This window comes from Cynocephalus volans, chromosome 3, assembly GCF_027409185.1.
Source record: "Cynocephalus volans isolate mCynVol1 chromosome 3, mCynVol1.pri, whole genome shotgun sequence".
NCBI lineage: Eukaryota > Metazoa > Chordata > Mammalia > Dermoptera > Cynocephalidae > Cynocephalus > Cynocephalus volans.
The window spans coordinates 25,238,945-25,306,756 of NC_084462.1; the positions used below are offsets into that span (position 1 = coordinate 25,238,945).

The following is a 67,812-nucleotide window of genomic DNA, read 5'->3' on the forward strand; positions in this document are numbered from 1 at the left end:
ACCTGAGCCAGGTATCACGGCCACGCCCACGTCCAGGTCGCCTTCCGCCGTCCTCACACGCCCCTTTCAGGAGGCGGCTCTCCCCGGCGCCTCCGAGCTCCGAGTGGGGTCCGGCCTGCGCTGCTCGCACCCGGGTGACGCAGGACCCGTGGCCCGCAGCCCGCCGGAAGCGCACGGCTGCGGAGCTGCAGGGTAAGCACCTGCGGGCGCACGTGGAGCCGGAGCCGCGCCCGCCCGGGGAACGCCGGGGGCGCGGTTTTCTCGGGCGCGCCCACGGGGCGGGGCCGGGGCTGGGGCCGGGGACCAATGGGGCGCCGGTGCTGGGGGGGCAGGCTCCGGGCCTGGCATCCCGGCAGCCGCAGCTGTCTTTTCCGGCCCTCGCGCCCCCTCCGCCGGCCGCGGACCCTGCAGGCTCTCGGGGATCACCCCCGAGTGGCTGCGTCCTCTGGGTAGGTGAGTGAGCGCCCTGCGGCGCCCGAGCTGGCCGGGAAGAAGGAAATCTGGGCTCCTGGCACCTCACGGGGGGAGCAAGTGGGCAGGAGCCGGGTGGGGGGGGGCAGGACCCGGAGACCCTGGGTTGCGCGATGCGACCGGCCTGTGTTTTTGTTTTGATAGTCGAGGGGTGTGATTGGGTTGGTGGAGTTTGCGGGGTAGCCTTGTGTGGTTGGGAGGAATCTGGTGTATTTGAGAGGAGGCGGCTGCTTGAGATGGGTTGGGGCAGAGGGTTGATGGAGGGTGGGGCTTTGGAAGATTTGGAAGTTTCTTGTTGCCCCTGGGTGAGGTGATTGCATGCGGGGACTTGGGATGGGCGGCTCAGGACTGGAGGAGGGAATGAGGAGCCCTTCTTGCCGGTAACTTACTTCCTTTCGGGGGATTTGCTTCCTCTTATACTGCTAGTTAAGGAGGAAGAGGCTGAAAAGCCTGTGCTGGCAGATCTTTGCCCCTTTCCAGAGCCCGTGCCATCCCTAGTCTCAGGGACGTGTAGGAAGGGGCGACCCCCAGGAGCAGGGAGGGTTCCTGATATGCATGCTGAGGGGTTTGGGGTCCACCACTGTGGAGCAGTGGCTAGGACCATCTGCAGTCCCACTGGCTCTTTTGAGTTGCTAGTAAACGTGTGTGTGTGTGTGTGTGTGTGTGTGTGTGTGTGTGAGTGTGTGTGTGTGAGTGTGTGTGAGAGTGTGTGTGTGTGAGAGAGTGTGTGTGTGTGTGTGTGTGAGAGAGAGTGTGTGTGCATGAGAGAGTGTGTGTGTGTGAGAGAGTGTGTGTGTGTGTGTGAGAGTGTGTGTGTGTTTTCTTGCAGCTCTCCCTGTTGGGGAAGGCTTCTGGGTGTTTGGTTAGAGGTGTTTGGAGGTGGGGAGGCTCTGTGGAACCGCTTTCCATGCGGCATAATCTCTTTTACAGGCCACCTAACCTATTTGTGGTTTCCTCTGCCTGAGCTCAGCCATGGCCAGCGAGAGCTCCCCTCTGCTGGCCTACCGGCTCCTGGGGGATGAGGGGGCTGCCTTCCCTGCCAATGGGGCCGGGAGTCCTGGAGGGGCATCTGCCCGGAAGCTTTCCACCTTCCTGGGTGTGGTGGTGCCTACTGTCCTATCCATGTTCAGTATAGTTGTCTTCATGAGGATTGGTGAGTGGGGGTGGGGGTCTTACTCAGGAGGGAAGTGGTGGGGGAGGGATGGGATTGGGATGAGGTTGGTGAGGGGCCCTTGGAGAAGTGGGTGGATGAAGAGCTTGGGGAAAGGGCTACCTGTGGCCTTGTGTTTAGCTCTGCCCTGGAGCTCTGCTGACCAGTGGGGCAGGGGGTGGAGGGTGTGAGCCCCCTGTGACTGCTTTGCCACTCCTGCCCCAGGGTTCGTGGTGGGCCATGCTGGGCTGCTGCAGGCGCTGGCCATGCTGCTGGTTGCCTACTTCATCCTGGCGCTCACTGTGCTCTCTGTCTGTGCCATCGCTACCAACGGAGCCGTGCGAGGGGGTGGAGCCTACTGTATCCTCCAACATCGATGGACTGGTGTCTGGGCTGTTCTGTCTCTTAGGGAATGTGTGGAAGGGACGAGTACCCCCCATCACTTGGGGACAGGGCAAGTTGCAATGAATGTCCAGCAGGCAGGCTGGCAGGGTGAAGGTGACCAACATTGCCCTACATGTTAGTGTCACTCTCCAGTCTCCTAACAACTATTGATTAGATAGTAATCATTTTACAGATGAGGAAACTGAAGTTCAGAGGATATTAGTGGCTTGTGGAAAGCCACGTGGCTACGTAGGGATACATTGCCGCAGGGAACAGTTCTGGTATTTGCAGGGAAATCCTGGAGGCCACAGAGTGCTTTGTGCCAGGGCCCCTTCCTCATGCTTCATTTTGGTTTCTTTTCCCTTAACGCTCACTCCCTGCTTCCACTTTTAGTCATGATCAGCCGGACTCTGGGACCTGAGGTCGGGGGCAGCATTGGCCTCATGTTCTTCCTGGCCAACGTCTGTGGCTGTGCTGTTTCACTGCTGGGGCTAGTGGAAGCTGTGCTCGATGTCTTCGGGGCTGGTCTGTGCTCTCTCCACCTGGTCCCAACAGCTCTGCGGGTTTGCAGGGCCTGGGATTGTGGGTTCATGCAGGAGAGGGGGAAAGTGAGTCATTAGTCTGGCTTTCTTGAGCTTCCACTGTGTGGCCAGCCTCATGCAGGAGATGTCGACATCCCAGAGATTGTCCTTGTTCACAGGCTAACATTTCTAAAGTTGACAGAGCAAAATTGGTGGTCCCCACCAGGGAGAGCTAAGGTGCTGGGCTAATGTTGAGAAGGCAAGAAGGAAGGGTGGTCTCTCTGATAATAGGTGGGCAAAGGGGGTCTGGTCCTGCTTTGGGACATGGTTGGGGTTGGTTCCCTCCTTAGGGTTGGGCCTTTAACTCTGTCCCTTCCTCTCTCCAGATGCCACAGGGCCCCTTGGGCTCCGGGTCCTGCCCCAGGGCTACGGCTGGAACCTGCTCTATGGCTCCCTGCTGCTGGGCCTGGTAGGTGGGGTCTGCACGTTGGGAGCTAACCTCTATGCCCGTGCCTCCTTCCTTACATTCCTGCTGGTCTCCGGCTCCCTGGCCTCGGTGCTGGTCAGCTTTGTGGCTGTGGGGCCCAGGGTCATCCCCTTGACTCCTCGGCCTGGCCCCAACGGCTCCTCCCTGCCACCCCGGGTTGGTCACTTCACTGGCTTCAACAGCAGCACCCTGAAAGACAACTTGGGTGGTAAGCTGGGCACTGTGGTGCCAGGGTTCTCGGGGCGAGGGCAGGGCATGTGAAGAAGCTGGGTCATTAGAATCCCTGGATGAGAACAGAGATCGCAGGGAATTGGGGCAGGAGGTCTGGACCTCTGAGCAGTGCAGTTTAATTCAAATCTGTCTGTTGTGTGTTTGGCCCAGTGGGGCATGAGAGAGACCACAAGCCAGTACCTGTCTTACAGGACCTTGTGTTCTCATTGGAGAGATAAGATGTGCACTTAGGAAACAATGAAACAGCACAATAAGACCAAATGTGATTCAAGCAGACAAGGATCACCCCAAGAGTTGAGAGGAGAGAGGGGAAGGCCTCTCAGGACACGGCATGGATTACGGCCTGGAGAAGGACATGAGCATTGGGGAAGAAGGAGGCCATGAGTCCGACTGACCCAGGGCCAGTGAAGGGGTCAGGGCTGGGGTCTTGGTGACGGTAGTGGAGAGCAGGCTGAGGGATTGTGGAATGTGAGGAGAGGGTGGTAGGGCCAAGATGCCTGGATTCCTAAGAGAGACGCTGACATGGTGACATCCTCTCCTCTCTGGGCACAATCCCCCCACAGCTGGCTATGCCGAGGACTACACCACTGGGGCCATGATGACGTTTGCCAGCGTCTTTGCTGTCCTCTTTAATGGCTGCACAGGCATCATGGCTGGGGCCAACATGTCAGGTGATCCCCTGCCTGCTTCCCCCTGGGGGCATGGGGCTGCCACCCTGAGGGACGGAGGGGCATGGTGGGAGGGCTAACCTCTCTGTTCACTCCCCTTCCTGCAGGAGAGCTGAGGGACCCTAGCCGGGCGATTCCGCTGGGCACGATTGCTGCTGTTGCCTACACCTTCTTTGTCTACATCCTGCTCTTCTTCCTCTCCAGCTTCACCTGTGACAGGTGCCTGGGGAGGGGGTGGAGGTGGGGTGTCGGAACAAGGTTTGTGCACATGGGTCACTGAGGGACGTGCAGACTGGGGGGAAGACCCCCAGGTTGTTGGGGTGGAGGGAAAATGGGACGGTTTCTTTCTCCCCTTGGGAGAAAGACAGAGCTGCCACTGCCGATGGGAGGGCTGGCTCCCTGGTGATGGCCAACCTGTAGCCAGCAGCTGCCATGGACCTGAACTGTCACCACCACTTGGTCTGGAGTGGGGGTGGGAAATGGCTTTCTAGTCAATTTGTATTTCCACCAATTTGGCCTCTTAGGCATATACCATTGAGAACGACCACCAGGTAACTAAATCAAAGGCAGCCCAATGATAAGCAACAAATACCAAGTGTATCCCCTTGGCACATTGTTTTTATTTTTTTTTTGCTAGCAGGTACAGGGGTCGAATCCCAGAGCTTGGTGTTGTCAGCACCTTGTCCTTGGCACATTTGTATGTTACTCTGATCTTGGGACCAGGGCTAGGGTCAGTTGAGAGTACCCAGCTCTTAACCCCACAATGTTGTGAACCCTTTTCTCACAAGAACTCTGTGGTGGATGCTCACTGATGGTCTGTGTCCCTCCCAGGACTCTGCTGCAGGAGGACTATGGGTTCTTCCGCGCCATTAGCCTGTGGCCCCCACTAGTGTTGATTGGCATCTATGCCACATCACTGTCAGCATCCATGAGCTCACTCATCGGCGCCTCCCGCATCCTCCATGCCCTGGCCCAGGATGACCTGTTTGGTGGGTTCTTCTCTGCCACCGAGCTGACTCTGAGCATGCCCTCCTGTGCCTGTCTTGGTGCCCACTTGGCCCAGGCTGATATGTCTGCCTACATTCTGCTGTTACAGGAGTGATCTTGGCACCGGCCAAGGTTGTGTCCCGAGGGGGAAACCCTTGGGGGGCTGTGCTGTATTCTTGGGCCCTAGCGCAGGTAAGTCTTCCTCTTTGAGCTGGCTGGATCAGGAGGTGCTCCAGCGTGGGCTGGGAGACACGCATGAAAATGCGGATGCATTGGCATTTTGAGGGAGTGCACTGGCACTTTTTAAAAAATTTTTTTAAGAGATGACCAGTAAGGGGATCTTAACCCTTGAGTTGGTGTTGTCAGCACCACGCTTTCCCAAGTGAGCTAACCGGCCATCCCTGTATAGCAATCTGAACCTGTGGCCTTGGTGTTATTAGCACCACACTCTGCCAAGTATGCCACAGGCTGGCCCGTGCACTGGCACTTTGGATAAACTCCCCCTCTTTGTCCCTGCCCAGCTGATGCTCCTGGCTGGGAAGCTGAACACGCTAGCTGCCGTGGTCACTGTCTTCTACTTGGTGGCCTATGCTGCAGTAGACCTGTCCTGCCTGAGCCTGGAGTGGGCCTCGGCCCCCAATTTCCGGTGAGAGATTAAGATGTCTGCGCCCCCAGAGAAAAGGAGGGAGGAATGGGAGGGCCTCACACCCGGGGGGGGGGGGACTGGAGCGGTGAGACTAGGAGTTCAAGGCTGGCCCTGAATCCCCTTCCTTTCTCTCTCCGTCCCCCCAGCCCCACCTTCAGCCTGTTCTCCTGGCACACCTGCCTGCTGGGGGTGGCCTCCTGCCTGCTCATGATGTTTCTCATCAGCCCTGGGGCTGCCGGCGGCTCCCTGCTTCTCATGGGCCTGCTTTCTGCCCTGCTCACAGCTCGAGGAGGCCCCAGCAGCTGGGGCTATGTCAGCCAGGCCTTACTTTTCCACCAGGTTCGGGGAGCTTGCAGGAGGGTGGGGATGGGAGGGAGAGGCAGTCTGGGAAAGCCCCCTTCCCTCCCAGGGGGCCTCCTCTTCCCTTGGCTGGAGTTGGTGTTCCTGCCTGAGAGGTGCTGAGGGGGGACTGCCCACTGGAGACCTTCCTCCCCACCACCTCGTCCCTGTCCCCAGGTGCGGAAGTACCTGCTCCGCCTGGATGTCCGGAAGGACCATGTGAAGTTCTGGCGGCCTCAGCTGCTGCTCCTGGTGGGGAACCCCCGGGGTGCCCTGCCTCTGCTGCGGTTGGCCAACCAGCTCAAGAAGGGGGGTCTCTACGTGCTGGGCCACGTCACCCTGGGAGACCTTGGTGAGGTGCCCTCCCACCTCCTCCCATCTTTCCTCTGCCCTTCCATCTCAGGCGCCTCATGCCTCTTCTCAGATGACCCTTCCAACCAGCCACCACACTGTCCCGACCCATTTGGGATTTGGACCCTAGGAAAGAGAAAAAGGGTTTGGCCAGTATTTGCTGCCTTCCTTTCTTCACCTTCTCTGCAGACTCCCTGCCCTCGGACCCTGTGCAGCCCCAGTACGGGGCATGGCTGAGCCTGGTGGACCGTGCCCAAGTGAAGGCCTTCGTGGACCTCACCCTCTCGCCCTCCGTGCGCCAGGGGGCTCAGCATCTGCTGCGAATCTCGGGCCTTGGTGAGCGGCTCCTCCCTGGGTCCTCTCAGCCCTCTCTGTGGCCTCAGTAAATTCCGTTCCCTTCCCCAGAGAGTAAACCACAAGTTGTGAACTGCAAAAGGAACTCACAGTCTATTGCAGATAAAACAGCGCTGAGAGATAACAGCCGCAGACACCGTGCGATAAGTCTAATAGGAGATGCTAAAAACTAGAGATGAGAGGATACCATATTGGGTTTTTTTTTCCTCTTTTTTTCTAAACCAAAAATTGCGGCATAGGCCCTGAAGAGTATATTTCTGAGAACAATAGGGGAATTATTTGAGTCTTGGGCTGCCCCATCAAATCTAGGGCAGATGATTTCTAACCACCAGAGTTCAGAGAAAGGAAGACCACTCTGTACTGATGTGGTTGGCAAGGGTTTCATGGTGAGATGCTAACTCTGCCAGGCCTTGAAAGGGGTTGAGAAGTAGGAGTGGTGTAACACGTCTCCAGAAACCGCAAAGGATGCTAGAGGGTGTGGGGGCTGACGCTTCTGGATGGAGTAGAAGATTCCTAGCTTTGTGGCTATTAGCGCTGAGGCCTCCAGCCTTGTACCCCAGGCTCCTTCAAATCCATGCTCAGTCTTCTCCTCCCTTAATCCCAGGACCAGTGTCTGTCACCTGAGTGCATGCCTCTTCCCCAATTAGAGTCTGGCTAAAGTTCAACAGTGTTGGACTATGCCCTGTTCAGTATAAACCAGAACGCTGCAGAATGTTCAGGAGGGTGTGTGACTAGTTTAATCTGCAAGATCAGCTGGAGCTCACACCTGCTGAGGTGTCTGGGGTGTTATCAAGCATTATTAGCCCTTGGAGCATCTGAAAACCTGGTTTTTCCTCAGCTCCACCTTTTGTGTAAAGAGACTACTACATTCATGAAATTTATCCTGTGGAACGTGATTCCAATACAAGAAAAAGCATTTCCCCTAAATAGTAAATTCTCTTGGCAGGCAGGTTTGGATTTATTGGTAGATTTTTAGCAACCCATTTTGTTTCATGAGACAGGGTCTTTCTTGGAAGAGGTCTCTGAGTTGCTCCGTAAACTCAGCCCTGATAAAGAGAGTAATTAGCCCATTCCACAGTGGTTGTTCAAAAACTAAAATCCAGGAGGTGTTGGTAGGGACTTGGGATGTTGTCATTGGTACACGTCCAGCTCAGTGGCTCTGCGAATGGCCTCTGGTGTAGGGTGGGCAGTGTGCACCTACTAGCATGAACCTTTGGGCCAGTGACTTCACCGCTTGGTGCCTCAGGTTCCTTACCTGTAAGAGAGGAGAATAAATAGTACCCATCTCATAGCGTTGCTTCAAGGATCAGATGAGCTAAAGTTCAAAGTGCTTTCCACAGGATGTAGCCCCTGGTAAGTGCGCAGGTGCTCGCTGTTTCTTCTCCAAGGACCGTGCTATGGAGTGCATAGCTTTGCAGTAGTAGAAGCAGACAGTGCAGCCCCAGCCCATGATCTCACCATCTCCCAGGAGAATCTGGGGTGCTGTTACCCCAGGGATTGAGGCCATGAACTTGACTGATCACAGTGCCTGGTTTGCCCAGTAGAGTTAAACTGTCATCTCCCATCATGAGAAAGGAGTGCTGCCTAAAGCTGCTGGACGACATTTTATTCTCTATGCATCCAAGTGCTTGTCAGTTAAAAGAATCCTGAGGTGAACTTTGCCTATTTGAGTGGAGAACATTAATAGTGAAGATAAATAAATGCCTGTGAAAGTGTTTAGGAAAACGAAGTCATTATGCAAATGTGCGTAATGTTGCCATAAGAGCCCAAGCACAGTGGGAGTGAAATGCCTTGTGGCTGACACACGTCGCTGTCTGCGTGTAGGAGTGGGCGCATGTTAGCGTGGTGTAATAACTCCGCCTGTGAGCCTGATTCCTGTGTGATCTTAACTGCCTGCCTCCCCTTCTCTGGCCCCAGGTGGCATGAAGCCCAACACGTTGGTTCTGGGTTTCTACGATGACGCTCCACCGCAGGACCATTTCCTGACAGACCCGGCTTTCTCTGAGCCTGAGGACAGCACCAGAGAGGGTGGGGCCCCAGCCCTGAGCACCCTGTTCCCTCCACCCCGGGCTCCTGGGAGCCCCCGGGCTCTCAGTCCCCAGGACTATGTGGCCACTGTGGCAGATGCCCTCAAGATGAACAAGAATGTGGTTCTGGCCCGGGCCTGTGGGGCCTTGCCCCCGGAACGGCTAAGCCGGGGGTCTGGGGGCACCTCTCAGCTGCATCACGTGGACGTGTGGCCCCTCAACCTGCTGCGGCCCCGCGGTGGGCCCGGCTACGTGGATGTCTGTGGCCTCTTCCTGCTGCAGATGGCAACCATCTTGGGCATGGTGCCTGCTTGGCACAGTGCCCAGCTCCGAATCTTCCTGTGTCTGGGGCCTCGGGAGGCCCCTGGGGCAGCTGAGGGGCGGCTCCGGGCACTGCTGAGCCAACTGAGGATCCGGGCTGAGGTGCAGGAGGTGGTGTGGGGCGAGGGAGCTGGGGCTGGGGAGCCGGAGGAGGAGGAGGAAGGGGACTTTGTGAACGGCCGGCGGGGAGAGGCTGAGGCAGAGGCCCTGGCATGCAGCGCCAACGCCCTGGTGCGGGCCCAGCAGGGGCGCAGCTCGGGAGGAGGGCCTGGGGGCCCTGAGGGTGGGGATGGTGAGGAGGGGCCTGCCACAGCCCTCACTTTCCTCTACCTGCCTCGGCCACCTGCTGATCCTGCCCGCTACCCCCGCTACCTGGCATTGTTGGAGACTCTGAGTCGCGATCTGGGGCCCACCCTGCTCATCCACGGCGTCACCCCTGTCACTTGCACTGATCTCTGAGCCCTGTTCCTCCAGGGATGGGTTGAGAGTACCCAGGCCTGGCGGCTCATTCTGGTTAGTGGAAGAGGAGGAGAAGCGCCGCCTTCCCCTGGCCCTGTGCTTGGGATGTGGAGGCCGGTGGAGGTTTTAAGGGGATCCTGGGCTCGGGCATTGCCCTGTCTTCTTTGGTGGAGGGACCCAAGTGCACTAATGCAGGGTGGCTGTCCCCACCGGGAGGGAGGGAGACAGCAGCCCTCCCCCGGGCCCGCCCGCCTCTCCCTTCACTGGTGCCTTGACGGGAGGGGCTGGGTCTCTTCTGCGTCTCTAGGCTACCTCAGTCTCCCCATCCTGGCCACAGACTCACCGGCCCCCTGGGGGGGTGATGTTTTTGTTCTGTTTTATTTTTCTAACTCTGCTGACCGTGAATAAAAGACCAAAACACTACAGGCTGGCTGAGCACTGCTGGCGGGTAGGTGAGAGGGAGGCGGGAGGGAAGGGAGAGGTCTTTATGGAGTGTACTGCAGCGAGGCTGCCATGTGCAGGCTGGGGCTCAGGGCCTGGGGGGATCTGTGACTTGGAGGCTGGTCCGGCCTGTACCTCCCACCCCTGCTGCCCGCAGCCCCCCTTGACTCAGCTCCCGCAGAGAGCCCTCCCCTCTCCGCAGGAGGGGGCCGACTCAGGGAGGGCTGGCAGATTAGGGCCTAGGGGGCCACGTGACCCTCCCCCAGGAATGCGGTGACGTCACCGGGGGCGTGGCCACCCCCAAAATTGGGGAGGAAGGGAAAAAAAAAAAGCCAGAAAAAGTTTCTTTCCTGGAGTCCCAAACGACGTGTGGGACAGAAGAGGAGGTCCAAGCCAGAGGCCCGGGCTTCCCTGACCACTGTCTGAAGTCCCTCGTTCCAGGCCATGTCGGGGCCCACCTGGCTTCCCCCGAAGCAGCCGGAGCCTGCCAGAGCCCCTCAGGGGAGGGCGCTCCCCCGAGGTGCCCTGGGGCCACCACCAGCCCATGGAGTAGGTAAGGCAGCCCGCATTCTGCTCCCAGGAGCCACCAGCCACCTGGTGCTCACCTCTGCCCTTCTGCTCCTGCCTCCTGTCTGCCTGCTTCCTGCTGTCCCTTCCCCACGCCGGCTGGGACCAGCCACCCGTGGCCCCTGCAGCCATCCCTGCCTCCTGCCCCACTCTTGGGATCCCAGGTGTTGGGGTAGGAGGAGAGGAGGGGCCCAGAGCCCAGAGGACAGCCTGCTCGATGTGCACCCTCCTCTCCTCCCCTATCCCACTTTTGGTCTCTCTTCCTTACCCCAGCACTGCAGCCCCAACCCAGGGTCAATTTTTGCTCCCTCCCATCTGAGCAGTGTTACCAGGCCCCAGGGGGACCGGAGGATCGGGGGCCGGCTTGGGTGGGGTCCCATGGAGCACCCCAGCGATCCCAGGTGAGAACTGGGATTGGGGGGTAGGGGGTGTGGGCCCCGCCAGCGCTAAGTGCGAGCGGAGCCCAGGGCAGGAGAGGAGACATTGTGATTTTCATTCTCCTTGCTTTGGCTCCATCCTCAGGGGCTCCCCCCAGACAGGGGGGGCCTGCACCCAGGAAGCCTGGATGCTGAGATAGATTCGCTGACCAGCATGCTGGCTGAGCTGGACGGGGGTCGTGGTCACGTCCCACGGCGACCAGACCGACAGGTGACTCCCCTGTCTTGCCCCTGGATTCTCAATCCCCATTCACCCCCCACCCCTACTCTCTAAGTGAGTGACGATGTGCATGCCAGCATGGAGAATGCGTGGACTGCCAGAGCTCACTAGCTTGTCAGGCAGGACTTGTCAAAAGCCAGTGCTTCCCTGGGGGCCACACACAGGGGACTCATAAACATGAATCCTGGAACAGGCCTTGCTCACTGCTTCTGGTCTGTATTTTCCCCCAGGCTTATGAGTCCTCTCAGCCCCCTGCCTACCGTACGGGCTCCCTGAAGGTGAACGGAGGGGGTGTTCCACCTCCACAGCTCCCGGCATCCCCCTATGGGGGCCCCACTCCGGCCTCCTACACTACCACTAGCACCCCAGCTGGCCCTGCCTTCCCTGTGCAAGTGAAAGTGGCACAACCAGTGAGGGGCTGTGGACCGCCCAGGCGGGGGGCTCCTCAGGGCTCTGGGCCTCCGCTGGGCCCCCACTTTCCTCTCCCAGGTCGAGGTGACGCCTGGGGGGCTGGCTATAGGATCTACCGTGAGCCAGGGCCAGGGGGTAAAGAGGAGGCTGCTGGGGTCTCTGGCCTTGCAGGAGGTGGAAGAGGAGGCGGGCATGGGCCCCAGGTAAGCCTGGGGTGCTGGGATTTTGGGTCCTCAAAGACAACCGGACACTGATTGGGTGGAGTGGGGGTGGTGTTTCATGTCCTGGTTTTAGAGCAGAGTCAGGGGTCTGGGGTGTGGAGCAGGTCGGGAAATACAGAGGGGAGGGTGCCAGAGCTGCCCACTGGATCCTGGGCTGAGAGTTTTCAGATGTGTCATCTGGGCTGAATTGCCTGGTCACTCTTGGCATCAGGAGATAGAGATAGGACTGATCTCCTGATTCCCACCTCCCAGGTCCCCCAGAGCCAGCCTCCTGAGGAGGAGCTGGAGAGGCTGACCAAGAAGCTGGTGCATGACATGAACCACCCACCCAGCGGGGAGTACTTTGGTGAGATGACTCTGGGGGCAGAATGGGGAGGGGGAAGGGTGGAAGGGGAGTCAGCGGGGACAGTGGGGGCAGTGGGTCTGGCTTCCTGGGTCTGTGCAGATTGACTCTGTCCCTCCCTGTCCCTCCCTGTCCCAGGCCGGTGTGGTGGCTGCGGAGAAGATGTGGTCGGGGATGGGGCCGGGGTGGTGGCCCTTGACCGTGTCTTCCATGTTGGTTGTTTTGTGTGTTCTACGTGTCGGGCCCAGCTTCGGGGCCAGCATTTCTATGCCGTGGAGAGGCGGGCGTATTGTGAGAGCTGCTATGTGGTGAGTGGTTGGGGCTGGGGGCGCTGAAGTCAGCAGCAGGAGGCAGGGCGCTTCCAGCCAAGGTGGGAACTAGGTGTCCAAGCCCAAAGAGGAATGGGGGTCGAAGCTGGGGGACTCAAACTGATGTACAAGAAGAAAGGAGGAATTAAGTAGGTAGCTAAATACTGGCTGCTGGGAGGTTAGGACAATAGTCTCTTACAGCGTGAGGCATTTTAGAGTTAAGGCAATGCATTAAATTCCCACAACACCCATGTGAAACAGATATTACTATTGATTACCATTCATAGGAAACTGAAGCTCAGAGAGGTCACGTACAGTCATCCCTCGGTATCCGTGAGGGATGGGTTCCAGGATCTCCCTCGGATACCAAAATCCGAGGATGCTCAAGTCTTTGATATAAAACAATGTGGTGTTTGCATATAACCTACGTACATCCTCCCGTATAGTTTAAATCATCTCTAGATTACGTATAATACCTAATGCAACATAGACACTATGTAAATAGTTGTTTAGGGAATAATGATAAGAATAAAAATTCTGTACCTATTCAGTAGAGATGCAATTTTTAAAAGATTATTTTTGATCCAAGATTGGTTGAATCCACAGATGTGGAACCTGTGGAAACGTAGGGCTGCCAAACCCTATCCAGGAAGTTGCACTGCTGGGACCTGAACTCAGATCTGCTCAAGTCCAACGTTCACTGAATCACATGCAGGGGCCTACATAAATAGATGGGTGGGTTGGCAGGGAGCCTGTTGGGCTGCCACGGTTTCCTTCTCCCTGCCCTTCCTGCCCTCCTTCCCAACAGGCCACCCTGGAGAAATGCTCTACATGCTCCCAGCCCATCCTGGACCGGATCCTGCGGGCCATGGGGAAGGCCTACCACCCTGGCTGCTTCACCTGCGTGGTGTGCCACCGCGGCCTCGATGGCATTCCCTTCACGGTGGATGCCACCAGCCAGATCCACTGCATCGAAGACTTCCACAGGTCAGGCCTGGCCCCTGCCCTGTCTCAGGATGTCAGACCTTTCTGATTTCTCTCATCTCTCCTTCACACCCCAGACAGCCCCTGCCCCCTCCCCGCCCCCATTTCCAACCCTTGGCTCTGCCTCATTCTCTTTGACATCACTCCCTTCCTCAAAACCCAAGACCATACCTCCAGGCTTTCCAGTTCCCTCCCGCATTCCTCTTCTCTGGGCTCCATTGCTAGTTCCCTGCAACCCTGGGGCTTGACAGGCTCCTTGGTTCCCTTCATCCCCAGGAAGTTTGCCCCACGATGCTCAGTGTGTGGTGGGGCCATCATGCCTGAGCCGGGTCAGGAGGAGACTGTACGAATTGTTGCTCTGGATCGAAGTTTTCACATTGGCTGTTACAAGTGCGAGGTCAGGGGGCCTAAGCAAGGGCAAGGGGTTCATGGGGTCTGGTGTGCTGGGTATGGTAGAGTAGGAGGGACAAGGAACCTGGGGGTCTGGTGCTAATGGGAAGCTGTTTCTCCTTTCTCAACAGGAATGTGGGCTGCTGCTCTCCTCTGAGGGTGAGTGTCAGGGCTGCTATCCGCTGGATGGGCACATCTTGTGCAAGGCCTGCAGTGCCTGGCGCATCCAGGAGCTCTCAGCCACCGTCACCACTGACTGCTGAGTCTTCTCAGAAGCACCTACTGCATTCTCAGTTCCATTGGCCACCCTCCCTGACATCTACCTTTGCAACTTTTCACCAAATGCTGTCTCCTCTTCCTCCAATCATGAGAAATAAGAATCCCTCAAGTGTTTACAAAACACTTTCAAGTCTATTGTCTCATCTGATTCTCACAGCAGCTCAACACAAGCATGATTGTTGTTACTGTCTGCATTTTTGCCCGTGAGAATGCCAGAGCTGAAAGATGATGTCTCCAGGTTGTATGGTTCTCAAATTTCAGGACCAAGATCAGAATCTGGGTCTTCTTAGTTCCGGCCCAATTTTTTTTTTTTTTTCAAATGTAGTTTGGTGTAAAGACATCCTCCTCTCGGTGCTGGGAGCAAGGCTGCAGCATGCACCAGGGGGGCAGCATTTCCTATTCTTTTGGGCCCTATTTTATTGGGGGGTGGGGGGGCGCAGGGTTCCGAACCCTTGACCTTGATGTTATCAACATCACATTCTCCCACACTCTCCAGACTCTCCCGAGTGAGCCACCCGCCAGCCAGCATTTCCTATTAAACCCCACACTTAATTCATTGAGAAGGGACTTGGTGTTATCCTCGGGGTGGGGGATCATTTAATCATTTAAACGGGCAGGCTTGATCGTGCCTGTTGTTCAGGACTTTAACCTATGGCCTATGCCATCAAAGTACTGGTTGGGGTTAAGACTGAGATCAGCCAGTTTAGCTCAAAGATGGGGCGCCTTTATTGAAGAGCAGGAACAATGGGATTTGCACGTAGCGCATACTGTGGTATCAATAAAGGCTGGTTCTCTGGTGGGAGCAGAAAATGGTGGGAGATGATGCTTTAAAATGGTTGCTTCCACCTTCTATCCCCTAAACGCCCGCGTTCTCCAAGCTCATGCCCTGCGCGAAGAGGGGGCGAAACCACTCCCAATAAGGTCAGGCGGCGCCCCGAGCAAAGGCTCCGTGGAGGGCGGCGGCTGGATGTAAACTGCTTCAGAACCTGGACACATCTCGGGGAGCGCGACCCCCGACCTCGGACCGAAGAAGCACCCCCTTCACACCCAGAAGGCTCGGCCGCTCTCCCGAGACCACGTTTGGTCTAACCCGGGTCCCATAGTTCCTCTCCCTCGTGCAGTTCTCGTCCGGGAAAGCACGCGAGACTTCCGTGTCCCCTCCCCTTCCCATCACTCCCTGTTTCTCCCGCCCTCTCCTCTTCTCTTTAGTTGTAGTTCAGGCCGCGCGAGGGTAGTTTGTGGTTCCGGACCCGGTTACGCGAGTGACGCAGGTGCAGCGCGACTGCCCATCCTCGGCTGTCCCACTTTCTTCCCCTGTCTTCGGCGCCTTGCCTGAGAGTCCCGTGTCACCCTCTCACCCTCCTCGCCATCCTTGTCGCGCGCTCGAGGCAAAGAGGGGCCCCAGATCGCCTGGAAAACAAGCCCGCCCGAGCGCTAGCCCAACGGACGCGACCGCTTCCAGGTGGGGGAGGGGAGGAGCCTGGGGGGCCCGGCTGGTGCGAGCCTGAGGGAGAGGAGCCCAGGGGCCGACGGGGGTGGGCAGGGACACCCTTGGGGCGAGTGGGAGTATCGGAGCCATCCCCCGCTGTCGGGGATGACGGGGACAGCGGAGGGCTGGCCTTGGCGGGAGGGAGGCGGGCGCGCTGCCCCTGAGGGACGGTCCTTTCCTCCGTTCATCGTTGTTCAGCACCCTGACCACTCCTCTCCGGGCCTCAGGCCCCCGCAGACTACGTCATGGGTGATAGCGATGACGAGTATGATCGAAGGCGCAGGGACAAGTTTAGAAGAGAGCGCAGCGACTATGACCGTTCCCGCGAAAGAGATGAACGACGTCGAGGGGACGATTGGAATGATCGGTGATATGCTTTTCTTTAGTTTTGTCCCCCTGTTTCATTCCGTTCCACTCCTCCCTCGTTGCCTTTCCCTTATAATTTTGTTAGGGTGAACCATATGAAATCGCTCACTGGACTGTTCCCTGTGGTTCAGTCTTGCTGTTGGCCAAAGAACTAGCTATGGTTTTTGAAATGTCCTGAAGATCAAAGCAGTAGAGCTAAGAGAGTGTTAAGTATGAAAACTACTATTTATACATGCACGGAAAGTCCATTTTATTGTTTGTAAACTATATCTCAAAAAGGTTGCTTCAGAAAAAGTAACATAGTATTGATATGACTGGAGAGGTTGTCAGACCAATTCCGTGACCAGCTATGATTGAGTTTATTGTGACTGTTTTGCCTGAAATCTTAGAAAGAGTTCTTTGGGCAATGCTAGTTGGGTTAATTGGTTATGAGATGTAGTTATTGCGCTTAGGAGCTTACAGTCTGAGGTTTGGCATGGGGGGCAAAATGGCCTTGAGCGTATCCCGCAAATGAATATATATAAGAGTTCATAATAAAGATGGTAGGACTGGCCAGTTGGCTCAGTTGGTTAGAGCACAGCCCTGTAACAGCAAGGTCAAGGGTTCAGTTCCCCACACTGGTCAGCCGCCAAAAAGAAAAAAAAGATGGTAAGTGTTGACGGAACAAATCTTCAAGGGAGGGGAATAGTGCTGTAGGTCAGGGAGATCTGCAGGGAAGTGACACTTAGCTAGACCTGGAAAGATGAGTGGGAATTCTCCAGACACAGGTGATGTGAGCATCTTGGAGTTGTGGAGAAAAGAGCACAAATTCTAGTTTGGTTAGAGTAGTGGTTCTCAAGATGTTTACAGACTCTAGGGGGTCTGCAAGGTTAAGACTATTTTTATGGTAATACTAAGATTTTATTGTTTTCATTGTATTGATATTTGCACTGATGGTGCTGCAGCAGTGGTGGGTAAAATTGTTGGTGCCTTAGCACAAAACAAGATAATGACACCAAAGAGGGGGAAAAAACCAGTTTTCACTTATTGTCCTTGATGAAGCAATAAGAATTTTTAATTTTATTAAACTGGACTCTTGACTCTCTCTTTCCAATAGGTATAACATGGGAAATACGCATAAAGCATTTCTCTTTCTTTTTTTTTTTTAAAAGATGACCGGTAAGGGGATCTCAACCCTTGACTTGGTGTTGTCAGCACCACACTCTCTGAAGTGAGCAACTGGCCATCCCTATATAGGGATCCGAACCCGTAGCCTTGGTGTTATCAGCACTGCACTCTCCAGAGTGAACCAGGGGCCGGCCCTCGCATGAAGCATTTCTATTGCGTATAGAAGTGCAGTGGTTAACTTGAATAGGTCTCATGTGATTGAGTTTTGAGCTAAACTAACAACTCTTCCATGGTGTATTGGTTCATTTCTGTTGCTTATAACAGAATACCTGAAACTGGGTAATGTAGAAAGAAGTAGAATTTATTTCTTACAGTTTTGGAGTCTGGGAAGTCCAAAGTCCAGGCAACACATCTGGTGAGGGCCTTCTTCTTGGTGGGAACTCTGTAGAGAGTCCTGTGGCAACCAGGGTATCACATAGCGAGAAAGGGCTGAAGAAGGGTGAGCTGGGGGCCTGGCTGGTTGGTTAGCACAGTGTTGATAACACCAAGGTCAATGGTTTGGATACCTATATTGGCCAGCCACTAAGAAAATAAAAACAAAAAAATAGAACAAAAAATTAAAAAAAAGAAAAGCAAGCTAAACTTTTCACTGGCTCTCCTTATAAAGCCATCAGAACCACACCCATTATTCCATGAGTGGATCAATCCATTCACAAGGGCACAGTTCTTGCAGTGTAATCACTTCTTAGAGGCCCTAGTTTTCCGATACCATAATTGGATTTCCCACCTTCTTAACACTCTCACATGGGGGTCAAGTTTCCAATACATGTACTTTTAGGAGACACATTTAATCCATAGGCATTCCACTCCTGACCCCCAAAGTTTGTGTGCTGTTTTTACCTGAGTGAATGACTGTCCAACAGTGGTTTTTTATACTTGAGTATTTGGCAGACCTTTTTTTGAAAATGAACTGAGAGAACCTGTTACTACTCAAGGCACACTGTCAGTATTTGTTGTCAGCAATGAGGTGGCACCTTCCAGTGAAAACTAAAATTTTGGAAAACTTGTATCTACCAATGTGAGCTTGACAGCTTTCCATACTTAGACTTTTCTGATGAGATAGGTAGTGTAGTAATGAATGTGACATTTTGATATCATATAGTAGTCCTTTCTTATCCTCAGGGGGTATGTTCCAAGACCCCCTTTGGTTGCCTGGGAAAGTAGTCATTTTATACAAAAACATGTAGTAGTTTATATTAATATATAATTTTAAAATTAATAGATATTAAAACTTTCTGTTTTAATTTTGAATACATTAAGTATTTATCAATGTAACTCTCATAAACAAAAACTCTTTGGCGTCATCAAAAATTTTTAAGAGTGTAAGGGGGTCCTGAGACCAAAAAGTTAGAAAACCACTGGGTTAGAGTAAAAGATTTTTTTTTGATAAGATGGGGATGGGGCAGCTGGTTACTGGTAAAGAGGCTGGAAGGACAACATTTGCAATGTTGCAGTTCTGGGAGATATGACAAGGGCAAGGATTAGGACAGAGTTTGTGGGATGGCAAAACAGGACAGCTTTGATAGGCTTTGAGGCAGAGGATTAACAGGACAATAATAAATTAGTAGTGAGGTTAACGCTTGATAACTTGATGGTGAGATGTTGACATACTGAGAGTAGGAAGCAGGGAGGGGAAAACAAATTTGGCCCCTAGGGTGGGAATAATAGGCTCAGTTATGACAGATTGAATTTGAGGTAACTATGGACTTCTTGTAGGGGATTATTAGTGTGGGTCTAGAGCTCAGGAGAAAGCTCAGGCTTTCTGGAAATAGACAGGAGTCTTTTTCTGTTTAGAGTGTAGTTTTGTAATTTTAGGCTTTTAGTCTGGTGTGTGAGACAGAATAGGAGTGCCTGTCCAGGAGTATGACCTTGGCATATCCAGTTGTATCTTTAATTGCTGTTACTTGTTCTTGTCTCCAGAGAGTGGGACCGAGGCCGTGAGCGCCGCAGTCGGGGTGAATATCGGGACTACGACCGGAATCGGCGAGAGCGGTTCTCACCTCCCCGCCATGAACTCAGTCCCCCGCAGAAGCGCATGAGGCGAGACTGGTGAGATGGCCACAGTGTCTCTCTCCTCTCCCCAACCTCCATTCCTCCTGGGCCTCGTCTGTCTTCCCTCACCTCTGCTGAAAACTCATTTCCTTTTCTCAAACTTCCCATACACCCATTGTTTCCTTTCCTATAAACTCTTGGGTGAGAGACCACATTCTTTGTATGCCTCTTCCTCTGTCCCATCCTCCTTTGTGCTCTGGGGAGATGGTTTCCTTCTCTGTCTGACTTTTGTGTCCCCTACCCTCAGGGATGAGCACAGCTCTGACCCATACCACAGTGGCTATGAGATGCCCTATGCTGGGGGGGGTGGGGGCCCAACTTATGGCCCCCCTCAGCCCTGGGGCCACCCAGACGTCCACATCATGCAGCATCATGTACTGCCTATCCAGGCCAGGTAAAGACCTGGGGTTCTGGGCTTCTCGGGAGAAGGGAGTTGGTAGCCTTGGAGGATGGATTGGGGTTGCTAAAGACCATGACTGGAGCCAGGGAGTGGGTTAGGCACACAGAGGAGTGCTGCTGGGGCAGTAGCAGTTGGTGCTTGGGGTGATGTCCATGGTGGGTAAAGGAAGAGGGCAGCTGGCTACCCTGGCCCCCCCCACCCGCCCTCCCTCTTCCCCTACAACCAAGACTTCCTGACCGGGCCCCCCCCAGGCTGGGCAGCATCGCAGAGATAGACCTGGGTGTGCCACCACCAGTGATGAAGACCTTCAAGGAGTTTCTCCTTTCATTGGATGACTCTGTGGATGAGACGGAAGCAGTCAAGCGCTATAATGACTACAAGCTGGATTTTCGAAGGCAGCAGATGCAGGATTTCTTCCTGGCTCATAAAGATGAGGAGTGGTGAGTGCCCCTACTTCCCTGCTACCTTTCCCCTGGCATGTTTCCCCTGGCCCTGCCAGTGGAGCTGCGGCCCTGTCCCCTTCCCATTTTCCCCAATCCAGAACTTCTGAGGGTGGGGGAGGGGAAGTATAACAGCATTGGCTGATGGGGTCTCCCCCTCACTTCAACGACTGCCACGGTTCCCCACCCCATCTCCCTTCCCCGCTGTCCTCAGAAAATGAGACACCTCCAGGCAGCTGGCCAGAGTCACCTGGCTGGCCCCTTGGAGCAGCAGACAGACTGCTTCCACACTTGCTGGTATTGGGTCATTGTCATCCCTGATCACCAGGACCTTGTGTGGCTGTGGCATCCTCCCAAAAGCGACGAGTGAATCCAGACAAGAAAAGCAAAGATCTCAGGGTCATTTGACAGAAAAAGAATTTTAATTTTTTTTCTTTTTGTGGATGTTTTAATTTTAATCAACCATCTTTTCCCCCCTTCCTGCTCCTCCTCCTCCTCATCCTCTTTCTGCTCCTCCTCCTTGAAAAGAGCCAGAACTGAGAACTACACCCGCTCATCGACGGAGCTCGGAGCAAACCCACCTCCACCCCCACCATACCCAGCCCATACATGAGCCCCTGGGCTGAGCCGCGCTGCCCCGGCCAGGCAGACAGGCAGGGCACTGCTGTGCACAATGCAGCGGTTTAGCTGAATGTGATTGCTCAGGCAGTTAGTCAGTCAGGGCCCCCACCGCGGAGTCCCGCGGGGGTGGGGCATCTGGGCCGGGCGCCCCAGCCAGGAGCCAGCCGGTGGCCCACCAGCCAGCATGGGCCCTGGGCGCCGCTAGTTAAATCTTGAGCTCTGTTTGACCAAGCGGCCAAGGTAAAGATCCTGGAGGTGATGCCTGCGGCTTTCCTTTCCTCTTAACGCTCAACTTGTGGTTCTGTTCTGTCTTCGCTGTCCCCTCTTTCTAACTGCTCTGTATGTCTTTGTCTAAATCTCTTCCATCTTTGGTTCTTTCTCTGTCCCTGTTCTTGCTCCCCTGCCTAACACTTCCTTCCTCTTTTTTTTTTTTTTTTTTTTTTGCTTCAAATCCTGTCTGGTCTTTAGTTTTTTCTTTTGTATTCGATTTCTGGGACTTTCTCACACTTTTCCCTTTCCTCCCTTTTTCCTTTTCCTCATACTCCTAATTTCTTGTCCCTCTCCTCCCACCCCCCGCCAAGGTCGTATTTGAAATGTTTTATTTTTCATGCTCCACCCCAACCCTCCAGTCTGCTTCTCTATCCCTGTGGGCAGTACCTGAGGCTATAAGGGCATGTCAGTTTCTCCTTTGGTAATTCCCTGGCCCTTCACCATCTTGCTCCTCTTCCCAGAGGGGGAGAAAGGCATCCTGCTTATGGCCTTTCCTATCTGGTGCATTTCAGGTTTTCCCATCTTCCACCTAGGGTTGGAGGGAGTTGGGAGCAGTTTTTTTAATGACCATAGTTTGGGGTTGGCAAGGAGAGGGAGGTTCTTTGGGGCCTACTATTTACTTAGCCTTTCTGAAGCTTTGGGAAACAACACTGTTTTAAGTTAGTATTACTCAGAGTGATAAATCTGTCTCTCTAACCCTGTTCTCCCCCTGTAGTCATTGGCCTTCCCAAATCCAGAGCGCTCTCTTAGTTTCTGGTTATCCCGCAAATCTCAGAGCACAATCTCTGGTTCCTTTTGGGGTGTTGGGTGGTTCTGGTGCACCCCTTTCCTCTAATCTGTCTGCTTTTATGACCTTTTGTGGGTATGAGAGGATGGGGGCTGTGCCCTGACATTCCCGGGCCCCTCCCTACATTCTGGCCCTGGCCTCCAGTGACTATTTTGTCCTTCCGTCCCCCCTTCCTTCCCAGGTTTCGGTCTAAGTACCACCCAGATGAGGTGGGGAAGCGTCGGCAGGAGGCCCGGGGGGCCCTGCAAAACCGATTGAGGGTATTCTTATCCCTCATGGAGAGTGGCTGGTTTGATAATCTTCTTCTGGACATAGACAAAGCTGATGCCATTGTCAAGATGCTGGATGCAGGTGTGTGAATTGGACAGGTGGCTGACATCTGGGCCCCATGGAGATGGGGGTGTCTGGTGACCAAGATCTTGGTTGGGAAATAGAAGCAGGTTGACAGAAGCTTGGGCCCTTGGATTGTGACTGTTCTCTTTGTTGCTAGCTGTGATTAAGATGGAAGGAGGCACAGAGAATGATCTACGTATCCTGGAGCAGGAGGAGGAGGAGGAGCAGGCAGGAAAGCCTGTGGATCCCAGCAAGAAAGAGGACGGCCGGGCTGGACCAGGCCTGGGGGATGGAGAGCGCAAGGCCAATGATAAGGAGGACAAGAAAGAAGATGGCAAGCAGGTCTGAGTGGTGGGGCCTCCGAGTGCTGCCTCTGGGGGGCCTGGGGAAAGGAGAGTGCAACATCTTTTGTGTGGTTGTGGTGTCCAGAGGAGCTGGGACGGGCGTTGTGTATTGGTTGGGGAAAAGGTGAACTGGGTTCAGCTGTGGAGGCGGGAGGGGGCATTCCAGTGATCATCTCTACCTGTAGGCCGAAAATGACAGTTCTAATGATGACAAAACTAAGAAATCCGAGGGTGATGGGGACAAGGAAGAGAAGAAAGAAGACTCTGAGAAGGAAGCCAAAAAGGTAAGTTATCTCTTGCATGGGGTCAGAACGTCAGGGCTGGGGTCCTGCTTCCCTGACTCAACCCTGTGCTGTGGCTCTCACAGAGCAGCAAGAAGCGGACTAGGAAGCGCAGTGGTGATGACAGCTTTGACGAAGGCAGTGTGTCTGAGTCTGAGTCTGAGTCTGAGAGTGGCCAAGCCGAGGAGGAGAAAGAGGAGGCTGGTAGGCTTTACTTTTTGCTTCTAGTCCCTTCTCTTCCTACTGAATGGCAGTGGAAGGAGGTAAGAGGTTGGTGAAATTGATGGAGGGTGGCTTTTGGGGGGAGACTTCTCTGGTGGTTGTGGGGGGCAGTAAGAGCTCCTCTCTCCTCCCCACCGAAATCAATAATAAAAATTCACCAACTCCTACCACTTCCTGCATAGAAGAAGCACTCAAGGAAAAGGAGAAGCCCAAGGAAGAAGAAAGGGAGAAGACTAAGGACGCTGCAGGGCTGGAATGTAAGCCCCGGCCCCTGCATAAGACATGTTCTCTCTTCATGCGCAACATCGCGCCCAACATCTCCCGGGCTGAGATCATTTCTGTGAGTGGGGAAAATAGTATTGGGGGCATGGCTGACACCCAGGCTCTGTTCCTTTGGGGTGGGGGTTGGAGAGAAGGCATCAGAGACTGCCTCTGACATATGTCCCTATTTCTCTTAATAGGGAGGTCCCCTTCCAATGCACCCACACCCTTGGAGGGCTAGTCCTAATTGCACCATTTGCCTTCCATGCTGACACTCTTAAGCCCTTTATTGGTTTTTCTTTGCCCGAGGATGGGAAGAATTACAAGGCAGTTCCCCAGGGTTCTGAGGATAATGGGGATTGGAGGAAGAAGTGAATCCTTGAATCACTGAATGGGGTTTCTGTTCCTCTGCTCTTGCAGCTTTGTAAAAGATATCCAGGCTTTATGCGTGTGGCACTATCAGAGCCCCAGCCTGAGAGGAGGTGAGGAATTGGATATAGGGGAAGGTTAATGGCCAGCGTCACTTCTACCCTGTGACGATGCTGACATTTTCTTTCTTGTGTAGGTTTTTCCGTCGTGGCTGGGTGACCTTTGACCGCAGTGTTAACATTAAAGAGATCTGTTGGAACCTGCAGAATATCCGAGTGAGTGCTGGGAGTGGGACTGGTTTTTTTGTGGGGGTGGGGGGAGATGGCTGGCCAGTACAGGGACTGACTATGGATCTGGGTGTCATCAGCACCATGCGCTAACGGGCCAGCCCAGGAGTGGGACTGTTTTGAAGAAAGGGAAGTGTGGTTCTTCATACCCCATACAACCTCTGACTCCTTGGTTCATTCATTGGCCCATTCATTCTGCATCATTTTTCACCCATTCATTGTTCACTCTGGGTGAGACTCTGGGACTGTTACCATGGACAAGACCTAGCTGGTCCGTCTTCCTCAGGGCTCACAGTCTGGTGCTCTCAATAGGGGCAGTCTTTGAGCTGCTGCTTCTTGGGCAAGTATTGGTAAGCTTTCTGATTACGTGTTCTCTCCAGCTCCGTGAGTGTGAGCTGAGCCCTGGTGTGAACAGAGACCTGACCCGTCGCGTCCGCAACATCAATGGCATCACCCAGCACAAGCAGATAGTGCGCAATGACATCAAGCTAGCAGCCAAGCTGATCCATACGCTGGATGACAGGACCCAGCTCTGGGCCTCTGAGCCTGGGACACCTCCTCTGCCAATAGTCAGTGACTCCCCATGGGACTTTTTCAAAAGCAGCAGATCATCTGCTGTGGGTACCTCTGACCTCACTTGATTTGTAGCATTGACCCCTTGCACTCACCCATCCACTCTCGTTTGCCCCTCCCTGTCTGAGTAGCAACTCTTGGAGAGCACCTTCCAACACAGTAGTTTGACATTAGTGATTATTTGTGGGCTGGGGTCTAACAAATGCAAAAATGAAGACAAAAACTGAGGAGGCAAAGGTAACAGTTATGTCAAGTGAACCCTGAACTCCTTTCCCTCTTTTCTCCTCACATTGTGGGAGTTCCTAGGTCACCCACCCTGCAGTGTTTTCTCTGCCTCACTTGGCCCTCTTCTCCTTCCCTACCAGAGTCTGCCCTCACAAAACCCGATCTTGAAGAATATCACTGACTACCTGATTGAGGAAGTGAGTGCTGAAGAGGAGGAGCTACTGGGGAGCAGTGGGGGCCCCCCCCCTGAGGAGCCTCCTAAGGAAGGGAACCCGGCAGAGATCAACGTGGAGCGAGATGAGAAGCTGATCAAGGTGCCAGCTAGGTGTGTGGGTGTTGGGAGCGTGGCTTGGGGTAAGAGCAGTGAACTAATAGCTTATCATCTCCCTTAGGTTTTGGACAAACTCTTGCTCTATTTGCGCATTGTGCATTCCTTGGATTATTATAACACCTGCGAGTACCCCAATGAGGATGAGATGCCCAATCGTTGTGGCATCATCCATGTTCGGGGTCCCATGCCACCCAACCGCATCAGTCATGGAGAAGGTGGGCCTTCCCTTTTCCCTGGCTGCCTCTGGTCTTAGTCCTCCTGCTAGTGCTCTGCTAGTCCTCCTCCAGTCCCCTCCTCTCCTGTTCCTTGCTTCTGGCACCCATCTCTAACCTTCTTTTCTTTGTTCCCAAACCAGTGCTGGAATGGCAGAAGACGTTTGAGGAGAAGCTGACTCCACTGCTGAGCGTGAGGGAATCTCTCTCAGAGGAAGAGGCCCAGAAGATGGGTCGCAAAGACCCAGAGCAGGAAGTGGAAAAGTTTGTCACCTCTAACACCCAGGAATTGGGCAAGGATAAATGGCTATGTCCTCTCAGTGGCAAGAAATTCAAGGTCTGGGATGTTAGAGAATTGGTGTGCTAGAAAGGGGGGAGGCAGGGTTGAGCCAGGAAGCCCCCTGAGTTAGGCCTGGGGGGAAACTTCTTGTTGAACTGACTGGAGGGAGGCCGATTATCTTTCCAGGTTGGGTCTGGGAATAAGGGAACGTACATTACTCGCTCTGTTCTGACCCTATTCTCTCTTCACCCAGGGTCCTGAGTTTGTGCGCAAACATATCTTCAACAAGCATGCAGAGAAAATTGAGGAAGTAAAGAAGGAGGTGGCGTTTTTTAACAACTTCCTCACTGATGCCAAGCGCCCAGCTCTGCCCGAGATCAAGCCAGCTCAGCCACCTGGCCCTGCCCAGAGTAAGATACGATCCATGAGGGTCTGCCACACCCTCTCCCTTGACTATCCAGGGACTTCTGTTTCTCTTTAGCTCGTCATCCCTGAGCTGTTTCTTTTTTTTTCTTTTTAAAGATTGGTGTTGTCAGCACCACGCTCTCCCAAGTGAGCTAACCAGCCATCCCTATATAGGGATCCGAACCCTTGGTCTTGGTGTTATCAGCACCACACTCTCCCAAGTGAGCCACGGGCCAGCCCTATCCCTGAGCTGTTTCTACCTGATCCTCAGGCTGTATTTCTAGAAGCCAGTTGTCATGCCACTCACCCCTCCTCCCCCACCGCAGTAATTCATGTTTCTGTCCGTGTTGTACTCCCCCCAGGCCTGACCCCGGGACTCCCCTACCCACACCAGACTCCCCAGGGCCTGATGCCCTATGGTCAGCCTCGGCCCCCCATCTTGGGCTATGGAGGTAAGTGTAGGAGGGAGAGGAAAGCGGGTGGAGCTGGTGGAGAGGAAACAGCTAGGATGTAGTGTGGTCATAATTTCCTAACTGAACACTGATCTATTTCATAGCTGGTGCTGTCCGCCCTGCAGTCCCCACAGGAGGGCCTCCATATCCCCATGCCCCATATGGTGCTGGCCGAGGGAACTATGATGCCTTTCGAGGCCAGGGGGGTTATCCTGGGAAACCTCGCAACAGGTGAGAATGAGCTAAGACGTCCAAGCCCAAGCTTTCTTACTTCTTTCAGTCTCCCTTTCAGGGACCCTCATCTCTCACCCTGTTTTACCTCGTTCATCTCACAGGATGGTTCGTGGAGACCCAAGGGCCATTGTGGAGTATCGTGACCTGGATGCCCCAGATGATGTTGATTTCTTTTGAGCCGTCCACTTTTCCTCACTCCTGGTATCATCTATACTTGGGACTGTCTTGTCCCATCTAAATCGGAGAATTTTTTGTACGTTCAGCCTTACTGCCAATAAAAGTACTTCCACAACGACTCTTAACACAGTGTATGTTATATACCTCCCCAGATCCTCCCAAACATTGGCTGGGGTCATGGTTAGCTGGGCTTTGCTACTTTATTATTAGAGGTCCCAGGCTGTGCTGGGACACCTTTGAGAAGTAAATGCGTGTATATGTATGGGACCAGAGAGTCTCAGTTCTGGGACCTTACCCTCAGCCCAGGGCATGCTGCTACTTTTAGGAGTTAAGACTGGTCAAGCACAGGTTGTAGAAGGAACTAGGGTCAAAGGCTGTGCTTACCTCTCGCCAGCCCACCCACCCAGCATCCTGTAGTTCGCTGGGGTTTCTTGGAGAGCCCCAGTAGTGAGGGTCCAATACCAGAACATAGGCTTCTGTGTCTGGCCCCAGGCAGACTCCCAGCAAGGCCTTGGACTGGGCGTCCGCATCGCCTCCCACCATAACAGGGCCACCGCCCCCTGCGAAGTGGGAGTAAAGAGTCTCCAGTTCTCCCTGAAGCCCTGCTCCACGGCGCACGTGGCACAGGCGCCCCTGGGGCCCTCCGAAGTGGGCGAGGCAAAGGCTGGCCTCTACACAGCCGATCCAGTTCCGGGAGCCCCGGAACCCGGGAGGCTTGTCGCCCATGTCCTCCAGGGCCGTCTGCACGGCGGCCAGTCCAGGCACGCCCGCGGGCTGGCCCTCTGGCCAAGAACACAGCGTCTGCAGGGTGCGGTAGCCGCAGCCCCAGCCCCGGTCGTCCAGCCCGTCGCAGCCGTAGTGATAGTAGAGGTAGTGGCCCCGGAGGAGGGCCAGGCGAGCGGGGCCGCGACACGGCGGGGCCAGGCCCACGTGGACGTCCTTCAGCGGCTCCAGGGCCGGGGGTGGTCGCGGCGCAGACAAGTCTTTCTGTCGGTTCGGAACGAACTCTAGAGAGAACTCCGGATTCCAACGCTTCATTTCGGTCCCGGCTCTTGGGCTTGCTGCGTGCAGGACCGGCGCCTGCGCTCTGGACGCTCTTACCGGGCCCCAGATGTCTGCACAGGACGCGAGCAACGGCCACCTGGTGACACCGAGCGAGCGTGGGCCCACAATGCACCTCGTCCTGCCCAGCGATCCTGCCCGGCGTCAGCCTCACTGCGCAGGCGCGAGTTCCGCCCCGCGGGCCGGTGGGGGCGGGATTCGGCGCAAGCGCCCTGCACTCTCCCTCGCAAATCCGCGAGTCCCGCGGTTTCTAACCCCTACGCCTCTGTTCCCTCGTTCGCGGTGATTCAGGCGTTCTGCTCCTACCCCCGGCTCCCCAGTCGCGCACACTCCCGTGGCTGTAACAGTTTATTGGCAGCCCAGAGGGGCGAAGGCACCGCGGGGGAGGGAGCTCGGCCCGAGACATGCAGGAGACGGGGAGCCCCGGGGGGAAGTCGGGGGATGGGCAGGGTCTGGGGTTCGTCTGTGTTATATCCCAGCCCTTAAATAAATAGTATATACAGGTCGGGGGCCGGGGGACGTGGGGGTCCCGCCTGGGTCACAGGTCTGAGCAGCGATCCTGCTTGCTGTAATGGTCGAACTGGTTCTTCCAGTGCACCATGTAGGAGCTCCAGCGGTGGAACTCGGCCTTCCACTGGCGTTCCGCCTCGTCCAGCGTGTCTGCGGCCAGGGCGCCCGGCGAGTGGGTGGGGGGAGGACGACACGAAGAAGGTCGGGGAACCGACATGGAGGCGTGCGGGGGGGGGGGGGCGGTGAGTGCAGGGAGGACACATGGAGAATGACGGAGAACACGTGGGATGGTGGAAAGGGGACCAGGAGAATGTGCCGAAGACGAGAGGGAGGATGAGGGTAGAGGCGGGGCCAGAGGAGGTTGGCAGGAAGGAGAGAGGAGAAAATGACCACAAGACAGAGGGGTTCAGAAGGTACCAGAAGGGGGAGGATCCGTGGGTTGGTGGGGAAAAGAGAAGAGACAGAAATGGTTGACGGTTATAGTCCACTGGGGGATGCTGTCCAGCCCCGGGTCCTCCCTCTCCCCCCCAACATCAGGCTCAGGCTCCAAAGGATAATTTTATAAAAGAATAATTGGCTTTTCCACTTCCATTTAAACAAAGGCGTGTGGGTCCCTGAGACGGGTGGTAGGTCAACTCCCCACCCCCAACCCCCTGTCCAGTTTGAGTCTCTCTGTTTGAGGAGGGAGGGGCGCTGGGTCGGAGATCCCTGAGTGGGGCCCTTCCCCACAGTCCGGCCACTCATTAGAGGGGGGACCCCCTGAGGCCGGAGGGGGAGGAGGCCGTGGTCACAGCCGCAGGAGCCAGGAGGAGAGGAGGAGAAGTAAGAGAAGGTGGAGGGACAGGGGGAGGCCAGGCCTGGGCCTCGGGGCAGCCTCCCCATGGGCGGGACCTGAGCAGGTGCTGGGAGCCTCCGAGGCTGGGGGGAGAAGAGAGGGGTTACACCCGGTCGGCTCCCACTCCCCTCTCTCTCCGCGCCCCTTCTCTCCCCACTGCGTACCGGTGGCACTGAGCAATTTGGGTAGGAAGCGGTTCCAGAAGGCGCAGGCCTGGGCGCGCAGCCCCCGCCGCACCTCCAGCGGCCTCAGGTCCAGGCTCACGTACTGCTGCGCTCCCGCCGTGTACGGGGGCCACTGCGGGGCTTTGGGGTCGCGGGGGTCATTGGGGTCTCTGCGGAAGGAGAGGGAGAGCTCTGCCTCGCGCGGGCCTGCCCCGCCCAGAGGGATGAGGTTGGGGGATGGGGAAGGAAGTGGGACAGAGGGAGGAGGTGGGCGCCTTCCTGACCCCAGCCCGCTTAGGCGCTGTAGAGAGCCCGTCCCCTCCCTGCCACCACTGCATCAGCCGTTCTTTCTCTTCTCCAGTATCCCCCATCATCAGGGAGTTTTCCTCTTCTTCCTATGCTTCCTTTTTCCGTCTCCCCTTTAGTTTATGTTCCATCTTTGGCTTTGCTTTTCCCATTAAAATAATTGCTATGATTTATCGAGTCCTTAGTATGTAACCAGGCCCAGTCCTATCTCTACAAAAACATCAATTTACTTTTAACAACACAGATCTGATGCTGGATTGACTGTCCCCTTCTTCAGACAGGTAAACAGATGTGTGTGTGTGTGAGGGAGAGACAGGAGAGACAGTGTCACAGCTACTAAATCACCACTGGTCCTACTTAATCCAGCTCTACACGCTCCTAACTCCTATGCCAGCTCTTTTGTCTTTCTTTCCTTGTCTGCCTCTTCTCTTCCTTTCCTCTGTCCCTGACTTTGTCTCTTCAGGATCCCTCATTCTGCCTTCCATCTACTCCATCAACTCCATGTCTCTTTGTGTCTCCTTTGTCTTTCTCTCTCTCCCCCTTTGTCCTCTTTCCTTTGGGAACTTTTTCCTCTCTGCTCTCCTTTTCTGCCTCTCTTCTGCCCTTCCTTTCTGTATGTCTGTCTGCCTCTCTCTGTGTGTTTCCCCCTCACCTCCCTGGCCCCGGAGGCCCTCCTCCCTTCGGCATTGCTGACCCTGTGCGGGCGAAGTTGGCCCAGTATCTCATCAGTCGCCGGGCGAAGATTCTCTCCTCGATGGTGTAGTTCAGTGAAGGTTCCAGGGGAAGCCCAAAGATGAACTCGATCTCGTAGCCGTGGGGCACCCCCATCCACAGGGGCCAGGAGAGCGTGGAGGCACGGTGCTCAAAGATGTAGGCATAGACACGGGCACCCTGGGCAGCCAGTCGCCCAGCCAGCTGGGCCACAGGGCACACGACATTGTGGTCACCCACCACATCACTCAGGGCCTCCCTCAGGCGCGCTGGATCCTCAGGGTGCAGCCAGTCTGTGTAATGCAGGACCACAGCCTCGGCCGCCAGGTCGCTCGCCTGGGGGACCCCGACCCGCACCCCGGCCAGGAACTGGGCCCGGCTGATGAGAGACTCGTTGTCTTTGCTGAAGCCTGGGGCCCCGTAAACCAGAAAATAGGAGCCCTCATCCTTCACCACACCCACCAGCACCTGGGGGGAGGGCAGGATGAAGGGACGAGGCACAGACAGACAGGCAGACAGAAACATGGACAGACACAGAGCCAGAGAGATGAACAGTTATAGACCCAGAACCATGGAGGAAGAGACTATGAGGTTGGGGAAGGGAGGGAGAGAAAGAGAAAATACTCCCACAGTTCCTTTCCTCTCTGCCCCGTGACCACCCTGGGATCTGAACCCTCAGGGAGAAGGCACTGACCATGAGGCCCAGAAGCCTGGACCTCTAGGAGTGGGTCTGGAGGAGCCTTCATGCCTGGGTCCCTGGGGGAGGGAGGGGCTGGTGGGACCCAGAGGAACCAGCTCCACCCCACAAGCCACTAGTCACCTGCAGGCTGTGGAAGTCTCCTGCATTGATGAGTGCCTCGGGTGTGTCACTGAGGAAGTCTCCATCCACCACAGGCACGAAGGAAAATCGGAAGACACTTTCCTGAGGCAGCACGTGCCATTCGTGGTCCACCAGATCCTGAGCTGGTCGTGTCCGCAGGCAGGCTACCAATTCTGTGTCATTCCCACCGGTGCCACCTGGGGGACAGCCTACAAGGCGGGCCAGCAGTGTGGCTCTGCGGCGGGCCTCTCCCACGCCCACTGTGGCCCAGGGCCCATTGGGTGCACCACTCTGCAGCACAGCCCTGTGGAACAGGCCCCGGCTGGGTGGGGACAGCAGGTGCATGCCCACTGAAGCGGCCCCTGCACTCTCCCCAAACAGTGTCACTGACGTTGGGTCCCCACCAAAGGCTGCCACGTTCTCCTGCACCCACTGCAGTGCCAGCCTCTGATCCAGAAGACCCACATTGCCTGGGGCTTCTCGGCTTCCCGGCAGGGCCAAGAAGCCAAAGGCTCCCACCCGGTAGTTCATAGACACCAGCACAGTCCCTTCGGCCTGTACCAGGAAGCGGCCATCATACACGTCCAGGGAGGAGGCCCCACTATAGAATCCACCCCCATAGATCCAGACGAGGACAGGAGTGGGGGACTCAGGCCGGGGGTATGGTGTCCACACATTGAGGTAGAGGCAGTCCTCGCTCAGCTCACGGTTGGGGTTCCACATCTCAGTACCCTCAAAACCAGGGTACAGGGTGTCCACATATTGGTAGCAGACACTCTGGAAGGCTGTAGCGTCCAGCACCCCTGGCCAGGGACGCTTGGGCTCTGGTGGCAGGAAGCGACGGGGGCCCACAGGTGGCTCCGCGAAGGGAATGCCCAGAAAAGCAGAGACATGGCCCCCGGGGGCCTTTAGGCGGATGCCCCGCAGCCGGCCCCCACGCACAGTCACCAGCAGCTCTGGGTCCTCCTGGCCCTCAGCCCCTGCCCCTCCTCCCAGGAGGGAGAGGAGAAGGAGAAGGAATGGGGAAGCCAGAGAGGGCGTGTGCAGGGGACACCACGGAGGCCTCATGGCTGCCAGGGTAAGCGGTCGTCTGCTGGGAGAAAGAAAGGCAAAGGCTGAAGGCTTGAGAAAGGCAGGAAGGATGAGATTAAGTAACAGTCTTGCCCAAAGGTTATCACTGAGCTGCAGAGGAGGTGGGGCAGGTTGGCAAAGAGGAAAAGAGAGATGGAGGGAGGGAGGGAGACAGGCAGAGACAAGGACACAGGCAGACAGGCAAGAGGGGACAGAGAGATCAGGCAGCCACGAACCCAGACAAACGCAGGGTACAGAGATGAGACCTGCCAAAGAATACCCTCCCCTGCTCCGCTTGGGTCCACCGCCCTCACCTCCTTCCCCTGGCTCCGTGGGCTGGGCTGGGCAAGTGCATGCAGTGCCGGCACTAGAGGCCGCAGTCCACGCACAGGCCACAGGACAGGGGCGCGGCCCTCACTGACGGGCGGCTCCGTTGGGGGAGCTTGCAGATGGAAGGCGCAGCCCAAGTTTCTCTCCTGGGTTGGCCAGGGCCGGAGCTCTGGGGGGTGGGTTGGCCATTAGCATGTGGGAACCCCAGGTCCTGGGGCACCCCAAATCCTGCATACTCCACACACTGCCCCACTTTGCCCGCCTCATCCAGTTTGGCACGGCGCGCTGGTACCCCCCAGTTCCCGTCAGCTGCGCACCCCCGTCTCCTAGCCCCAGCAAACAGGCTCGCCAGCCCTGGCTGCCCCCTCCCCCTCGAGCCCCATCCATCCGACGTTGCGGTGCACTCCGCCGCCAGCGGGAGGCAGTAGAGACCGAGAAAAGGATCGTGCTCCCCGCCCCGAGCCCGGGAGCCGGGAACTTGGGGTGGGGGCCTGGAGGCTTGCGGCATTGTGGAGGGGCCTGACGGGCGAGCCGGGACGCCTCTATTCCCGGAGCTCCGGAGATCCCCCGTGCAGGGGCGGGGGTTGCTATTTTCGGGCAGCAGCTGCTGCTGTTCCGGCATCTCCAGCCAAGGGATCAAAATTCCCCGGGTCAGAACTCCCCTCTGTCTCCCGGCGGTCACCCCCCACGCAGCCCCCGCCGCCCCGAGCTGGGGGGATGGTGCTGGAGATTAACTAGGAAACTCGAGTGGAGCTAATTATAACTCGGGGCTTCCGCTGAGCCTCCCCTTCCCAAAAAATAGAGATGGAATCTCCGCGGGAGTTGGGGGCGGGGAGAAGGGTCCCGGGCCTCGCAGGGGGCCTCGGCTGAGCGCTGCGCAGGGGCGCTGGGGTCGCGGCCCTGGGGATCCGGGGAGGCCCAGCCCCGCGCCAGGAACCTGCGCAGCTCGGTTCCGCCCAAGGAAGGGGGCGTCTTCCAGTGGCCCCAGACTTGGGGGCGAGTGGGGAAGGGGCGCTCGAGGGTCCCCATGGGAATTCGAGAGGATAGGCAGCGGCCGGCCCTGAGGGGCGCAGGCTTCCGCGCGGGCGTCGGTAAGTAGGCGGCGGCGAGGAAAGAGTTACGGGAGAGTGTGCGCTGCGGGGGGCGTCGCTGGGCAGGCCTGGGGGCGCGGTGGGCGTCCCGTTTGGGGGCCTAGATCCCCTGGGGAGCGCACCGTCCGCAGGACGTGGAATGGGCCTCGGCCCCGGGAGGGTCCGGGAAGGGCGGGAGACTCACCTGAGGCGGCCGAGCCTGGCCGGGCCGCGCCGGGAGCTGGAGGCGGCCGATGTTCCCCGGCGCAGGCTGAGCCGGCTCTGACAGCCACCGCCTCCGGCCCCCCGCACACACCCCCTCAGGGCCACACGGCTCCCCCGCCCGCCCCCGCCCACTGTCTCCGCCCCCGCCCCTCCCCGCCTGCCTGGGCTGCCACCTCCCCTCCCTCTCCCTCCCTTCAAGCCGAGACCCAGAGACCCCGGGGCCCAGACGCACTCCAGTGACAGACGCCGACAGACACACACGCGGTGACAGACGCGACCGAAAGACCCGCGGCGGCGGACCAGACACCACGTGACAGACGGACGGAGAGACACACAGAGTGACCGACTTTCACAGCCTCAGTCGAGGCTGGGGAAGTTATTACAAGGCTGAGGGGCCGAATAAATGAGCATCACTGGCCACGACAGAGTCAGGAGTGGCATGGGAGGAGCGGCACGTGAAAGCGTGGCTAAGGACCCCCTGAGGGGTCCGGTGGCACTGGTGGAGAAAAGGTGACGTGGGTCACTCCTGTGGATGAGGGGATACTTGTGGGAATGGAGATGTGAACATGGATGGTATCGCGAGTAGAAATGAAGGGGCCGCCATGGAGGAGGGGACCCTCAGGGGCAGTAAGAGGTGACTCGGGGACACCCGAGAAGGAAGGCCAACGTGGTGGCACGCACAAGGCTGCCGCGGCGAGGCCGCACTTCGCTGCCGCAATGGAAACTTCCGGAACCCCCGCGGGTGGGTTTGCGCTGGTTCCCTGACTGGTGACCTCGGACTTCGTCACCAGGGTCCGGTCCGGGCATGACATCACCAGGCCAAGCTTTCATTGGCCGCCACGCCGGCAGGTGGGAGCGGCCTGGCCAGCGCGTCCCCAGTCTGCTCCGAGGGGCCTGAGCCGCACAAAGCCCCACGCCCCGCCCTCCAGGGAATCACCCATGGGAACACGCTGTCGCGCCGGCGTCCCCGCGCCCGAGGGAGGGTGGAAACAGCGTGTGGCGCCTTCTCCCCCTGGGAAGCTCGCCCGTGAGCGGCTGCGTGGGAGACCGGCGGGCGCGGGGGAGCGTCGGGCGTGCGCGCGCGCGGCGGTGCGGGGAGCTGCGCGGGGCGTGCGCGCGCGCAAGCTCGCTCTGGCCGTCGAGTGTGCCACAGCGTCACCGGCACGCGTCCGCCTCCGCCTCCGCCAGGGACTAGGTTTCGGGTCTGACGGAGGGCGGCCGGTCCGCCAGAATCCAGAGTCGTTCCTGGCCCTGGGCCGCACGGTTCCCGGCTGTCCAAGCTGGGCGTGCCGCCCGCCCAGCGGGAACCGGCCCCGCAGGCGCCGACACCTGCGCTGGGTCCTCTCTCCGCTCGCGGGCGGCCGCCACCAGGTGGCGCCAGAGGAAGCCGTACGGGCCTTGAAGACTGATGCGGTGGCAGGCGTTGGGGAGATTATCCCCTCGCCATCTCTTCCCACCGTCTCTGGCTCTCCGTGCTCCAATCTTCTTGCACTCTCAACCCCCTGCCTGGACACTGAGATTCCCTGCATCTGGCCTTCAGCGACCCGGCCCCACTGGTTGAGGGCTCCCCAGTGGTCAGACCGTGTCTCCTAGGTCAGCTCCCTGAAGAGCAGGCATAAGGGCTATGGGTGGTGACAGGAGAAAGAAAGATGGGCAATTATTGTTACGGCGGGAGAAAAGAGATTTAGGCAGGTTTCTGGGCGTGGTAATTATGAATTATTAGAATGATGGAAACAAACTATGAACAAGTGAGCAGAGGCCGGCCACAGTCTTAAGGCTGTAGGGATTCTGGGTCCTGCTAGTGATTGGGCTTGCGGTCCCCCTCCCCGCCCCGTCACTCTTCAGAAACAGGCTGTGCCACGCAAGTATGTCACCTGACCTCTGTAATCCGAGTTCCTAGGCCTGTACAGTGAAGATAGGGAAGTAAGGAAGGCAGGGATGCTGCTCACCCAGGGTTTTCACTTCCAGGAATGATCCCCCTTTTTACCTTGAGTCTCTCCCCAACTTTTTTCAACACAGGGACCTAACCTGTTTAGCCATATGTGTTAGTCTGTTTCTGTTGCTTAAAATAGAATACCTGAAACTAGGTAATTTATAAAGAAATCAAGTTTATTGTTTATAGTTTCGGAGGCTGGGAAGTCCAAAGTCCAGGAAACACATCTGGTGAGGGCCTTCTTCTGGCTGGGAACTCTGTACAGGGTTCTGTGGCGACCAGGGTATCGCATGGTGAATGGCTGGGCAAGACTGAGTTAACCCTCTCACTTGCTCTGCTTATAAAGCCATCCTAACCATGCCCATGACCATCCATTAAACCATCAATGGATTAATCCATTCATGAAGGTAGTCTTCACAATCTAATCGCCCCCCTTCTGTGACTTCACCCTCTATAGCTGTCACTGAAGGGATGTCCTTGATTCTTCCACTTTTTCTTTCACCACTGATGTTTATCCAGAAATCTATCTTGCTTCAACCACCAGTCTTGCTAACTGAGTGAACTCCCCTACTTTCCTACTACCTCTGTCTCCCACCTTTGTGAACACAATGAAACCCCACTTCTACTACAGTCCTTGCCTCACCTCTGCTAACAAAAAGGGTTCTCATCTCCTGTTTATTGATTAGGATTCAGTTCAGCCGTGTAACACAGAAAACCAAACAATAATGGCTTAAGCAAAGTATAATAGAAATGTATTTCTCTCTCTCTCTTTTTTTTTTTTTTTGGTGTCTGGCTGGTATGGGGATCTGAACTCTTGATGCTCTACCGAGTGAGCTAACCAGCCAGCCCCTGTATTTCTCTCTTACGTAAGAGAGACCCATAGGCCATGCAGGGTTGGCACTGTGCTCTCGATGTTGGGGACCAGCTTTCTTTACACACAATCTTGTTGCTCCTTACACAGAATCTTTTTTTTTTTAGTGGCTGGCTGGCATGGGGAACTGAACTCTTGACCTTGGTATTATGAGGCCACACTCTAACCAACTGAGCCAACCAGCCAGTCAGCCCCCTCCTCACACAGAATCTTGTTACTCCACCATTTTCAGCATGTGACTTCCACTTCATGGTGTAAGATGGCTGCTGGAGCATCAGCCATCACATCTGCATTCCAGCCAGCAGTAAGGGGGAAGATCTGAAAAAGGACATCCTTTCTCCCTTTGAGGACAATTCCAGGAAATCACACATAGTATGTGGGTTTATATCCATTTGCTGGAATTTAATCCTAAGGTCATAACTGGCTATGAAGGAGATTCAGAGATGTAGTCTTTGTTCTGGGTGACTGTGCATCCGTTTAAAATTTGTCTGTCTTAATCCTAGGAAGAAGGAGGAGCAGAACTGGGGGACAGCCTTTGTCTGCCAAACTCCCTGTGCCTTTCTTCACATCTTTCAGTTGCAGGAATGAAACTCACATCTAAAATGTTTCAACTTGGTAACTCCCCCCTGCAATTTCTCTCATGATTATCCCCCGCCCCCGTGATTTCTGTGACCTGTGACCTCGGCGTCCCTCTGCCCTGAGCTGCTTCTCCGTGGACACTTGTTTTCCAGTGCTGTGAGATGGCTGTTCGCTGGAGGGCCTGGCAGAACTCCCGGAGGAGGAGGTGTGGCCAAGGTGAAGGCCACTGAACGTGTTAGGGAGGGGGTGAGGGTGGCAAAGGCATTCCGGACTGGGTGGCCCTGCCCTGCCCTACAGCTGGAGGGTGCCCGATGAAGCCATTGCCCAAACCCCATTAAGTGGGGTTATTGCCTGGCAGAGTTGGGAGCTTGAGGCTATGAAAGGGACTTTCCTCCCTCTCCCTACCCCTTCCTGTGTCCCCTCCTTAAGGCTGGCCTAACGTTCGTACCTGATCCGAGTTACGTCTCCTTTGGATAGGATGATCCCTCCTCGGGGCTCATCCATCCTGCTTGTAACTTTTTCTCTTGTGCTGGATTTGAACATTTCACATGTGTTTTTAGCTTGTCTGTGGATAGTCTCACTTTATTTGCACAATTTTGTGAAATATTTAACTATGCAGTTCATCAAACATACTTTTGCTCAGTTGAGCCTGTTTTCCATCTGAGTGTGGGGGGGTCACCTACCCTTGTGCTTAGTTTAGGATTATCAGTTTATTTCTGCCTGTAAACTTCAATGGTTCTGAATGGAGTGAAGTACGTCATTTAATTCACCAGGAATCCATCGACTTCCACTTTACCATTTATCTTCCTTGCTGTCAGAATCCTAAAGGAACTCAGGATCCCGGAGGATGACTCAACACTCACCTGACACAGTCCCTGGCATGCGGGCCGATCAATGGCCTGCTCAGGTCCTGGACTCACAGGGCTGCAGGCAACCCTCATGCCGGTTTCGGTTTAAATGTTAGTAGTGCATCTTGAATGACTTCTTGGGGCCAGCTGGTGAGGTCGCATGTGGTACTATTGATGTTTGACACCCAGGGAGCTCCTAAAAATGTTCCTGGCCACTCCTTGCTGCCCTGCATGTATCAGCTGGCCAGGTGAGAGCCATGCCAGAAGCAGAGATTCCTTAGATGACCCTGGCTGTGGTTCCAGGGACACCGAGTATTGGGTCAAGCGGTGGTGCAGAAACAGGGAGGACCTGTCTGGGGTTCCCCCACCTGGCCCGGGGACAGTGCAGGCTGGTTTCGGGATTGGCAGCTGTCCTCTGGCCAGCTGGGAACCTTAGGTGAATGTCCACAACATCGAGGACACCAGGGTGGGTTTGAACAGTAGCCTAAACCTAGTGTTACTTCCGCATTAGCACTTATCGGGGACTGGGGGCGGCGTGGAAGGCTTGTTTGCCAGCCAGCCACTCCCTGAACACTTTGCTAAATATCAGCTCATTTAATTCTTGCTCACAGCATACTGGTGGTGGAGGCACTATGGTCATTTTCCATGTAACAGATGGGAAATGGAAACTGCCGCACAGAGACAGCTTGGCTTCATCAGTTGGTGAGTTGGCAGCTCAGGACTTAGGATGAGAACTCTGACCGGGATGGGCTGGGCTTTGGAGCTGCTCACTCCTGTGACTTCCAGAAAATTAACTCCTAGAGGCACTCCTGGCCCCTCCCTTGCAAGAAGAGGGGTGCGGGAGGGTGTTTCCTGTGCTCCCTGGGATGTGCTCCTTCCTGCCTCCCATTCTCCCCTCTTTCCTAGCCCCTCCCTTGTCCCCCTCTCTCCCTGCCTCCTTTGTGCTCAGTCTCTCTCTCTCTCCCATTGGGGTCTCAGTGGGGGATGAGCACCTTTGGGTCTGGGTGAGAGGTGCCCCGGCATTTTGAGGAGGGATACCCAATTCTGGGGGAGAAGAAGGACGGGTGTTGGCCTATGCAGTTTCTACTGGCCTTTCTGCTTCCCCGCCATGTTCCACCCCCACCCCCCACTGGCCCCAGACATAGAGACCCCTCCTGAGAGCAGGACATGGCCCTCCTCAGCCAGGCCAGGAGCCTGAGGGCATGGGGTGCCTGAGTCCTCGTGGTCGGGGGACCGTCCGGCAGTGCCTCCTGAGCGTCTTCATCACATCCTCAGCCCCATCTCTCTGCTCCTTTTCTGACTGCACCCCACCTCCTCAGGGCCCACTTCTTGGAGCCTCTTCCTTCCACCCAGACCACCCCATTTCCTGGGTCTCCACGACTTTCAGGAATTGAGATTCAAAGGGATAGGGGCCTCCTTCACCATCTCCTTCTCTGTAGGTTGGGGGGCTGTTTAGGGGAGTGGGAGGGAAGCAGGAGATCCCCAGGGACCCTGGGGTGAGAGAAAAGTGGAAAGAGTTTAAGTCTTGAGATGGCAAGTACTTCCAGACCCCTCACCACACCCCCCATTTCCCTGCCCCTCCTCCCCCGACTCACTCAGACACTGGGGCTGTGCTGCAGTGCGGGTGGGGAGCCCTGGAGGGCAGCGCATGGGCACTAGCAGGGACCTTCTCCTCCTCCTTGCTGGAGAGGGGCTCAGCGGGGCCAGGTGAGGGGCTGGGGCTGTGCGGGGAGGGTTTGGACCATTGATGGGGGGGAGCTACAGTAGGAAATGGATTAGTTGAAGCATCTGGGGGCTCTCTGGATCTAGGGCGGGACCCCCCTCCTTTAGTTCGGTTGTGACATCTTCCCATCCTGCTGGGCATGCTTACAAATGTCTGTAGCGCAGGCAAACGCGATGCCTAGGAAATGAGAGGTGAAAGAGCCTAGAAAAATGGGGAGAAATTACTTCCTGGCTGGGGGGGTTTCTTTTTGAGTTATTTATTTGAACAGTTAATTTATTTTTAAGTTACATTTTTATTTATCTGAACTGTTAATGAATTTATAAAATTCAAAAGGTATAACATGAAAAGTCTCCTTCTTAACCCTTATGTCCAGACACCCAGTTTCCCTCTCTAAAAGCAGTGACACTTGTTGGTCCTGTATTGCATATGTTATTGTGGAAAAATAGAATTAAAAGACAATACGAATCTTTCCACGAACTTTTTGAAGTACCCTCATATTCTCCTGCCCCCAACCTACGTTTTTACATAAATTGTTGCGTCCTATACATGCTCTTCTTATGCACATGACTTTTTTTTTTTTTAACCTAATATTGTATCCTAGGGACGGTTTCAGATTGGTACACAGATTTCCTCATTCTTTATTTTCTCCCTTTTTAATGAAAAGGGGCATACTTTACATCGCATGAGTGGAACATAATTTAATTTATCCCACACTAAGGCGTATTTAAATTGCTTTCAGTTACTCACTATTACAAACCTAGTACAGACATCATTTTGCAATGTTGCAAGTATAGCCCTGTGAGAAATTCCTAAACTTGTATTACTGGGTCACTACCCCAGCAATATTTGACAGATACTGTCTTGCCAACACAGCCTTTTTAAAACTTTTAAGAATCATGGCCCATTTAAGAGGTGGATGGTGTTTCAGTGCAGCGTACTTCTCTAATTAAGAGGGAGTTAGAGCTTCTTTTCATTTGTTTAAGGGCCCTGATTTTTGTGTTTACAATTAATTAAGTTCTGCTTTTATTTTTATTAACTCCTTTTTGCTCTCTTAGGTTTACCTTACAGCTTATGGAGTTGGGTATTTAATTAGTTTATTTTTCATTCTTTTGGCAGCTGGTTGATATGGGGAACTGAGCCCCTGATCTTGGTGTTATAATGTTATAAGGCTGCACGCTAACCAACTAGGCTAACTGGCTAGCCCTCATTCTTTCTTATTTGTTGACAAGATTACTGTCTTTTTTTTTTTTTTTTTTTTTTTTTTTTTGCATTTGGCAGGTACGGGGATTGAACCCTGGACCTTGGTGTTATCAGGATCACACTCTAACCAACTGAGCTAACTGGCCAGCCCATACTGACATAATTACTTTAGTGCTATAAATTTTCCTCTGAAAATTGCTTTAGCTATATCCCATAGGTCTTATATGTATTCTTTTCATTATTTCTATTTTTTAGATGTTCTGTAATTTTGGTTTATATCTCATCTTTGTCTGAAGAGTTTTTTTTTTTTTTTTGGTGGCTGGTTGGTGCAGGGATCTGAATCTTTGACCTTGGTGTTATCAACACCACACTAAGAAAGGGTTTTTAAATTATCAGATGATAAAACTTATTTTTAATGTGTTTGTTATTAATTTCTAGATTTATTGCATTATGATCAGAAAATGTTGTCTGCTCTATCATATTTCATTGAATCTAAGATGTTATAGTTGTAAGATGCCTCCTGAGTATATATTTAAACTTTTTAATATTTTAACTTTTCATTTTGAAATAATTTCAGGTTTATAAAAATGTAGCAAAAGTAAGGAGTTTCTGTATATCCTTCACCCAGCTTCGTTGTGTGTTATCTCATATCACCACAGTACAGTGATCAAAACAGGGAAATGAACATTAATAACATTACTATAAAATGATCTATGGATCTTATTCAACTTTTGCCAGTAGTTTCATTAATGTCCCGTTTCTGCTCCAGGAGCCAATCCAGAAACACATTTCACTTAGTTGTCACGTCTCCTTAGTTTCCTCTAATTTGGACAGTTCCACAATCTTTCTTTGTCTTTCATGACCTCAATGTGTTGAGGAGCACTGGCCAGTTATTTTGTAGAATGTCCCTCAATTTGGGTTGTCTGCTATTTCCTCATGATTAGATCCAGGTTATGCATTTTTGGCTGTAATACTGCAGAAGTGCTGTTGTGCCCTTCTTGGTGCATCATATCAGGAGGTACAGGATGTTGATATATATCATTCATATGGTTAAGTGGGTGTCTGATAGGTTTCTCAACTGTGAAGTTATTATTTTTCCATTTATAAGTAATAAGCATCACAACATTGTTTTAAATACTGCTAAACAGAAGAAAAGTATTGCCAATTACAAATATAAGACACCATCAATTATAAGGTGCACGTACATTTGCCAAAATGTGAACAAACATACACCTTAGAACTAACGAAATCCTGTATAATTTTGGGGGGGATTTCTTCTTTTTTTGGTCTAGTGCATGGTAAAGTTTGTAAAGTTTGTGAATGTTCCACTGGCACCTAATAAAAAGATATATTCTCTGTTTTCAGGATTCAGAATTCATTATATAGATCAATTATGTTGCTTTGAGTTGCTTCGCCCCCCACGGATTTGTCACCCCACTTCTCCTGGGTGATGGACATGCAAAGGATTACTCAAAGCCCATCTCTTCTGAGCAGTGAGAAGCCCCAAAGAGGTTAACTTCCCAGGCACCCTCCAATGAGAGGCAGCCCTTCCTTGGGAAATTAATGCTGAATTGGGGTTCTCTTCTGGCATTTATTTTCTAGACCAGGAAGTTACAGGAAGAGAACAAAGGTGGGGTTATAGTTTAACAATATAGGCTGGTAACTTTCAGTGAAACAAGCCAGATGACATTCCAGTAAGGCAATTAAGTGGTCTTATCAACACAAGCTTGATCTTAGCACACATTCCTTCTTATTGCAATTTCTCAGTTCTTTACATAACAATCAGTAACTAGTCTGTCTTTGAGCCAGCAACCTTGCTGTGCCACAATTTTTATCTCACACCAGAGACTTATAGCCTGAGGAAAATTTCCTGTCCTTGCAAGGTCAATATTTGAAACTGCAAGGCTTTGGAAAACCAGGCCTTGTGAAGTACATATGCTTTATAGTATATTCCACACAATTAGATTTGCCTTACTATGTTATTTAGGCCTTTTATGTTTTTTGAAAACATTTCTACATTCATTTCTTTTTTGGTCCACTTGATTTGTTATGGGCTGAGAGAGGTGAATTCAAGTCTTCTAATACATGTTTCTGTCTCTTTTGCCTTATATTTTGAATAGTTTTAGCTATAAAAATGTTGATACTTTGCAAATTGGTGCATTTATATTCATAATTGTCATATCTTCATGGTGAATTGTATATTGTGTCACTAAAAAGTGTCTTTCATGATTCGTATAAGAAAAATTGATAGGGCCAGCCCATGGCTCACTTGGGAGAGCGTGGTGCTGATAACACCAAGGCCATGAGTTCAGATCCCTATATAGGGGTGGCTGGTTAGCTCACTTGGGAGAGCGTGGTGCTGACAACAACAAGTCAAGGGTTAAGATTCCCTTACCGGTCGTATTTTTTTAAAAAAAGAAAAGAAAAATTGGTAAATTGAACATTGTCAAAATTAAAAAGTTTTACTCTGTGAAAGACACTGTTAAGAGAGTGAAATAACAAAGTACAGACTAGGAGAAAATATTTACAAATCACTTATCTGATAAAGGATCTGTATCCAGAATGTATAAAGAACTGTCAAAATTCAACTGTAACAAAACAAGCACCCAATTAAAAAATGTGTAAAAGTTGGTTAGAGCACAGTGCTGATAACACCAAGGTCAAGGGTTTGGATCCCCATACTGGCCAGCCACACACACACACACAAAAGTGTAAAAGAATTGAGTAGACACTAAGAACATAGAAGCATGTTCAACATTATTAGGAAATGAAATGTTCATTATTTATTTATTTTTAAAAAGATGACTGGTAAAGCGATGTTAACCCCCGACTCGGTGTTGTCAGCACCATGCTCTCCCAAGTGAGCCACAGGCCGGCCCTGAAATGTTCATTACCATAAGGGAATGGATATTAAAACCACAGTGAGATACCATCGCATACCTATGAGAATGGCTAAAATTGAAAAAATGCTGAAAATACCAAGTGTTGATTGGGATAAAGAGCAACTCCTATACATTGCTGGTGGAAGTGCAAAATGGTACAGCCACTCTGGAGAACAGTTTGGAAGTTTTTTGCCAAGTGTGGGACTGTGAACATAACTGACTGTATCTTAGGCTCTTACTGCTTCTTTTGTCTTTTGTGAGAGCGTTGCCCATAAAGTTATACAGCAGCTAGGGGTGAGGTAGTTAGAACAGTAGATAGGAACAACTGTAACGAAGGAATGATTAAGTATTGGTGTGGTGATAAGCCACACTGGCCACCAGCATCAACATTTGAAGCTGGATATGTTAAGCTTGTTTACAAACTGCTTATGTAAACCTGAGCTCAGCCTGGGCATAGTCTTTGGGTCACCGTCCACCAGACCCATTACTCTGTAAGTTACCCTATAATAAAACTCTTTGTTTTATCGTGTGGAATGTCCTATTTTGGTGTTCAGCCTTGAGATACATTTCCAGTTAGGTGGACAATCTGCCCTTGGTTCACCCTCAGATGCCAAGTTAGACATACAGTTAGCTTATGGCGCAGCAGTCCCTCTTCTGGGTATTTACACTAGAGAAATGAAAATTTTGTTTCACACAGAAATGCTATAGACTGAAAACAAGCCAAATGTCTATCAAGTGGTGAATACATAAACAAACTGTGGTATATCCATATACTATGGAATAATACTCAGTGATTAAAAGAAAGAACTATTATTGATATGCCAACAATGTGGATGAATTATTACAGCTAAATCTATACAAAATATAAGGAGCAAGTATAGAAGCATGTAAAAGAAGACTTGAATTCACCTCTCTCAGCCCATAATTAAGTGAATCTAAAAAGAAATGAATGTAGAAAGGGTTTAATAGAATATAAAAGGCCTAACAAACAGTAAGGCGAATCTAATTGATCTATCTCAAAGGCATTAGGCTGAATGAAAGAAGCCAATCTAAAAAGATCCATTTGTATGACATTCTCAAAAAGACAAAACTACAGGGACAGAGAACAGACCAGTGGTTTTCACAGATTAGGAGTGGAGGGAGAGTGTGTGTCTTAGTCCATTTGGGGCTGCTGTAACAGAATACCATAGACTGGGTGCTTATAAACAACAGAAATTTATGTCTCACAGTTCTGGAGGCCAGGAAGTCCAAGATCAAGATGTTGGCAGGTTTAGGGTCTGGTGAGGGCCCATTACCTGGTTCATACACGGTCATCTTCTTGCTATGTCCTCACATGGCAGAAGAGGTGAGGAATCTCTTGGGGGTCTCTTTTATAAGGGCACTAATCCCATTTATGAGGGCTCTACCCTAATGACCTATCACCTCCCAAAGGCTACACCTCCAAATAACGTTATATTGGGGATTAGGTTTTAACACATGAATTTTGGAGGGACACATTTAGTCTATCGCAGTGTGACGAGAGAGAGCACGAGGAAGTTTTTGGGACTGATATAACTGTTCTGTATTCTGATTGTAGTAGTGGCAACACAAATCTATACATGTGTTAAAAATTCATCAAACTGTACACTAAAAAGTATTTTTACTCTATAATGATTTATAAAGTAAAATAAAATAAATTTTAATGAGTCAAAACTTATTTGCATATAAATCCTCATGGAATTTTCCATCTGTTTCTGTTGAATATAAATATTTGAGCTAATTTTTTGTGTATTTTAAAATTGATATGTTTGAAATTGGCCTGCCTTTTTCAACAAAATTAGAAGAATGGTAGGAATTACATGGTATAACGGGAATGCACATGATGCAATATTAGATTTTAAATTTTTTGGATTCGATATATTGTTTATTTTATGATTTACTTCATGATCTCCATTTGGATGGGGATCTTTTGCATATTTTAACCATATGATTATTTTGAATTTTATTTCATCTGAGATGAGCAATAGAGGGAAACATCTTAAAATGTAAAATTGCAGCTGCAAGTTTACCGTGTATACACTTGCTCCCAAGAGGCACAGGTTACGAGAGCAATGCCAAACAATGCTATTCTGTGGGGTTGCTGTTTGATTAATTTAGAAAAGATTCTTAGACATGGCAAATAAGATTAAAAATTAAGTTGTATAATATTATGTATTTCTCAGTGCAATTTACATGTAGGAATTGTAACCAGGATATACTTCAGTCTTTGGATTTCCCTGACTTTCATTTGTTCTGCAACTATGCATGTGAATCAATATACTGAATCCTTGCTATTTTCAACACATTGCACTCTAATTGCTAGACACAGAATGCTGGCATACTGATTGCCGAGTGTTATTCTTGATGTTTTGGCAGATATACCAAAGAAAAATAATAAAAACGTATAGGAAGGAATCGAGGAATACTTTCTTGTTTGTGTCTGTCTGATAGACTTTAGCCATTGTTTTTATCTGGACTCTTTCCGAATCACTCTTAGACATATCTTTTCAGCAGAGTTGGATTTTCATTTGTGTGCCAATGTTAAAGTCTTTCTAAAAAACAACTGAGCTCAATTCATTCTCTTTTATTTATATGACAGCTATAGTTTTCCTCTCATATGATTTTTTCTATGCTTTCTGTTTTATAACTAAAAACACTTTCATTACGCAGTCTATACTTTCTTTAGGGTATGTTTTTTTGATAATTTGGAATATCTAAATTTTGTTATGAGTGGTTACTGTTCTAGGGTATATAACTTATACTATGGCTGTAATTCTGTTTCTTTAAAAACATCTGTTAATTTCTTGCTGCAAGCAATAATAAGATCAATATACTTTTCATCTTCTGCCTTCCTCTCCTCCTCCACTGACTTAGTCTGTTTTGTGTTTTATGAAAGAATATGATTGTACTGGCCTGCAAATAAAAAAAGAAAAGAGGTTTATTTGGCTCATGATTCTGGTGGTATCTCATTGTCATTTTGAATTGCATTTCCCTAATTATAAGTGATGTTGAACATTCTTTCATGTGCTTATTGCCCGTTTGTATATCTTCTTTGGAGACACATCTATTCAAATCCTTTGACCATTTTTGAGTTGAGTTGTTTTTTGTTATTTTTGAGTTTCAGTTCTCTCTATATTCTGGGTATTAATCCTTTATCAGATATATATTTGCGAATGTTTTCTCCTATTCTGTGTGCTGCCTTTTTACTCTATTGATAGTGTCTTTTTAAAAAAAAATTATTTATTGAATCAAAATCAATTATACATATTTTTGGGCTTGAACATTGAGATATGTTGATTAAATCAATATAACTAGCATATATATTGTTACAAATCATAATTATTCTTTATGCCCCTTGTCTAGTCTCTCCCCTTCCCCCATTCCCTCCCCCTCCTCCCTCTAATTACCCTATATTTCTTCTCTCCTTCTGAAAGAATAATGGTTACTCTGTTAATTTGTTGCCTAGATGATCTGTCCAATGCTGAGAAGTGTGATCAGGTCCCCCAATATTATCATAGAGCAGATGCTTCTTCTGTCACTCTGAAATGGGTTTTGTGGAAAGAGACATCCTCTTTTCTTTGTCTCTGCTGGTGACTCTCCTTGTGTCAATGCACTCCAGTGGCTGGCAGACCATCTGCGTGGTGGTTGTGGCATCTAGCCGCTTTTGCGGCAGCCATGGTTATTGTGGTGGCTGTGGTGGGCCACCCATGTGGATGTGCTGTTTTTGGTATGCTCCTTGGCACTGGCGGTATGCCTGATTGTGGGGTGTGTTTGGTTCCCTTCTCCATGCCTCTGGTCCCTGGGCAGGCCCCAAGGCACTGGTGCCATGTGCCTGGTTGTGGGAGAGGGGTCTGGTCCCCTTCTCCATGCACTGGGTCCCTGGGTGGGCTCTGAGGTGCAGGCGCAGTGCGCCTGGTTGTGGGAGGGTGGGCCGGTTCCCTTCTCCCTGCCCTAGGTCCCTGGGTGGGCCCTGAAGTGCTGGCGTGGTGTGCCTGGTTGTGGGAGAGAGGTCCATTCCCCTTCTCCTTCTCTCAGGTCCCTGGGCAGGCCCCAAGGTCCTGGCACTGTGTGCCTTGTTGTGGGAGAGGATCTGATTCCTGGCTCCATGCCTTGGGTCACTGGGTGGGACCCAAGGCACTGGCTTGGTGTGCCTGGTTGTGGGAGGGTGGTCTGATCCCTGACTCCATACTCTGGGTCCCTGGGTGGGCCCCAAGGTGCTGGCTCAGTGTACCTGGTTGTGGGAGAGAGGTTTGTTCCCCTTCTCCTTGCCTCGGGTCCCTGGGCAGGCCCCAAGGTGCTGGTGTGCTATGCCTGGTTGTGGAAGGAGGGTCCAGTCCCTGGCTCCATACCTTGGGTCACTGGGTGGGACCCGAGATGCTGGTGTGGTGTGCCTGGTTGTAGGAGAGGGATCCAGTTCCCTTCTCCATGCCTCAGGTCCCTGTGCAGGCCCTGAGGGACTGGCACAGTTTGTCTGGAAGTGGGAGTGGGGTCCGGTCCCGGATCCAAGCCTCCAGCTCCCAGGCAGGCCCCAGGGTGCTGGTGGTGTGCCTGGGCCAGAACTAATTTTTTGTACTTTGCTTCTAACACGGGGGAACTTCCTGTGGGAACCAGTACTTGAGCTGTGTGGTTGAGCTAAATTGCTACTTTGCTGCTGTTTAACTAGGGAAGACTTTTTGTGCAGCTCAGGGTTTAATGGTTGATCTTATAGGTACTTCCGGCTCTCCAGAGACCCAGTGGATCTGCGTTCTGTAGAATCTCTGATCTGGGCCTGAGTTTTTTCATCAAATTGCACCCCATGCAATTCTGCATTCCAGGCCAGTCTCCTTTGAGTGGTCTTGTGCTGATTGTGGGCAGATCAGCTGTCCTTGCTGTGCCCCAGTGTTCTCCCGGTGCTCCCATCTTGCCCACCGCCCATGCTCCAAACACTTCCCATGGGATGGGCCCTGTGTTGGTCCCTTGTGATGACTCACGGGCCTCTGAATGGCTCCCTTTTTCAGTTGTTTTGGCTCCTCACTCCTGCTTGGGTCCACGGGAAACCTATTCATGGTCTTGCTGTCCTGGGGGCTGCCAAGGCCCTCTTCTCTCCTGCTGCCTCCAAGTAACTCCACCTGAAGGGCACAGCTGCGGCTTCTGCCAGCTCCTGCTCTGTGTGATCATCAGCTCGAGCCTTAAAGCAGCCACAGCCCGAAATGCTCAGAGCAGCTTTTTCTTTCTCTCATCGTAGTTTCTCCCACATTCATGAACTCCATAGGTCTCTCATCCTCTTCCCCTGAGGTCCAGCAGCCCCAGCTTGGCTGATGTTACATTTTTATAGTTGTAAATTTGGTTGATTTGTGGGAGAGAATGATGCTGGGAACTGTCTATTCTGCCATCTTGACTCGAACTCTGATAGTGTCTTTTGATGTACAAAATTTTAAAATTTTCATGGAGTCCTATTTGTTTTTTTCCTTTGTTGCCTTTGCCTTTGGTGTCATGTCTAAGAAATGACTGCCAAATCCAATGTTGTGAGGCTTTTGCTCTGTTTTTTCTAAAGAGTTTTATTTTTTTAGGTCTTACATTTAGGTCTTTGATCTATTTTAATTTTTGTATATAATGTTAGAAAATGGTCCAACTTTATTCTTTTGCATGTGGATACCCAGTTTCCCCAGCACCATTTGTTGAAAAGACTGTTTCTTTCCCCATTGAATGGTCTTGGCACCCTTGTCAAAAATCATTTGACCATATATGTGAAGGTTTATTTCTGAATTCTCTATTTTATTCCATCTGTCTATATGTCTGCCTTTACTCAAGTACCACACTGTTTTGATTACTGTAGCTTTGTAGTAAGTTTTAAAATCAGAAAGTGTGAGTGTTCCAGCTTTGTTCTTCTATTTCAAGATTGTTTTGGTTATTCAGGGCCCCTTAAGATTCCATATAAATTTTAGGATGGGTTTTTCTATTTCTGCAAAAAACATCACTGGGATTTTGGTAGAGATTGCATTGAACCTGTAGATCACTTTGGGTACTGTTGACATCTTCCAATCCATGAACATGGGATGTGTTTAAATTTGTTTCAACAATGTTTTGTAGTTTTCGTTGTACAAATCTTTCACATCCTTGGTTAAGTTAATCCCTAAGTATTTTATTCTTTTTCATACTATTGTAAATGGAGTACCAGCCAGCCTCCAAAAACAAAAACAAAAAAGGATACTATTGTAAATGGAATTGTTTTTGTAATTTCATTTTCATATTGTTCATTGTTGGTGTATAGAAAGCAAATGATTTTTGTGTATTGGCTTTATGTCCTGCTACTTTGCTGAATTCATTTATAAGTCCTAATAGTTTTTTTTTTTTTTTTTTTTAGTGTGGAGTCTTTAGGGTTTTCTACATATAAGATTATATCATCTGCAAACAGATAATTTTACTTCTTCCTTTCCAATTTGGATTCCTTTTATTTCTTTTTCTTGTCTAATTGCTTTGGTTAGAGCTTCAATATTACATTGAATAGAAATGGCAAAAGTAGGTATACTTGCCTTGTTCCTGATCTTAGAGGAAAAGCTTTCAGTCTTCCACCATTGAGTATGATGTTTGCTGTGGGTTTTTCATATATGGCTTTTATTGTGTTGAGTTAGTTTCCTTCTATTCCCAGTTTTTTTTTTTTCCATATCATGAACGGGTGTTGAATTTCGTCTAATGCTTTCTCTGTATTGATTGAGGTGACTATGTGTTTTCCTCCATTCTGTTAATGTGGTGTATTACATTGATAGATTTTCATATGTCGAACCATCCTTGCATTCCAGGACTATATCTCACTTAGTTATGGTATACACACACAGACACACACATACACACACATACACCATGTATGTGTGTGTGTATATATATATATATATATATATATATATATAAAACATATAAGCCATACATGTTTAATTCTTTTAATATGCTGCTGAATTCAGTTGTGGGTATTTTTTGAGAATTTTTTGCATCAATGTTCATAAGAGATACTGATTAGTTTTCTTGTAGTGTCTTTGTCTGGCTTTGTTATAAGGATAATGCTGGCCTCATAAAATGAGTTATAAAGTGTTTCCTTCTCTTCTATTTTTTGGAAAGTTTGAGAAGGATTAGTATTAGTTCCTCTTTAAACTTTTATAAGAGTGTCAGCCCATGGCTCACTTGGGAGACCGTGGTGCTGATAACACCAAGTCAAAGGTTAAGATCCCCTTACTGGTCATCTTTTAAAATAAATAAATAAATAAACAAACAAATAAATAAATAAATAAATGTATGTATGTATGTATGTATGTATGTATGTATGTATGTATGTATGTACGTATGTTTGGAAGAATTCACAAGTGATGCCATCAGGTCCAGGGCTTTTCTTTGTTGGGAAATATTTGATTACTGATTCAATCTTCTTACTACTTATAGTTTTATTCAGGTTTTCTCTCTCTTTGTGGTTTAGTCATAGTAGGTTTTGTGTTTCTACGATGCTGTCCATTTCATGGAAGTGGTTCACTTCATTGGCGTACAATTATTCATAGTACTCTCTTATAATCCTTTTTACTTCGTAAAATTGGTAGTAATGTTCCCACTTTCTTTACTGATTTTAGTAATTTGAGTCTTTTTTTCCCCCTTAATCCATTGACCTAAAGGCTTGTCAATTTTGTTGATCTTTTCAAAGGACCAACTTGTGGTTTCATTGACTTTATTTTTTTTATTCTCTATTTGGTTTTCTCTGCTCTAATCTTTATTATTTTCTTCCTTCTGGCTTTGGGTTTACTTTTGTTCTTCCTTTTTTCGGTCTCTTAAATTGTAAAGTTAAATTGTTGATTTGAGAACTCTCTTGTTTTTTAATGTGTTTGCAGTTATAAACTTCCCCCTTAGCACTGCTTTCACTGTGTCCCATAAGGTATGGTGTTTTTTCAAGGTTTATCATGTTGTAGCATGTATCAGTACTTAATTTCTGAGTAAATCAATCTTTATCATTTTCTCCTAGCATGCAATGTAACAAAAGTATGTGGATTTAAGTCTTTTATTTCTTGGAAATTTTCTCGAATTATATTTCAAATATATATTCTGTCCTAGTTTTATGTGAAAATTTTCTTTTTCAGTAACTAGTTATATGTAAATTTTATTTTTACAGTCTTTCATATCTATCATCTCCTCTCAATCCCATGTAATTATTTCAATTGTTTATTTCCATTTCTTTTTGCTGACATCTCTCATTCCTTTCTTCTGTGTCACTTGTTGTCTTTTCAGCAGTGACTACTTTCTCTGTGCTGATTCTAATTTTATCTCTATTTATGTGCTTCACTTTTTCCTTTCACTTCTTTCCTGAGTCTGTCGGCTTAAGTTTTATTTTTTTCTACTTCCTTCTCCTTCTCCTTCTTCTTCTTTTTTTGGTGGCTGGTACAGGGATCCAAACCCATGACCATGGTACTAATAAGGCTGTACTTTTTTCTTCCTTTTTCTCAAGCTCTATTTTTGCTCTGTGCTCTCATTATAGAGACTTTTTTTTTTTTTTGGTGGCTGGCTGGTACAGGGATCTGAACCCCCTTGACCTTGGTGTTATAACAGCATGCTCTAACCAACTGAGCTAATCTGCTGGCCCCTGAGATTTTATAAAATTTTACTAAGATTTAAAAAATTTCATAGCAAATATGTAGTCACAGTTTTCACTACTCCATGGCCAAACAGTTTTACTATTCCCTTCCCCCTCCTCCCCTCCACCTTGTAATTTCATTTTTTTTTTTTTTCAAAAGATGACCGGTAAGGGGATCTTAACCCTTGACTTGGTGTTGTCAGCACCACGCTCAGCCAGTGAGCTAACTGGCCATCCCTATATGGGATCCAAACCCATGGCCTTGGTGTTATCAGCACCACACTCTCCCGAGTGAGCCACCGGGCCAGCCCGTAATTTCATTTATAAATTATGTGCTGGCTCCTTCTTGATTACTCATTTTTGAATCAGGAAAATAATTTTTTCTGGAAGGTATGCCCTTCACCTTGGAGAGGAACATTGTGCCAGATCCCTCAGATCTGCAGAAAAGAAAAAGAACTCCTATACCTCTGTTTGAGCATCACTACCTTTTGGTAACCTCTCAATTTATTTTGGAGCTGAAGTTTCAGGTATTTTCTAGGGGTAGTCAAAAATAGAATTTGCTCTTTTGTTTCTTGTCTCACTTGTTGCTTTGGTTGATTGCTTAGAGGAGAAAGGGGGAAAGTGACCTTAACATTTCAGATCACAAGTCCTGAGTAGGATTTTAAAAGATAAGTAGAAGGAAGAAGGTGAAGGCATCTTATTTGTAGCAAACTGCTCCAACAAGAAAACGAGGGGGAAGGCCTAAGGCAGGAAGATCTGTTTTGCTGAAACAGAGGTAATGTGTTAAGCAATAGAGGGAGATAAAATTTGATTTGAAAGATAGAAGGGGAAGGGATTTGGGGCCAGTTGCATTTGGTCTAGACCCTGCAGTATCCTTTTCAGTCTGGCTCCTCATCTTTCAAGTAAAGCATATCACTACACTACAGGCTTTATAGCAGAGATTAGCCAGGCCTATTTACTGCAATAAAGTATACCAGACAGGAATGTTACACTCATCTCTGGCATACTCAGTGGCTCAACTCTAGGTTAACAGTTATTTTCTCTCCACACTTTGAGGATACTCTACTGTCTTCTGGATCCCACAGCTGCTCTTGAGATGTCTGCTGTCATTCTAATTGACATTATTTTATGGGTGTTGTCTGCTTTTTGGCTGCTTTTAAGATCTCTGTCCTTGGTAATCTGCCGTATAGCTTCCATGTGCCTAGGGGTGAATTGATTTTTATTCATCTTGCTTGGGTTGCATATGTTGTATTTCCTAGATATGTGTGATCCATGTTTTCATCAGAAGTGGAATAGTTACTAGAATTATCTCCTTAAATACCGTCTGTCCTCTTTACTTTTGTATTCTCTTCTGGGATTCTGACTGGATATATATTAGACCATCTCATTTTATTCTCTATCTCTTTTAGTGGCTCATATATTCCATCTCTTTGTCTATCTGTGCTTCATTTTAGAAAATTTATTTAGATATGTTTTTTATTTCATTAATCTCTTTTAACCTGAGCCTAATCTATTGATTGAGTTTTTTATTATAAATAAGGGGATGTTATTGAGGGGATACAAGGGAATCACTTGGAACTTAGTTTTGGGAAGCATGATCAGACTCAGAGGAATGTAGAAGGGCCTCTGTCTCTTCCTGAAATCGCTCTCCTCCCTTTTCCAAGCTCTTCATTTTTGGGGGGTCCTGCTTTCTTCTCTCTGCTAACCAGCTTCCTCTGTAAAGCTTAGTTTGTGCCACCCATTGCTTCAAACTGCATGTGTGCTTGGGGGACCACAATGGTGTTATTGGCCCTGACTCTGTGAGATCTCAGGGTTCCAGTGTTTCAGGTCATCTGGTTGTGTGTCAGTTGGCTCTCAGCCTCACACTCACCTTCTTTACTCTTATCTCTGCTGATGGGGCTAGAAGCCTGCAAACTACATTTCCCAGATTCCTTTGCAAGCTGGCTTCTCATTAGGTTCTGCCAATGGGAAGCTCCAACCTGCAATTAGAAGGTCAAAAAGGAAAGGAAATGCCTTTCTTCTATCTCTGGCAGTGGCAGCATTGGGCAGCTGTAGATGGCTGCAGTCTCCAGCAGCTTTACCAACTGTGGCAGAGGCAGCAGGGGTGGCTGCTTCTCAGCAGCAATGGTGCTGTCTCCAGGAGGTCAGAGTAGAGTCAAGCCTTGTGGGCTTCATCCCAGAGGGGATAGGAGCTTTCTCTTCTCTGGGTAATACTCTCTTCCCCTTTTTATCTCTTTAGGCCTTCTGACATCTTTACACTAATTCTTTGCTTTAAATATCTCCCTGCTGGAAATACTTAGCGTGGTTTCTGTTTTCCTAAGTAGACTTTGACTAATATATCACTTGACTGCCTGAAGAGGCCAAACCTAAATTCCAAGTTTTTAAAAAATCTTTGAAAGCAAAAATTGGAGTGGGGCCTGTGACGTTTTAGTGTTATTAATACTTCTCATCATTTGTGCCTTGTTATTTTGCACCAAAGAGTAAACTTTAGATGTGAGCCTAGGTGCCCTAGATTTGGAAGTTTTGCTCTTCCTCCCTCACAGAGTCCAGGGCCTCCAGTAGAGTAGGTCACATGGAATCCTGAGAAGGGCTAGGGGCTTAACAGGGATGACTCTGGAGCATAAGATGGGACTGGCCCAAGGACAGGGGGAAGAGGAGGTTGACAAGGGAGCTGCATGTGCCAAAGAAGGAAGATGGGTAATGAGATCGGAGACGAGAAACATGAGAAGAGGCAACGGGAAGAAGGAGAGGAGGTTGAAAACATTAGGGTGCAGACAAATTACTGTAGCAAGAGATCCCAAATACAGACAGTTAAGTAAGACAGATGTGCATTACTCTCACAGAAATAGTGCAGAGCTGGTAAAGCAGCTCTGACACCCCCAGTGTGCAGCTTCCATCTCTAGGTTCAAGGCCAAGGTCCTGGTTACCACCATTTCCCAGCCTGCAGTAAGGGGGAAAGAGGAAGCGGACAGAAACAGCTTCCTTTTAAAGGACATGTCCCAGAAGATGCACACATGACTTTTGCTGACACCCTTTGGGGCAGAACTGAGTCTCATGGCTACATCTGACTGCAAGAGAGGCTGGGAAATACAGCGTCTGGCTGGGTGGCCATGTTTCCTACTAAAATCCAATGAGAAAAGAAGAAGGGAAGGTCTGATAATGGGGGTCAAATAGAAGCCTTGGCCATACACATATTGACCATCAAGGAAGAAAAGAAAAAGAAGTAGAATGGATTCTTTACATGCCTAAATCTAGAATATTCTTTGTGTTCTTTTCTCTATTGTGCTATGTTAAGGACATGGGCGTGGGATGTGGAGGAGGGTGGGAAGGAAGGTGATCGAGTTGTAGTTTCATTGTCCTTGTCAGGCTGGGCTTATGTGGCCACGTGCACCAATGTCCATGCCAGGCCTCCTCAGAGCCCATAGAGCCCATCCGTTAGCTCCACACCGTGGGATCCCAGGACTCTACCCTATGCAGGGTCAAGAGATAGACACTTCTCCATGGGGACACAGCCATGAGCCTTGCTGAAGGGTGGCTTTATGAATCCTTTCATGCTGCAGAAAAGCACTTAAAGCCATGCTAGGAGAGGAAGGGGCAGTTTGTGAGTCCAGTATGGGCAGTGTACGCACTTAATCTGTGCTCCAGAAGAGAAAATAGTCATTTTGGCCCCTGGGTGTGCATCACAACTTAGTCACTCCTAAGGAAGTTCACAGGTGGGTGTCAATAACATCCAGCCATCTGGTCACTTCCTGTTTTATCTGATTATTCTTGCTAGACAAGTGTTGTGTTAAAAATCATTGACTTACATTTGTGGCTTTCATTTCTGTGTTCTAGGCAGAGCTCCAGTTTCTAGGCTCTGGACAAGCCTCTGGAATCTACCATGTAGCTCTAGCGAGAATGTGGAGAAACATCTAGGTTTTGAGGGCAATATGGGAAAATTCCTTAAAACTAAAAAAAGAATAGTTTGCCCCTTTGCCAAAAGATATATACAGGAAAGTGCGTTACTTTCTTGTTTTTATTAACACAACAGAGAAACTACCCAACTGTCCACCAAGTTGGGCCATTTAAATAAGCCGTGCTATGTCTACATTACGGAATGCTCTGCAGCTGTTAACAGTAACCTGCAGAGGTGTCCACAGCAAATCATCAAATGAAAAAACAAAACCCAAAAACCAACTGCAGAAGAGCGGAGGCTTTTATCCCGGCTCCTCTATGCACTTTGGATGATCCCTCTTGACTCCTCTTTATACTGTAATCAAAAGAGACATTGAAAGCAGGGACTCGAACAGCTGCTTGTATACCCGTGTTCATAGCAGTGAGATTCACAAGAGCTAACACATGGAAGCAACTTGTGTCCATCAGCTTATGAGTGAATAAACAAAATGTGGTATATCCATACAATGCAATATTATTCAGCCTTAAAAAGGAATGAAATTCTGATGACACGTGCTACAGCATGGATGAACCTTGAAAACATTATGCTGAGTGAAATAAGCCGGACACAAAAGGATGATTGTCTGATTCCACTTGCATGAGATGGAATTCATAGAGATAGAAGGTAGATTAGAGGTTATGAGGGGCTGGGTAGGTGGGTGGGTGGGATGGGAGTTAATGTTGAATGGGTACAGAGTTTCTAGTTGGAATGATGAAAAAGTTCTGGAAATGGGTAGTGGTTATGTTGGGAACGTACATAATGCCACTGAATTGTACACTTAAAAAATGCCTGTAACACATAGTTAAGTGAAAATAGCAAAGCAGAGAGTTGGGTATTATCCTATTTTTAGGGGGAAAAATCTATTCACAAGATAAAAATATGGAGATAAACCAAAATAGCAGCAGTGACTCATACTGAGTGATGAGTTTGTAGGTGATTTAAATTTTCTTCTTTATAGCTTTTTCCAATTTTTTTTTGGCAATGAGAATGCATTTTTTTAGTAATAAAAAAACCCACAACTATATCCGTCTTTTTTCCTAGAGAGGGTAAGGATTATTTTATAAGAGCTGTTAACACAATCTGGCTGTTCATCTGAATTTTTTATTGTATTCCTTATTGATAAATAAAACAGTAAATGTAAGTATTTCTCTGAATTCTATGAGTTGTCCTAGCAAATTAATCAAACCTGATGGGGGGTTGTCATGGGAATCCATGATTCATAGCTGGTTGGTCAGAAGTACAGGTGACAACCTACTACTTGCATCTGAAGTGGGGGGCAGTCTTGTGGGATTGAGTCCTCAACCTGTGGGATCTAACTCTAACTCCAGGGTAGTGTCAAAATTGAATTGAATTACAGGATACCTGGTTGGTTGGTGTCTGCTGGAGAATTGCTTGGTGTGTGAATACCCTCCCCCTGCAACACGACACACACACATCTGGTGTGCTGTGTTGAGTTTGAGAGCAGGAAAAACTGTTTTCTTCCTACTTCTTACAAACTTGAGAGGAGCTTGTGAGGTTTAGAGATTGACCAGCAGGCTGCAGTGGAAGGTGTTTGAGAGGGACGGAGCCTGGGTTGATCAGTCTTGTGTTTTACAAAAATGGATTTGGTGGAGTGTGGAGGGAGAAGGGGTGGAAGCAGGAGGCAACTAAGTCAGAAACTGCTAATGCCAGACGCCTAGAACCAGGGGACCAGGGTTGGCCCAGATGGGGCCAATTTGACCAGACACTGTCTAAAGCCATGTGTGAAGCCTGCCTTCCACTCTTCTGGGGTCCATAGGGTTTTTGGAACTCACCCTATGGGTGGAGACCTTTGTTTACTGGTCTTTTGCTATGCTGGTGGTCTGATAACTGAGTCCTCTCTGGCGGCGATCCCTGGATTTACATTCCTCCGTCTCTGGGAGCTCTCGGTGTCAAGCCAGGTCAGCAAAGAAACCAAGTCTAGCGCAAACCACCAAGTCACCTGGGAAGACAAGAGCCTCCATCTAGTGAGTGCTCAGTAAATGCTAGTTCTTTTTGTTCTAGCCCACCTGTCGGCTGGTGTCATCCATCCTTTCAGATCTAGAAATGACAGGCTAACCCTGCCCCACTTCCAGGCATTGTGGGAAGTCTGCACAACCCCAGCAGGGTGCTCAGGGGCTCACCTGCTCGTGGTCACCTCTGAGTCTGAACCCCAAGCATGGTGGATTCTAAATAGTAAGATGTATGCCGTGGTTACCATTCATATGTCTGTAACTCTAAAGGGAATAAGGCGTGTGCTAGCAAGGCCTTGCACGGTGGTCTTAGCATATGTGGACATGTGTGATTTTGATTTATATTTGGGTGTCTGTGAGGCAAGAGATTCCCAGAGTTTGCTTGTTTTTGTTGTTGTTTTACCTCGAAAGGGACCCTGACAGGTCCCAATTAGTAGGTTTAACTGAAAGATATAGGGATGTCCTCCAACAACTCCTTTTCAAATTCCAACACAACAAATCAACTCCTAAAGTTCTCTAGTTTGTCCCAGGCCTTCACCTGTTTTTTGACTTTTCAGTCTTACCCCTGTCCCACAAGTGTTAGAGTCCAGATTAAGGGCACATGTACTTCTGGGACTCATTAACCATAGATTGTCTCACAGGCTGGGCAGCTGTTCATGTGACAGGGGACCCATTTGAGCCTCAATTTCCATCCAAAACAAAACCCAGCCAGGTGCAGCTGCACATTAAGGAAACCCTAGTCCCACATCCCGCATGACATTGCACTGGACCAAAATCTCACCACTGGAGACGATATTGCCTCAGATGACACCTCTCCAACCCAAGACCTAAATGTTGGAGATGACTTTGCCCCTTGTCCTGTATATGCCTTCACCCTTTACACTGACCCTCCACCCCAGTGACGCCTGTGGACACAGGGCACTTTTGCTTTTCTTTCTTAACTCATTGCTTAGCCCACGATCTTGGCATACCTCTTGCTTCTGCTCAGATGTACATCCCTGCACATCCTTACCTAAAGGAAACTTCGGCCAGGTCAGCTTAAGCTGATCTAGAAGCCATGGTTCAACAGGCACAGGTGTTTCATAACCTTACCCAGCTTTATAGCATTCCACTCTGCTTAGGTCAAGGAGATCTGTTCACTTGGCTCGACCCTACACAGGGAGTGGATGGTGGAACGTGGAACTTCAGGTCATAGTGGGTGCCTTCGCCATTGTCTGTCTGTTCAGTTATGCTCATCAAATTGGTGCCTGACCTGGATTTGTCCAGTAGCCTTTAATGTCTTCACTATCCAAACAGTACCTGTTTGAATATGCACAAAGTCTAAAGCCCAGGCATCTCGGGATCAATTGTAACTGAATGACACAGCGACAGATGTACCCAGGCACTGGAAGTAGAACACCACACCCAAAAGGCCCTAGCCAGTGGCTAGAGATAAAAACCTAGAGACATTTCTCTGGCCTAGCAGGGTTCCCCGCTTTGCTGCCACTTCCTTTGAAAGGACTGTTCAGGCATTTGTCTGCAAACTGAAAGTGACCCACACCCTATTCCCTTATGTACATTGCTGGTTGCCATGTGTGCCGTCTCTCTGCCTGACTTTATTCTGGCTTCTTGTGACCCAGGGATGAGGACTGCCCTCCTGAGTCATCGCGCAGATCTGTAAGTAATACTTATTTGAACTTGTTTCCTATTGTGGTGGTGTAATGAATTTGTGCCATCCGTGGGAAGAATCATGGGCTGCCCCAGGCCAGGTTTTCTCTGGGACACCAGGGAGAACACAAGGTCAGGCTCCCAGCACCAGAGCGATGCTCAGGCAGGCACATACTGGACATGGGTTGGACAAGAGCCACAAGGACCTCCGCCAGTATAAACAAGTTTCCTAAGTTTCCTGTGTGAGGAAACCCCTGGTCCCAGGTTGAACAACAGCCATCCACCAGGTAAAGAAGTATTCCACGGAAGGCACACTGTCAACAGTCACAGCCTGCTCCCTGTTGTTGCCCATTAGGGCAGGGCTGCCAGCCGTCTGATACTGGAACCTGCATCTAGCTGGTGGCTGTCAGAGCAGGGTCTCTTTCTGTGATCTCGCTCCTCTGCCCACACAATAGCTGGAGACTGCTGCTCCTTGTGACTTGGTGTGAGGCTCGTGATAGAGGCAGAGTGCTCCAGTTCTCCTGCTCTATCCTCTGTCTCAGGCAGGCTCTTTGCACCAGGACCTTGGGGGTCCTGCCCTTCCTAGCGGCAGCCAGACTCTTCCTTATGTCTTTTGGGGGGCCTTTGGCAGAACGGAGTTTCTCACCCCTCCTCCAATGCCGCTGACCTCTTTGTAGCAGTGCAGAATTCTGAGCCCAGGCAGCTTTGCTCCCCTTCCTGAGGACACATGGCTTTTGCTCGTACTTCTTCAGCAGAAGTTTGGCCAGCAGTGGTGGCAGGAGGGTAGACTGCTGTTCCTTGTCCACTGGTGCAAAGCTTGTGGTTTGGGCAGGGAGAATTTCCTGCCTCTCCTAAGGGAACAGAAAGATTTTGTTTCAACCTCTCCCTCATAGTTCACTTTTGTCTGGGATAGGGGAGGGAAGGGTTCCTACCTCTTTCCCAGCACTAGACAACTTTTATTTCTACCCTTCTTCCAGAACAAGTGCATCTCTGCCTGCATGCTGGGGATAGGAAGGTTTCCTGGGCCTCCCGCAGAGGTTTAAGGCTTTGGCTTCCTGTGAGACAAGATTCTGGAAAGTGGGAGGGGTTTCATGCCTGTGAACCACAGAGGGGGCCTCTTTCTCATTTCCTGCCCTGCCTCCAAACCTTCTTAGGAGCCCTGCAAGGTGGAATGTGGAAAAGAGTTTGCGAGTGAGCCTGGGCTCTGCTGGAGTCTGATGCATCCAGGGATTCTACACTATCACGCTAGTCCACACCTGGCCTTTAAGAATCCATTACAATGGTGTCTGTTTTCCTCTTACCTGCTTTTGTGGTGGCCACCTCTTCCTCCTGTGCTGACAAAGGTGAGGAACTTTTCATATGCCCTGTCTCTCTTGGAGGGCCTTGTCACCCTTTGGAATTCAATTCACCTGGTAGCCTTGAGACCCAGCTTTCTGATGGGCTCAAGGAAAGCCAAAATTTGTAGATTATCCAGGCTTTTCCTCTTGTTAGTGTGGGAGTGACATTCTCTCGTGGCTTTCTAAGTGAAAGAAGAAATTCAATCATTTTTAACAACTCCTAATACTGTTTTGATGCCATTAGTTGTTTTTTCCTTCTTTCCTCTGTGTAATTCGGATGCTTTGACATCTCAGTTCTAGTTTTTAATTTGGCCCCAAATAGCACAAATTCTCATGGACTGCATTTATGTTTTAGAATCCTAAAGTCAATGAGATGAGACTAGACCCAACATCAAGAACTTGAAATAAGGAAACTCATGGGGAAGGATTATGTAAAATGAATTTACATCAGGTCGTTTGGATAAAGCATGACATTAGAGAAGGACATATGCAACTGGCTGTGTTTTCAGCTTTACAAAAACTTGAACAGGAATAGGAAGATACTTTGATATGTTTATTTCAGTTTTGGGTAACAAATACCTATGTATATAGAAGAACTTATTAAAATGTAGATTGTTTATAAAATACCTTAATAGGAGGTTTTACTAACAGATTAGACATAGCTGAAGAGGGAATCTGTAGACTGAGAGAACAGAGGAAATTCACTGGGATGCTTCATAGCAGGTAAGGTGCAGAAAACATGGAAGAGCAGTTAAAAGGCACAGGGAATAGAGAGGGCAGGTTGAACATTTATTTAATCACAGTTCCAGGAGAGGAGAGAAATAATGGGGCAGAGGAAATATGGAAGAGATAATGACTGAGAATTTCCAAAACTACTGAGATATTATTGGTCTCAAGAAAACAAGGAATCCCGAGCAGGATAAATCAATAGAAATCCACACCCAGAGACATCATGTTGAAATTGCAGAATACTAAAGAAGCAGAAGGTCGTGAAGCAGCAAGGGAGAAAAAAGAGAGGTTAAAGGCCTGACAGATTAATCTCAGACTTCTGTACGGCAAGAAGGAAGCCAGAAGACAAAGGAATATCATTCATGTGCTGAAAAAAACATAACTACCAACATAGAATTCTATGCCCAGTTAAAATGCTTTTAAGAATGAGAGGGAAATAAAGACTTGTTGGGATAAGCAAAAACATAACATTCATCATCAGAGCTGCTCTTCACTAAGGGGAATTCTGCAGGATGCCCCTTAGCGGGAAAGTGTGAGCCTAAAGGGAAGGTCTGAGTTGCAAAAAAGTATTCAATATGTGGGTAAATCTAAACGTTGGCTGTAAAAAATTCTTGTGGGCTCAGATTAAAATGTACAACAGCTTATAATATGTGTGTGTGTTTTTTATTGTTTTGGAGGAAGATAGGTGCTGCTAAAAAGTTTGGCTTTGATAAGTGTGCATGCTGCAATTTCTAGGGTAACCACTAGATGATGGAAACAGTGTACTTATCTTTCTAATTAGTACCAGGGCAAAAATATAAATAAATAGAATGATAAAAATGCTGACAGGCCAATCTCAAAGGGATCTACGCAGTACCCACAACGGCCCCCCTCACCTCTCCCCCATTTGCACAAGGCTGGTGCTGGGGATGTGCCTGGAGGTGGTTTATCTGCCCCCAGCCTGAGCACCCTCTCATGCCCCTCAGGCTGGGCAGCATCCTGGTGGTCGATGTGGAGCTCTCCAGGCCTCCTCTCAGCCTTGCCAGTATGGCTGAGGGCCCTTGATTATTCAGGGGGATGGAGAACAAAAAGAGGCTTCCTCGTGACCCCTTGGCATTTCCCCTCGGATCAAACTCGCTCCACTGACTCCTCGCTGCCCCGCTCCCCGCTTTCCTGTCTCCCAACCCTTTCTCTCCTTTTTGTCTGTGTTCTCCCAGCCCTGCTCCATCAAGGCGAGCAACGAAAGCAGGATGGAGCTACTGAAGTGACCCGGGCTGCCCCTCCCCATTATCTACCTCAGAGAGCGCCTTCCTGCCCTCCTGCCTGGAGGCGAAGCTCGCAGGCTCTGTTCACACTGTTTGTGGCATGGTGGGATCCCCAAACCGCCTTCCTAGGCCGGGTTACCAGCTTCCCACCTGGGTGCAGCGGGGAGGGCGCGGGGGAAGTGAGGATCCTGGGGGTTGGTTCTCCCCAACTCCAATGTCTGCTCGTTCCACCCGCCACCCCTCCTCCCAGCAAATGCAGTGCCTGCGGTCCAACTCCAGAGTCTCTCCGCTTCCAAATCTACTGTCACCTTACCGCCCCCCTCCCGACCCCCCTTCCCGCATCTGCTGCTGCACAGGCGCCCCTGGTTACGAGGATTTCTACCTCCCGCTGGCTGAGTGGACTGGCTCTGCAGTGTCACCAGTGGTGCTATCCACTACGTCCAGTGTGCTCGCAGAAGCGGGCACTGGTGCCGGTGAGGCCCGGCCCAGCCAGGAAGCCCCGCCCACTCTGCCCATCAGATGGCCACGCCCAACTATGGAAGCCACGCCCAGGCGTTCACGGCTCACTCCCTCGGGACCCCGCCCGCCAGCGGCCAATCCACAGAACCCGAAGCATCTTGCCATCAAGTCGGGTTTTTACAGACAATCATCAAAGACGATTTCATGATGACTAAATTCAGAACAGGATTGCACCTAGTAATTGTTGTCCAATCTTCAGCGTTATTTAAAATTTTCTTTTAAATGATGCTTTGGTTTAGAACATTGTCCCATGCTCTACCTGCATTTTAAGGAGCCTGGTTTTTTTGTTTAATTTTTTTTTTTTTTTTTTTTTTTTTTTTTTGTGCCTGGAATTGCCAATGGAAACACCTGCAGTCCCAAGACCTCAGGCAGGATTTCATTTGCTTGAAATTAAATCAGCAAATTTAGGGTCTAAAGAAGTAGGTTATTAAAACCTACTTGGAAATCATAGAACATGGGGTTTTTAGAACTGTTTCCCTGGAGTCTAGGCTTTCAGCATTGGTGAAACAATCATTTTGAGTTGCCGATCAATATGCTATTCGTTCTAGCACAAAATGGAGGAGTTTGCTCTTGATATGGGTCAAATGTGTCCCCCAAAAGTTCATATATTTGAAACTTGATTTCCATTGTTACAGTGTTAAGAGTGTGGGAAATCCAGTTACGGTATTTGAAAGGTGGGGCATTTGAGAGGTGATTGGATCATGAGGACTGTTCCCTTATGAATGCATTAATCCATTCATGAAGTAATGAGTAAGTGTAGTGGATTGAATTATGTCCCCCCCCAAACTCCCTGAAGCTTGAGTTGTGTCCCCCAAGTTTTATGTATTAGGAACTTAGCCCTCACTGTGACTGTTAAGAGGGTAGGAAATCCTATTATGGTAATTGTAAGGTGAGGCCTTGAAGAGATGATTGGATTGTAGGACTGTGCAGTAGTGAGTCGATTCAAAATAGGTCAGGACGGTGGTTCTGAGGGCTTTAAAAGAAGAGGAGAGAGTGGGCCAGCCCGTGGCTCACTTGGGAGAGTGTGGTGCTGATAACACCAAAGCCACGGGTTTGGATCCCATATAGGGATGGCCGGTTAGCTCACTGGGTGAGCCAAGACAAGGATTAAGATCCCCTTACCAGTCATCTTTAAAAAAAAAAAAAAAAAAAAAAAAAAAAGAAGAGGAGAGTCTGTCTCTTTACTCTCTCTGCTTCCACTGTCTTGCAGTGTGAGACCCCTGGGTCACTGTTGCCACCACCAGATGGACTTTGGACTTCTCAGCCTCAGTAATTGTAAGCAATAAATTTTGTTTTCTTCATAAATTACCCAGTTTGAGGTATTTTGTTATAAGCAACCTAAATGGACTAATACAATAAAGTTGGCTTTCTTGCTCAGGCTGTTCTCTCACCATGTGACACACTGTGTCACTGAAAAGAGTCACCACCAAGAAGAAGACCCTCACCAGATGTGTTCCCTGGACCTTGGACTTCCCAGGCTCTAAACTATAAGATATAAATTTTGTTTCCTTACAAGTCACCCAGTTTCAGGTATTCTCTTTTAAGGAACAGAAATGGACTAATACAGCTCTTAATTCGCTTGTCCTTAGCCATGTAATCCCTCTTACAGGGAACACCTGCTGCCAAGTGTGTTGGTCCAGACAACCTGGGCTCCAAAATTTTTAATTTGGTTGTAGGCTGTTACTATAACATGCCTAGAGGTTCTTGTAAACTTCAAGGGTTGTTTACCAGAGAACCACGGAAGGCTTTTAGGGGTGTGTATGACATGCTGTCATGCAGCCCTGGCCAATAGACCCTTCCCGGGTAATGGAAATGTCCAGTATCTGATGATCCAATGTGGCAGCCACTAGCCATATGAAGCACTGAGCACTTGAAATGTGGCCAGTGCAATTGAAAACTGAATTTTCAATTTTATTTTATTTTTAACAACTTTATGAACATGAATTTCATGTCATAAATTTCACCCACTTCAAGTGCACAGTTTTTAGTAACTTTATCAAGTGGTGCGAACACCACCATAAATCAGTTTTAGAACATTTTCATCCCCGCAATAAGATTCCTCCTGCCCCTTGACATTAATCCCTGTTCTCACCCCCAGCCTGAGGCAACCCCCAATCTACTTTCTGCCTTTATAAATTCACCTTTTTTGGACATTTTATATAAATGGAATCATGCAATATGTGGTCTCTTTCTCTCCCTCTTTTTTTTTTTGTGGGTGGCCAGTATGGGGATCTGAACCCATGACCTTGGTGTCACAAGGCTGTGCTCTAACCAGCTGGGCTAACTGGCTAGCCCCTTGCGGCCTCTTATGTCTGCATTTCTTCACTGTTGCATGTTTTTGAAGTCCATTAATAACATAGTTTGTTCCAGTAGTTTGTCCCTTTTTATTGCTGAATAGTTCTGTAAATAAATATAAACCAATACATTATATAAGTAAAACCAAATATCTTATTTTGTTTATCCATTCATTCATTGATGGGCATTTGTTTACACTTTTTGGCTGTTATGAATAATGCTTCTATGAACATTTTTGTACAAGTTTTTGTGTGAACATATGCTTTCAATTCTCTTAGGTAAATATGTAGGAGTGGAGTTGCTGGATCATAGGGTAACTTTACATTTAACCTTTTGAGAAACTTCCAAACTGTTTTCCAAAGTTTCTGAACCATTTTACGTCCCTACAAGCCAGAGGACTCTTGTTTCTTCATACCCTTAAGTTTGTTTCATTTTAATTAATTGAAATTTAAGTAGTCAGATGTGGTTAGTGGCTACTGTATTACATAGAGCAGCATCTTATTAGCATCACGTTTGTATTTTAAATTGCTCTGAAAGGTGTGAGAAGGGAGGATGGGATCCTACTCTTACAGCAGTGTGATCTGTATCGAAGTGACACCCACAACTTCATCACCATTTCTCCAAGTGCACCCAGTGAAGACATAGCACAAACCACTGACGTCGCTTCTTCTCCCGCTGTCTCTGTCACAGCCATGCAAGGTCCACCAGGGGTACCTCCCATCAAAGCCCCCCTGAGTAGAAGACCTTTTTCTGTGTCTTCAAAAACTGCGTATGTTCCTTACCCGCAATGGTGATCACATGGCTCCAGGAAATTAGCAACATCCAGAGTTAGCCTCATTTATTCTTCAATTTTTCCCAAGGGGGAAAAAAAATCCAATTCAATCACGGCCTCTGCCACAGCTCACTATAGGAGACACACTCATGATTAAAAGTACCTCTTTTAAACCAACTTAACAGATGTTTTATCAACAGTTGCCATTACCACATCTCCTTATGCCCCCTAGTCTGTCGAAAACAACTCAGAATGTTTTTCCTTCTATTTTCACTGACCTAACCACATAAAAATGAGCTAGTACTACCCCTGCACTTGCTGCAACGTCGCTCTGGGAATATAACATGTGAATATCCACATCTTCAGGCAAAAAATCCTTAAATTTTTTTATCCATAATTCCAACTTCCATCACCTCTTTCCCACTGTTCCAACTACAGACGTAACGACTACTAACTTTTTGCTCTCCATGAAGGTTCCCGCTGTGAGGACTGCCTTTTTTCCACCAGGCACACCTCTTCTGGGATAGCCTTTGTGACACTCTTTTTTTCCCCTTCTTTGATAAGTCTTCTCCTGCTGTCAGCAGTGCATTAACATCCCCAACTGTCATTTACCTCACCCTCATTAACACGGGGGCCTTTTCAATCATGTCACCAACACCACAATGATTATTATCACTTCTCCCACTGTTCTAAGAGCAGAAATGAAGGCCCCCGTGCCACCGTCTCACCCATAACAGCCACTATGCAAAAAACTTTTTCACCTTCTTCCGCCCATTAATCCTGCCCCTCATTCTCCCACAGCTACACTGAAAACAGTCACAGCTTCACCCGTTCTTTTCCCACTACCACTACCAACACATTCACAGCACCCTAACAGTCACCACCTCTTCTTTCTCTGTCGCAACATAGAAAAATTGAGACTAAGCTCTCCCCACCAATTCTTTATTCCCCATTCCTGGTGACCCTCCTGCAGCTACGGGAGTTTCAAAAACAACTGCCAAATCCTCTTCCATCACTGCCACTGTGACGGTGCTGCCCACAGATATCC

At 50.0% G+C, this 67,812-nt stretch overlaps 5 protein-coding genes across 17 annotated transcripts; 3 read left to right on the top strand and 2 right to left on the bottom strand.

Annotated features, from left to right (window-relative positions):
- Positions 1-382: 382 nt before the first annotated feature.
- On the top strand, positions 383-9,789 carry SLC12A9 (solute carrier family 12 member 9). Its single transcript, XM_063090706.1, has 14 exons — positions 383-453; positions 1,402-1,624; positions 1,847-1,981; positions 2,399-2,530; positions 2,913-3,221; positions 3,808-3,915; positions 4,020-4,131; positions 4,744-4,901; positions 5,009-5,091; positions 5,421-5,545; positions 5,692-5,884; positions 6,062-6,236; positions 6,425-6,571; positions 8,507-9,789. The coding sequence occupies exons 2-14, from the start codon at positions 1,444-1,446 to the stop codon at positions 9,394-9,396; spliced, it is 2,748 nt and encodes a 915-aa protein (XP_062946776.1). The 5' UTR covers positions 383-453; positions 1,402-1,443; the 3' UTR covers positions 9,397-9,789.
- Positions 9,790-10,156: 367 nt separating this feature from the next.
- On the top strand, positions 10,157-14,094 carry TRIP6 (thyroid hormone receptor interactor 6). Of its 2 annotated transcripts, XM_063091185.1 has the most exons (9): positions 10,157-10,390; positions 10,678-10,805; positions 10,927-11,052; positions 11,292-11,675; positions 11,946-12,039; positions 12,175-12,344; positions 13,153-13,331; positions 13,605-13,725; positions 13,850-14,094. In XM_063091185.1, the coding sequence occupies exons 1-9, from the start codon at positions 10,282-10,284 to the stop codon at positions 13,979-13,981; spliced, it is 1,443 nt and encodes a 480-aa protein (XP_062947255.1). In that variant the 5' UTR covers positions 10,157-10,281; the 3' UTR covers positions 13,982-14,094. The 2 variants fall into 2 exon arrangements, with proteins under 2 accessions (XP_062947255.1, XP_062947257.1); XM_063091187.1 differs by lacking the exon at positions 11,292-11,675.
- A 1,122-nt stretch (positions 14,095-15,216) lies between these two features.
- SRRT (serrate, RNA effector molecule) lies at positions 15,217-26,700 on the top strand. Of its 9 annotated transcripts, none has more exons than XM_063089527.1 (20): positions 15,217-15,459; positions 15,685-15,853; positions 18,940-19,068; positions 19,319-19,465; positions 19,699-19,911; positions 21,771-21,940; positions 22,080-22,264; positions 22,452-22,550; positions 22,634-22,751; positions 22,952-23,109; positions 23,451-23,512; positions 23,596-23,674; positions 24,067-24,255; positions 24,625-24,798; positions 24,877-25,030; positions 25,171-25,364; positions 25,561-25,717; positions 26,063-26,164; positions 26,269-26,395; positions 26,500-26,700. In XM_063089527.1, exons 2-20 carry the CDS (start codon positions 15,732-15,734, stop codon positions 26,573-26,575), a joined length of 2,655 nt encoding a protein of 884 aa, XP_062945597.1. In that variant the 5' UTR covers positions 15,217-15,459; positions 15,685-15,731; the 3' UTR covers positions 26,576-26,700. The 9 variants fall into 9 exon arrangements, with proteins under 9 accessions (XP_062945597.1, XP_062945596.1, XP_062945599.1 ...); XM_063089526.1 differs by having other exon boundaries at positions 15,714-15,853; XM_063089529.1 differs by having other exon boundaries at positions 15,714-15,853; positions 26,075-26,164.
- Positions 26,701-26,761: 61 nt separating this feature from the next.
- On the bottom strand, positions 26,762-27,893 carry UFSP1 (UFM1 specific peptidase 1 (inactive)). The gene has a single exon (XM_063090433.1). It carries the CDS (start codon positions 27,611-27,613, stop codon positions 26,897-26,899), a length of 717 nt encoding a protein of 238 aa, XP_062946503.1. The 5' UTR covers positions 27,614-27,893; the 3' UTR covers positions 26,762-26,896.
- A 79-nt stretch (positions 27,894-27,972) lies between these two features.
- Positions 27,973-33,748, bottom strand: ACHE (acetylcholinesterase (Yt blood group)). 4 transcript variants are annotated; one of them, XM_063090430.1, is made up of 6 exons: positions 33,660-33,748; positions 32,369-32,553; positions 30,984-32,073; positions 30,105-30,631; positions 29,147-29,316; positions 27,973-28,297 (listed from the first exon to the last, which is right to left on the bottom strand). In XM_063090430.1, the coding sequence occupies exons 2-6, from the start codon at positions 32,407-32,409 to the stop codon at positions 28,176-28,178; spliced, it is 1,950 nt and encodes a 649-aa protein (XP_062946500.1). In that variant the 5' UTR covers positions 32,410-32,553; positions 33,660-33,748; the 3' UTR covers positions 27,973-28,175. The 4 variants fall into 4 exon arrangements, with proteins under 4 accessions (XP_062946500.1, XP_062946501.1, XP_062946499.1 ...); XM_063090431.1 differs by having other exon boundaries at positions 30,147-30,631; positions 30,984-32,076; XM_063090429.1 differs by having other exon boundaries at positions 30,984-32,076.
- Positions 33,749-67,812: the final 34,064 nt, after the last annotated feature.

Coding starts and splice junctions, on each gene's coding strand:
- SLC12A9 (XM_063090706.1), top strand. CDS start 1,444: ATGGCCAGCGAGAGCTCCCCTCTGCTGGCCTACCGGCTCCTGGGGGAT. Junction 4,902..5,008: donor GGCCCAGGATGACCTGTTTG/GTGGGTTCTTCT, acceptor CTGCTGTTACAG/GAGTGATCTTGGCACCGGCC. Junction 6,572..8,506: donor GCTGCGAATCTCGGGCCTTG/GTGAGCGGCTCC, acceptor CTCTGGCCCCAG/GTGGCATGAAGCCCAACACG.
- SRRT (XM_063089527.1), top strand. CDS start 15,732: ATGGGTGATAGCGATGACGAGTATGATCGAAGGCGCAGGGACAAGTTT. Junction 23,513..23,595: donor GAGCCCCAGCCTGAGAGGAG/GTGAGGAATTGG, acceptor TTTCTTGTGTAG/GTTTTTCCGTCGTGGCTGGG. Junction 23,675..24,066: donor GGAACCTGCAGAATATCCGA/GTGAGTGCTGGG, acceptor TGTTCTCTCCAG/CTCCGTGAGTGTGAGCTGAG.
- ACHE (XM_063090429.1), bottom strand. CDS start 32,409: ATGCACTTGCCCAGCCCAGCCCACGGAGCCAGGGGAAGGAG. Junction 32,077..32,368: donor CACGGAGCCAGGGGAAGGAG/GTGAGGGCGGTG, acceptor TCTTTCTCCCAG/CAGACGACCGCTTACCCTGG. Junction 28,298..29,146: donor CAAATTGCTCAGTGCCACCG/GTACGCAGTGGG, acceptor CCCTGGCCGCAG/ACACGCTGGACGAGGCGGAA.
- TRIP6 (XM_063091185.1), top strand. CDS start 10,282: ATGTCGGGGCCCACCTGGCTTCCCCCGAAGCAGCCGGAGCCTGCCAGA. Junction 10,806..10,926: donor GAGCACCCCAGCGATCCCAG/GTGAGAACTGGG, acceptor CTCCATCCTCAG/GGGCTCCCCCCAGACAGGGG. Junction 13,332..13,604: donor TGCATCGAAGACTTCCACAG/GTCAGGCCTGGC, acceptor CTTCATCCCCAG/GAAGTTTGCCCCACGATGCT.
- UFSP1 (XM_063090433.1), bottom strand. CDS start 27,613: ATGAAGCGTTGGAATCCGGAGTTCTCTCTAGAGTTCGTTCCGAACCGA.